Genomic DNA, 60,948 nt, shown 5'->3' on the forward strand with positions numbered 1-60,948 from the left:
ATTATTAGAGTTATGAATAATTTAATTGAACAGCGAAATATAAACATGTGAACAGAGTTTCAGTGGAAATAAACATCTATTAGTGACATGATGAAGTATGGATATATAACAACTATGACAATAGATTATAAACTTTCATTTATAAAAACATTTGGTGAGAGTTGTAAATAAAACTATGATCGCAACATAAATGAATCCTCGCGAAGCCCACCAGGAGGTATCCACACACAAGGGTCAGCTCTTGCATCCACCTGTCACATGCAACCGGGGGAATAAAACCCTGAGTACTTAATTGTACTCAGCAAGACTTACCTGACAGGAGGAAAGAAAAGACTACAAGTATATGCAAGGCTATCTAGCTCGTGGGTTTATTACATTTGCAGGAAGCATTACTAAACGTGTGTCCTTATATTCGAGTTTTATTAATAGCCGCATTGGTTCATTAACTAACCATTCTATGTAAGCACCTGTGCTACTTTCAAGCAGGTGGTAAGCAATCAGATTTCCTTTTTCCATCTCCCATCTTTCATCTTTCAGTTCTTACTACGATGCTAAACACGAGACAAGCCATACCGGATCACCCGACGATTCACGAATCAATGCCCCAGCTGGGTACCCTGAAAACACATGCCCCGCTTGTACCCAAGGCACAAGCAGGACCAACCCATCACTCTCCTGTCCTGGGTGTCCAGGTCCCCGTCCAAACTAGGACTCCAAGCCCCCGCCCCTGAGTCCCGGACTCAGTGCGGTGCAAGGACCTCCTCCACTAAAATAAAACCCTGATAGTCGGTCCGGAAAGAGCAGGATCCGCGACAAGAGAGCAACAAGTCTTCCAAATGCCCATGCCCATGTATGTGCTCAGGATAATAAGTCTATGACTTGCCTAGATGCCTTATGCAACGATCGGTCCTTAACCGACCAGACAGGGAAAGCAGTGTAACCAAGCCATGCCCCGTGTCCACGGCGACACAACCTCTTACACCCACCAATACCCAAACCATATCCCTGCTTGGTCACCATTTTCCTTTCCACCATTTATATTTTTCCAAGTGATAATAATACAGTAATATATCTCCTATCTCTCGTGAGTGACAGGCAATCACTCAACTTCTACCGGAGTCCTGTAGCATAGCAATCTACACGATCCTGTCATACTAGTAAGACTCATAGGATAAAGATATGTATATGCAAGTGGGTTTCATTCAACTCCTTAAAACTTAATGCACAAATATAATTTAAACTGCAGAAAGTAGGGGTTATGCACCAGGGCTTGCCTGGGTAAGATATATTAAAAAGTTAGTGTCTGCATCTTCAGATCATCCACAATCATCTGGATAGAAAGCCCATTGCATCATCTCCTGGAGAGAATACCATTACACCATCTTCGGATTCCCAATCATCCTTCGATTGATCCGTTGATCCATCATCGTACCTATATGATATCCATGCGATGCAATGCAAAGATGTAATTAATCAACTGCAATCGTGACTCGTAAAATACGACGTACGCCTCTCGAGTTAATGGGTTAGTTCTAACGATGACCGTACTTAGGCTACATATACACGTAGTTGGATAAGACGCTATTTCCCAACAATTATTTTCGTTACATAAACCCAAGTCGTTTCTTTATCCCATTCTATCGATTTAATCATTATTCGCAATAGGACATCATTATCTATTTAGCAAACTAATTCTTCTAGAGCTACAAAACTTATAGTGAATACCTAATATTGCTAGGAGCCTACTGTGCAAATTTTAGATTCAACACTATTACCAATTTACCATACCAATTCCTACAAGTTTACCTTTTGTAATATTAATTATCTCCAATTAATTATATAGCTTCCTAAGAATATTATCCAACTATGTGAACAAATTATACTAGCAGGTAGAGCAGGATTTTAGGAACTCAACAAAACTGGTTTCACCATTTTTGGATTCCTATACTATTTTATTTTGATTTTACAAATTTATCTTATAAGCTAAATGAGAAATTGCCCTAGAAATCAAAGAGGCCGACGGCCCGACCTCGGCCCAACGACGTGCGGGCGGCGGGCGACCCATGGACGCGTGTGGCCAGTGGCCCAAGCGATCGGGAGCGGGACAGCGGCCCAGCAAGCTATGGCAGGCAGGCCCAGCGAGGCGCGCGGGTGAGCCGCCGACCAGCCCAGCGGGGCAGCGGCCTAGGCGCGTTAGGCGCAAGCGGCCCAGTAGCGCGGCAGGCCCAATGCGGGGTGGGGCGCGAGTGGCCCAAGGCGAGTGCGCGGCCCAGCGCTCAGCAGCAGCCCAGTCGCGTTCGCGGCCTAGCCAAGCCGGTCCGCAACGTAGGCAGCAGGCCAGCCCAGGCGGCTGATAGCGCGGCATTTTCGCAAAACGACCCCTATGCTTCTCCCTATTCAGCCTTAGGTCTATAGTACTGTTGAAACGAGTCATGTATTTCACAAAAAGGACCCCATATAATTCTTTTGCTTGGATATATACCCTCACCTTGCTTCAACTTTTCCAGGAGCGGAGGCGCTCGGACCAGAGGAACTGAGGAGCTCCGACAGGCAGTGGAGATGCTGCGGTTGCGACAGCGTGGGTCCCGGCGGGGCAGCACATGCCGTGGCGGCTCGGCGTGTGGCAAGGAACTCGCACGCTCAGGAGAGAGCCAGCACCGACGGGCAGCCATGGTGGGACACTACGGCACGGCCAAGCGCGGGCGGCCGAGGAGCGGGAGGCGCTACACGGCTCGGGCATGGCCCTGGCGGTCGCACGCATGACGCGGGGAAGGAGAATGACGGCGAAGGAAGGCGTGTGAGGGGCTCGGGTGCACGGACGGGGCACGGCAGCCCGGCGCGCAGCTGTGGGCAATCATGGGAGCAGGAAGGCGGCGTGTCGGACCAGAGCGGGGAAGGAAGAGGAGGGCACCAGCGCTGGGGGCTCTGGCGACCGTAGACTGGACACAGCGAGGATAGGGGGCGCGGGCACACGGAAGGGAGAGCCGAGTGCGGTGGGAGGCACTGCGACTACGGACGCCGCCTAGGCGGGTGCTCGGCTCAGAAAAACAACGAAGACGGAGGGTAAGCGCCGAGGCAGTGTAGATGAACCCGTGTGAGCAGCGCGAGAGAGAAGCAAGGAGGGCGCCGGTGCTCGCGTAGTACCATACTGCGGGGCAGCGGCGGGGGAGCGTCGCAGCAGCGTAGAAAAAGAAGGAAAAAGAAACGCCAAGGAGGCAACGTCGTACGCGAACACTTGACAGACAACCAAGGCAGACACGACAATCAATGGAGACATGGAAGGGAGACATGAGAGAGGGAGACATCACCTTCATCGGCGCGATGCGGGACAGAACCACGTGCAGGCAGTGCATGGCAGCAGCAGCCCGGTCAACTTCCATTAATTAGGGACCGCGCGACGTGCCCTGGCAACGTTGCAGAGCAACGGGACAACGGAGGCAGGTAAATTGTAGTACACGGTAGTAGCAGCGTTGAGCAGGGAGTACTAGCATAAAAGACAAGCAGACTCCAAGAGAGCGAGCAAGCGGGGAGGCAGGACTGACTCGGCTTCACTCTACCATGGCGCGATGTTAATAATTCAGATGACGGATTTATTCAGAGCAAGGGAGACACACCACTGCACTCAAACGTCTAGAACACAGTGCAGCAAGGACAACAACTCTTTTAAATATAATCTCAGATGTTGACGCGAAAAGCTGGTTTTTATTTATTTTATTTTAAGTTTTAACACAATTAACTTCCACCAATAATTATTTCACACAAAAGTTCATACGTCGCACTAACCCATAGAGACAAAAATATTTAAGCGCTATTTAATTACTTTGCTCACTATCGTTTGCTCAAAATGGTATTTTAAACATAAGCTCAATATTTATTTATTTTTAAAATCTGAGAAACTTGTTTAGGAAATTTTTCTTAGGCCTAAATCTCTGTGCTAAACGAGCTCGTAACACCGGGGTGTTACAACCAACCCCCTTAAAAAGAATCTCGTCCCAAGATTCGAAGCTCAAACCAGAAAAGGGGAAACACGATTACATTTCGTAGATCAGGGATTACACAAAAGATTACACAACATCGAATACTAAACCACACGGGGATCTAGGGATACATGGTTAAGAGCAACTTGGTACAATCGAGACCTACTCCAAAAGTCGAGATAGACGAGGACAATGGAGAAACAACAAGAAGATGATTATCCAAAACATGGCATAGCACCATATGATCCAGAAACAGGACTCCCAGAACTCAAACATCGTGAACCCTAAGACCAACTAACCAAAGGGAACTTGAACTTCTACGACGAATCAGATCCTTTCTTCTCCCTAGATTACACGATCACCTCAGGCTAACAAATCTTGCTTCACAATGGCGACTGGATCTCCAACAGTGTTGTAGGCGCCATCAACTCCCTTACGATAAGGCTCCCCCACATTCCTCTAGGCATCGACAGTGTTGTGGGCACCGGCTTTTATCATATCGGGCGAACATGGTAAAGCCCCTCACATGCCTCCAGGCATCGACAGTGTGGTAGGCGCCGACATCCGCCATATCCAAAGAAGGCAACGCCACCTCCCATGTGCATCTGATATTCAACAGTGTTGTGGGCGCCTCAACAGTGTTGTAGGCACCTACCATTATCTTGTACCCGACAGCGTGGGAAGCAAGACTTAGCAACCGATGTTCTCCCTCTCCCTCACTTGTAAGGCCATCCCCTTCATCTATAAAAGGGGATGCACTCTCTTCCAACAGATAGGTTCACCATTCCAGTTCTCTCAGATTCATTCCGATCATCAGGACACCATAGCAAAACCGCCAGGTTCAAACCATGAGCTCATGTTCATACACTTAGCTCATAGTGAGCCCCTATCTCTCTCGGCGCTCAGACCAGAGTCCGACCAGGGCCTCTTGCTCCCCCCATCTTTCTCGTTCTCGTTTGTATCCCTACTGCAAACTTCGAGCACCTGGGCTCAGGAATAAAGTCACCGACCGACCCAAACTCGATGTAGGGCACGTTGCCTGAACTAGTATACATCCTATATCATTGAGTGCTAGGCCACCTCCGATCACAATGTACGCCAAAACTACAAATATTTACATGTTGGTCACTTTCTGCACCGATAGTTGGCGCCGTCCGTGGGGAAGACACTGTACGTTCAACACTTTTCTGGTCATCGGATGGCCCACTTTTCCGCAACCTTCGCCATGGTGGGCTCAGGCGATACGTAATGGGGACGAGGGTCCCGATCTTCTGTCAGGTTCAAGATAAACAATGATTTGTTTGGAGAGCGACACACTGATCCGGTTTCAGATCACAAAGACCCGAACCCGGCAACCTTAGCACCACATCTCCTCTGGTTATCAACCGTGTCACAATCCGATTGACCTCGCCAAGAAGGCTAATCCCTGCTGCGAGTCGAAGAACACAAGCAAGAACAAGATAAAACGCAACTCAATTGAAGTAACAATTGCAGATGAATGATTAAGCACTCGAAGTTGGGGTCTTGCAAACCGATAACGATGACTGTTCAATGACAGATTGATCTAAAACAAAACCCAAAACCTAATGACGGTGGTGGCATATGATTATAAAGGTCTTAGGGTCATCGTCTACCCTAGACGCACCCCCTAATGGGCCTAAACACGATACACGGTCCAACGGACCAAAAGACGGTGTCGCAGCACCCTGGCAGATTCTGGACGCTGACTTGTTTCAACGATTTCTGTTGATTATGAAGGGATTTTGAGGTTAGACCACTTGGATTGGCTTCCTTATCAAATTAGCTTTCCATCCATATGTGGATCGTCGAAAACGGAGTCCGGATGCGTCCTGGGTGACCAATTTAAGGCAGACTGGTCCTGGAGGCCGAGGCAGACTTGAAATCATGTTGGACTGGGCCTCCGGTTTCTATTGGACGTCCTTGCTGGTCATCATCGCCTCCAACTCTTCCTATAAGTCCCTCATGACACTCTCCAATGTTTCTAATTAATATAACATCATTAGGTAGCAATCTATTCTCAAAAGTATGAAAAGGATCACTTAAGAACGAGCTCACCTCTAAATTAAGTTGTCGCCGACGGTAGAGCAGCACCCTGACAGATTCTGGATGTCCACTTATTTCTATGATTCCCATTGACTCCGATCGAATTTTAAGGTGGGACTGGTGCCATTGGAAGCTCCATGAAATTATCTTTCCATCCATATAAAGAATGACCAAAACGGACACTGTATGCGACCTAGGCATTGTTTTTAGTACGTGCTGCTCCTGGACTCCGAGACAGGCTTGAACTTTAGTTGCTTTTGGGCCTCCACCTCGGGGACTCGAACCGAATTAGCCTCGGGCCTCCTTCTTGACTTGGACACCCTTGCTGGCCTCCTACCCCTACATACCATGCATCAAACATGGTCATATGCATGGGTGTCATATCCTCATCATCCTCCCCTTCTTGATGAAAAGCCGTCCTCGGCGTCGATTGTGCTTGAAACTGATCCTGCACAACATAAAGGAGAACGGGGTTGCGAAGACAAAGGGAACTAAAATAATTGTGAGAAGGAACGTGACCATGTTTCCAAGTTTCTAGCATGTCATCTCGCATAAAAATTTCAGCAAGCATGTAGACTCCATGATCCGAATGCACACGATGTATGTCAACACTATCCTGCAAAAGATTAGAACTAACCAAAGACAATGCAGGAATAGATGGTCAAGCAGACATAGGTAGTAGCCAACAATGCTCCCCTTCTTGGAAGTGAACTTGTTTCTTTGAGGAACATGAGAAAATGTTTATATTATTGTGGCTGCCCTCTAAACGATCATAATCTTGTACAACAAAAGGAGAATTCATATTACTACGAATGTATACTCGATGTATCATATATTGTCCCTTGTTGTTATACATGCCAATAGTATGATATGTGTGTTTAGAAAACCAAGGCAAATTAGCATATTTAAAAAGGCTCTCATCCAAACAATTTAGGTTACACAAAACATCAAATTCAATGTAATCCAAAGTATGTAAAGAAGACAACAGTTTGAGCTCTTCAGTTTTAGTAGCAATATGAATAACATGTGTATTTTTAGCACAAGTGACTGATTCCAAAACATGTAAAACTGAAGCATCATCAACCAATTCATCTTTATTATAAAGAACATCAAGCAAATTATCATGGGACAAAGATAAATCAAGAGAGGGTTCCACTAACAATTGCTCTATGATAGCATGGTTTGTGGAAAAATTTAGTACATTAAGACAATTTTCACCTTCCGTGAGTGTAGCACCATGGACATTACCTATGTTCTCAGCAGGAGTAATAGGCGCACTGTGAAGTGATGGTTCTGAATTTGCATATGAGGTTGTGAGCTCCTCATTTTCTTCCATGTCATCCTCTCGCTTATGGACATTATCTTGCAGAAGGTTAGTCATAGCAAGAGGAATAATAATAGACTCTTCCTCTAAATGGTGCACCTCATCATATGAAGTCAAAACAGGAGGTGGATTAACAAAGGTTTCTCACATAAGGAGTTTCATATCATTCCAAGTTTGAGGTTTATCAGAAGGATCTAAAGACTCCCACCAAGATAAAGCAGAATGTCGCAAAACACTAGCTGCATTTTTTACCTTCCTCCTTGGACACATAAAGCGAGTAGCAAATATGTTATCGATGGCAATTTCCCACTCCATGTACTTATCAGCACCTATACCATCATAAGTCGGTGGATACGAACAACCTATCATTGTTAGAAGATAGCAAAAGACAACACAAAAGTGGAAGCGTCTTACCAAGCTCTTACAAAGTTCTAATCAACACAAGCAGTGGACGGTACAACCGATGGCTGGTTCATGATACCTGTGAGGCAGTGGTATCGAGATTGCAAGGGCCTTTATCTGTACTGATCTGAAGTATATATGTGGAGCTTGGGAGGCTTAAAATATGGTAGCAAGGAATAGCAATAATTTAATTCAGAAATTGCAAGATTGAAAAGTAGTCCCAAGCTAGTCTATGTTGTCGGCCTAAACTTGTCCCGGACCTAGTTCAAGAAAGCAACAGTAGAGCTCGGCACAAAGACTCAAAGGGTGCAAGCACTTCTAAATTGTTTTTTTCACTTTCTTTTTTTCTTCTTTTCTCTCTTTTTTGGTGCGGCTTTTTTTTTGCACCTTCTGCCTTTTGCCTTTTTTCCTTTAATCAGAATGTGCCGCAAAATAATATTTCAAGATACAACTTGTTGTGACCAAAAACTAGAGTGATAGAGCTAGGCACATCCACAGCAGCAGCAAGTTCTTTGGCGCCGATCAAGGAAAACTTAGAAGAAACCTCTTCCTTCTATAACACGCTGACTTTTTTTAGCGGCCTGAAAAAAAAAACAAAGCAAGCTAGACCAGTTCTAATGGCGCAGACAACACCAGAACGTGTTGTAGAAAAATGACCAAGGCATGCACTAAAACAAATGAACTATCGTGATACTCTTGGAGATTTAAAACTTAGGCCTTCCAAATAAACTAGGATTACTTTCTATGAAGGCATGTGACACAAAGGAAAACCTATTTGGAAACTTACAGGGATCTTCTATTCTCGGAAACAAGACCAACATGGAAACCACCGTTCCATCACAAGAACAGAAGATGAAACACAAACTAACAATCAGATTCACGCTAAAAAAAGTAGACCAAGACTCAATTAAACCAACGAACATGAGGACCTACGAGGGACAATGGTTCAATAAAGCAAACTAAAGTTAAAAATATTGCAATAGCACAACGGGTGATGGGATATAAGAAAAAAACAACGATGAACACAAATATTTTTGTGGGGCAATTTTTTGGATTTATAGGACAAAAACAAAACAAAACTAGGGTAATGATAAACCTGACGGTAATACCTAAAGCTCTGATTACCACTTAATGGGGATGGGGATCCCGATCTTCCATCAGGTTCAAGATAAACAACGATTTGTTCGGAGAGCGACACACCGATCCGGTTTTAGATCACAAAGACCCGAACCCTGCAACCTTAGCACCACGTCTCCTCTGGTTATCAACCGTGTCACAATCCGGTTGACCTCACCAAGAAGGCTAATCCCTGCTGCGAGTTGAAGAACACAAGCAAGAACAAGATAAAACGCAACTCAATTGAAGTGACAATTGCAGATGAATGATTAAGCACTCGAAGTTGGGGTCTTGCAAACCGATAACGACAACTGTTCAATGACAGATTGATCTAAAACAAAACCCAAAACCTAATGACGGCGGCGGCATATGATTATAAAGGTCTTAGGGTCGTCGTCTACCCTAGACGCGCCCCCTAATGGGCCCAAACACGATACACGGTCCAACCGACCAAAAGACGGTGTCGCAGCACCCTGGCAGATACTGGATGCTGACTTGTTTCGATAATTCCCGTTGATTATGAAGGGATTTTGAGGTGAGACCACTTGTATTGGCTTCCTTATCAAATTATCTTTCCATCCATATGTGGATCGTCGAAAACAGAGTCTGGATGCATCCTGGGTGACCAGTTTAAGGCAGACTGGTCCTGGAGGCCAAGGCAGACTCGAAATCATGTTGGACTAGGCCTCCGGTTTCTGTTGGACGTCCTTGCTGGTCATCATCCGCCTCATATGCATACCGCCGGTCCATCCATAGCAGCTCCAGTCGCAGTGACTACACAGAGGCTCCCCTCGTCTGTCGCCTCGTCAGATCCTATGACAGACATACTAGCAGCTTCACAGGCAGCACCAGTCCCAGCTGAGACCCAAACTGCTTCAGCGACACTTCCTGCCACAGAGGGTCAGTCAGTTCAGAGCTCAAGGTCAGATGATGATGGTGCCCAGTTCTAGCTTGCCCCATGTTCTTCAGCGCCTGGCTCGTCCGCTGCAGCCCCGCTGACCGACCCCTAGGTTTTGGTGTTTGACGCCAAAGGGGGAGAGGGAGTTCGAGTATGTAGTCTCAGGGGGAGCTACATTTAGGGGGAGCTAGTTATCTAGTATTAGCTTATTATATACATTTGGAGTTCTATTTGTGTGATACACTATTACTTATGCATTCATGTGTTTACTTTCATGCATACTATTATATATATGTGATAGTGCTATCTATGTGATTGTGATATATGACATGTGCGCTTTCTACTTTGCATTATTTAAATGTCATATCACTTGTGTTATGCTCATTTGCCTTTGCTTCCGCGTTTATACTCCAATGCAAATGAGCTTTGTTAATCGTACTCATGTTTAATTCACATCCTTTGAGTACATTGTGTTGGCTTGGGTCATATAAGCTTGACTAACACTTTTGTTCTTATCGACAAAAGCTTATATGAACCAAGCCCGTCAAAAACCTCACTCTTTCACATACTTGAGGTGGTATTGTCATCAATCACCAAAAAGGGGGAGATTGAAAGCATCTAGGCCCCTAGTTGGGTTTCGGTGATTAATGACAATACAAGATTACTATGACTAATGTGTGTTTTGCAGATGCAATTAAGTTAGGTCATGGTAATGGAGATCAATCGGGCAATCAAAGTTGTCATGCCCCTACGATGGAAATCATTTCGGTTTTCAAAGGATGGACGACAAGGTTAAGGATGACTAGTTCTAAGTGTTGATTGGAGTTGGAGAGACACTTAGAGTAGTTTAGGACTTTGTTTTTCCTTTGGCCATACTATTAAGGGGGGTATGGATGGGTAGCTTGACCTAGTTGAGTCTAGTGAGTTAGGTGTGGTGCACACTTGTTAAAACTAGCTCTAGGTAGCTCCTATAAAGCCCTTTGATCCCATGGAGCAAACTTCATTCAAAATGATCGAGAGTTGGAAGTGAATGGAGGGTCAAATACTGACCGGACGCTGGCTCCGGTGCGACCGGACGCTGGCCGCAGGGTCCAGTCAGTTCATTTGACCGAGGAGAACAAGTCTGGTGTGACTGGATGCCTAGGGCCAGCGTCTGGTCGACTCCAGTAAGGGTCCAGACTTGAGAAAGTGTGACCGGACGCGTCCGGTCGATACTGACCGGACCCTGAGTATCCAGCATCCGGTCGAGTCCAGTAAGGTTCCAGTAAGGGTTTTATGCGACCGGACGCGTCCGATCAGTGCTGACCGGACCCTGCCAGCGTCTGGTCAACTCATTACTACTAGTTCGCGGGTTGAACTGACCGGAGCGTCCGGTCAACACGATCAGAGCGTTCGGTCACCCCACAGAAACTCATAACGGTTCGTTTTTCAGGCTGCCTTATAAATAGAAGCTCCACTCGTGTGTGGAGTCACTTTTGCTCATTTCAACAGCTGAGAAACACGTTTGTGAGTGCCAAGAAGAGCAAGGTCCTAATGAGGTGTTTGTGATTTGAGAATCCAAGAGTGAGACCTCATTAGTGAATCAAGAGTAGACAAGTGTGCATCCATCTTCTCATTAGGCTTCACGTGGTCAAGTGAGAGTTCGTGCTTGTTACTCTTGGTGATCGCCATCACCTAGACGGCTTGGAGGTGATTGGGAGCTTGGTGTTTACCCGGTGGAGCTTGTGGGTGACCCAACTCAAGTTGTGAGCGGCATTGGGTGATTCACCACGACGGAGTGTCAAAGAATCAACCCGTAGAGAGCACTTGATCCTTGCGCGGATCAAGGGGGAGCTACACCCTTGCACGGGTGCTCCAACGAGGACTAGTGGGGAGTGGCGACTCTCCGATACCTTGGCAAAACATCGCCGCATTCCTCTCTCCATTTACTTTGAGCATTTACTTTAAGTATTTACTTTGAGCAATTCAATACTTGTCTTTACATTCATAGAATTGCCATGCTAGAGTAAGTTTGGAACATAGGTTGCAAGTGTTTTGTGCGTAAATTTGATAGAAACACTTTTCTAGGCACAAGGGGTTAATTGGGCTATCCATAGGATTTGATTATTGCAAGAAAATTTAGAATTAGCCCAATTCACCCCCCCCCCTCTTGGGCATCTTGATCCTTTCAATTGGTATTGGAGCCTCGTGCTCACGTTTTTAAGCTTAACCGCTTAGAGTATGATGTCTCACGGGGATGGACCTCCTCCTATCTTCGAGGGGGATGATTTTCCATATTGGAAAATTCGCATGGAGGCATACCTAGAAGCTCTAGATGTTGGAATTCTTAGAGCCGCCTCTCAAGGGTTCCCAACACCTAAGAATGCCGCACAACTTCAAGGCGATGAAGTGAACTATGAAAAATGGAATGCAAAGGCTCGCAACACCATCTTTAGAGGCCTTTGCAAAGATATGTTCAATCGTGTAAGGAACCACAAAGATGCCTATGCACTATGGTCGGACGTTTGTGCGCTCCATGAGGGAACCAAGAGTGAGCGTGAGGAATGCTATCATCTTGTAATTAAAAAGCTAAATTCTTTTGAGATGCTTCCCAAAGAAAGTGCTAATGAAATGTATTCTCATTTAAATGTTCTTGTAGAGGAAGTCAATGGGCTTGGACTTACTCAAATGTCACCATCCGATGTTGTGAGAAAGATCTTGAGTGTCCTCCCCATTGACAAATATGGGCACATTGTGACCGTGCTACATCAAGGTGATCTTTCCGCCGCTACACCGACACAAATCTTGGGAAAGATCAATGCTCATGAGATGTACATGCACATCACGCCACAAGATGGCTCATCCTCTACAAAGAATAAAGAGAAGGACTTAGCATTCAAAGCTAGCCAAGATAAGGGCAAAGCAAGACTTGAGTATGAGAGCTCAAGTGATGAAGATGATGAAGAAAGCCTTGCTCTCTTGGTGAAGAAGACCACCAAGATGCTAAAAAGGCTAAACAAGAGTGGCATCAAGTTTGATAGCAAGAAGAAGAAGTTCTTCACTAGCTCAAGAAGAAAGCCAATCTCCAAGATGGATTGCTACAATTGTGGTGAACTTGGCCACCTAGCTCATCAATGCATAAAGCCCAAGAAAGACAAGTTCAAGAACAAGGGCAAGAAAGATGATTCAAGCGATGAAGATGAAAAGAAAAAGAACAAGCCATACAAGAAGAGAGATGGCAAAAAGAGGGACTTCTACAAGAAGAAGAAGAGTGGCAAGGACTACATTGTCGGTGATTGGCTCACGGACATTGATTCATCAAGTGGATCATCCGATGATGATAGTGACAATGAGAAGGTGGCTGCCATTGCTATTGATCTTGCATCCTCACCGCCACCATCGCCATCATCCTCTACACACCTATGCCTTATGGCTAAGGGTGAATGCAAGGTAACTAAGAGTGATGATAGTAGTGATGATGAGCAAGCTAGTGATGATGATAGCGATAGCGATGATGACTCACCTACATATGATGATCTTGTCAAAATATTAAGAAAATACACTAAGATCATTAGAAAGAGTAGAGCTACAAATGAAAAACTTGATGCTAAAAATGATTCACTCTTAGCTAAGTGTGATACATTGGAAAAGGCTAATGATGAGCTCAAAGAAACAAATAATTCTATATCATCCAAACTCTAGGAGCTCAAATCTTCTAAGAAAGAGCTTAAAGATAAACATGATAAACTTGAGTGGGTGCACAATGAACTCATCACTAGCCACAACAAGCTAAAAGATGAATACACTACTCTTAAGATTAATCATGATACTCTTGTTATTGCTCAAAAATTTTTACCAAATGAGCCACATGATGCTACTAACCATGTTGTCAAGATTGATATAGCTACTTCATGTGATGATTTAATTGATGAAAGCATTGAGCATGGATCTAGTAGCAAAGGCAAGCAAGTGGTTGAGTGTAATGACTTTGATGAGTATGTCAAGCTCAAGAGTGACAATGAGAAGCTTATGAAAGATCTTGAAGAGATGAAAAGTCACAACACCATTGTGCTAGAAACTCTTGATCATGACAAAGAGTTGATCCTTGAGAATGAGAAGCTCAAAGAAGAAAACAAGAAACTCAAGGAAGAGAAGAACAATGATATTCTCAAGGAAGAAAACAATAAGCTCAAGATGGAGAAAGAGCATCTCAAGGTGGGATTAAGCAAGTTTGCTAGAGGCAAGCATCTCCAAAGTGAGCTACTCATGAATACCGTCATGAAGATGGATAGAAGTGGCATTGGATATATGGCAAGTGTAGAGAAGAAAAAGGCTCAAGCTCAACACCAACAATCAAAGCCAAAGCCAAAGCCAAAGCCAAAGAGATGTTTTGAGTGTGGACAAGAAGGCCACTTTGCTCATGAGTGTCAAACTCCACCACCACAACCCTTGCCCAAGCATGCTAGACCCTTTGCTTTCAATGCTCACTACATGCTTAGAAAAGATTCTAGTGGAAAGATGAAAGTCATGTTCTTAGGACCCCCAACAAGAGTAGGCCTAAGAAGATTTGGGTGGCTAAGTCACTTGTTGAGAAGGTGAAGGGCCCTCAACAAGTTTGGATCCCTAAAGCTTGAATCTCTTGTGTGTAGGTGAACTACAAGACCGGTGGAAGTCATTGGGTTATTGATAGTGGTTGCACTCAACATATGACTGGTGATCCTCATATGTTCACCTCACTAGATGAAGAGGTAGATGGACAAGAGAAAATAACATTTGGAGATAATTCAAAGGGCAAGGTTAAAGGATTGGGCAAAGTGGCAATATCAAATGATCATTCCATCTCCAATGTGCTCTATGTTGCTTCATTGAGCTTCAACTTGCTATCCGTTGGGCAATTGTGTGATCATGGCTTTTAATGCTTATTCACCGAGAAGGAGGTTGTTGTATCCAAGGTAGATGACAATCAAGTGATATTCAATGGATTTAGATACAACAATTTATATCTAGTTGACTTCACCTCCGAAGATGCAAACTTGAAGACTTGCCTATTCACCAAAACAACACTTGGGTGGCTATGGCATAGAAGACTTGCTCATGTTGGGATGAGCTCACTCAAGAAGCTTATGAAAAATGATTTGGTGAGAGGGTTGAAGGATGTGAAGTTTGAGAAGGACAAGCTTTGTAGTGCATGTCAAGCCGGCAAGCAAGTTGCAAACACTCATCCAACCAAAGCTTTCATGTCAACCACAAGAGTGCTAGAACTCCTACACATGGATTTATTTGGACCAACAACATAGAAGAGTTTGGGAGGAAATCTCTATTGTCTTGTGATTGTGGATGACTATTCAAGGTATACATAGGTGTTCTTCCTTCATGATAAATCCGAAGTTGCATCTTGCTTCAAGAAGTTTGCCAAGAGAGCTCAAAATGAATTTGAAGTGAAGCTCAAGAAGATAAGAAGTGACAATGGTAAAGAGTTTGACAACACAAACATAGAAGCTTATTGTGATGAAGTTGGAATCAAACATGAAGTCTCCGCAACCTATACTCCTCAACAAAATGGTGTAGTTGAGAGGAAGAACCAGACTTTGATCACTCTTGCAAGAACAATGCTAGATGAGTACAACACCCCTGAAGCTCTATGGGCGGAAGCAATCAACACCGCATGTTATGCATCCAACCGCCTATTTCTTCAAAAGTTCCTTGTCAAGACACCGTATGAGTTGCTCAATGGGAAGAAACCGGACGTCTCCTTCTTTAGGGTGTTTGGTTGCAAGTGCTACATCTACAAGAAGCGGCAACACCTAGGGAAGTTTCAAAGACGTTGTGATATAGGTTTTCTTGTTGGTTACACATTGAAGTCCAAAGCATATAGAGTATTTAATCATGCCACCGGCTTGGTTGAAGAAACATATGATGTGGAATTTGATGAATCTAATGGCTCCCAAGGAGCACATGAGAATCTTGATGATGTAGGTGATGAACCATTGAGGGAGGCTATGAAGAATATTCCAGTAGGAGACATCAAGCCAAAAGATGATGAAGATGATGTACAAGTCATTAACCAACCTTCTTCATCAAGTGTGCCACAAGATGGTGAAAAAGATGGGAGAGTAGAAAATGAAGATACTCATATCTCCCATGAGCAAATGGTGGTACAAGCACAAGATGTTGATGCTCCACAACCTCCTCCTCAAGTGGTCAATAGAAGAAATACACCTCTCCTACAAGATCATCCACAAGATCTCATCATAGGGAGTCCATCAAATGGTGTAATGACTTGATCTCAAAAACTTACTTCATTTATTGCTCATCACTCTTTTGTCTCTTGCTATAAGCCTACCAAGGTAAAAGAAGCTCTTAAAGATCTGGATTGGATAAATGCCATGCATGAAGAGTTGAACAACTTCACTCGCAATGAAGTTTGGACTCTTGAAGAGCGACCAAAAGGTGCAAGAGTCATTGGAACAAAGTGGGTGTTCCGCAACAAGCAAGATGATCAAGGTGTTGTTGTGAGGAACAAGGCAAGACTAGTTGCAAAGGGGTTCTCTCGAGTTGAAGGTTTGGATTTTGGAGAGACCTTTGCACCGGTTGCAAGATTAGAAGCCATCCGTATCCTTCTTGCATATGCATCACATCATGAAATGAAACTATATCAAATGGATGTGAAAAGTGCATTCTTAAATGGCTTTATTAATGAACTAGTCTATGTTGATCAACCTCCCAGGTTTGAAGATCCTAGATATCCTAATCATGTTTATAGGTTGTCCAACGCACTATATGGGCTTAAGCAAGCCCCAAGAGCTTGGTATGAGCGCCTTCGGGACTTCCTTATTGAGAAGGGCTTCACCATTGGGAAGGTCGACACTACACTATTCACCAAGAAGCTTGATGGGCATATCTTCATTTGTCAAGTATATGTTGATGATGTCATCTTTGGATCATCAAATGAAGACTCACGCAAAGAATTTGGTGAATTGATGTCAAAGGAGTTCGAGATGTCCATGATTGGTGAGCTTACATTCTTTCTTGGTTTTCAAGTCAAGCAAATGAAAGAAGGCATTTTCATCTCTCAAGAGAAATACACTAAAGATCTTCTCAAGAGATTCAAGATGGATGAATGTAAGCCAATCAAGACACCAATGCCTACAAATGGACATCTCGACCTAGATGAGGGAGGTAACCCGGTTGATCAAACTCTCTACCATTCTATGATTGGTAGCTTGTTATATTTAACCGCATCTAGGCCCGACATCATGTTTAGTGTGTGTATGTGTGCTAGATTTCAAGCTAGTCCTAAGGAAACACATTTAATTGCCGTAAAAAGAATCCTTAGGTATCTTAAGCACACACCAAGCATTGGCCTTTGGTATCCCAAAGGAGCTTTATTTGAATTAATTGGCTATTCCGATTCGGATTACACCGGATGCAAAGTTGATAGAAAGAGCACATCCGGAGGGTGCCATTTGCTTGGTAGATCACTTGTGTCTTGGTCCTCCAAGAAACAAAATAGTGTGGCTTTGTCCACCGCCGAAGCGGAATACATTGCCGCAGGTGCTTGTTGTGCACAAATATTATACATGAAACAAACTTTGCTAGACTATGGAGTAGTTCTAGAGAAAGTACCTCTTTTGTGCGACGATGAAAGTGCGGTAAAACTTGCAAATAATCCGATTCAACACTCTCGCACCAAGCATATAGATATCCGCCATCACTTTCTAAGAGATCATGTGGCTAAAAATGATATATCACTAGAAGGTGTAAGATCCGAAGATCAATTAGCAGATATCTTCACGAAACCGCTTGATGAGGCTACATTTTGTAGATTGCGGAATGAGCTCAATGTACTTGATTTTAGTAACTTCACAAAAAATTGAGCTTGTGTTGTCCCTTGCATTCATTGTAATATACAACATGCTTAATTTGTGGCAATGCATATAGGGCTTGTCTAACATGGTTAAGATAACCGCCGAAAAGCGTGTGAAGAAGCTTAACCTTGGATCAAACTTGACAAGCAACTAGATTTACTTACAAGTATTGCATATGCATGAATGTTGTTTTGTCGTTTTGTTCCATTTGCCCTCTTGTTGCCTATTTTCTTAAAAAGAATTATAGCCTAAGGCAAAATACTTTGAAAAATATGAGGGTTTGAGAGAGGTCACTCACATCAGTCCCAATTGGTGTTTATTTGGATCTTATTCAAGTTGGGACTTGATTGGGAACAGGCAGCGCGAAGGAAGTTTAAAGATTTGCTGGAAAAAGTGCACCGGATGCTGCTGTCCAGCGTCCGGTCAGTTCACAGGAGGTGAACTGCTGCTGAAGGAGTGACCGGACGCTACGTCTGTGCGTCCGGTCAGGAGGACCTTCAGTGTTCGGTCGATCGAATAAAGGAAAGGCAGTACCAACCGGACCCTGCCTGCGTCCGATCATGGACCACCGGACGCGTCCGGTCCCGATTCTAGAGGAACTGGACCTCTCTGGAATCGACCGGACGCTGGGTGGTAGCATCCGGTCGCTACCACCGGAGCGTCCGGTCAGTGGGTCTCGTGCGGCTTCAGGTCTCTTTTCTCTGTTTCCTTATCTATCGCGTGTGGGGAATCTATTTAACCTTAGCCGTACCCTTTTTGCCCCTCACCTCGCCTTTGCCCTAGCCCGAGCCACCACCAAATCGCCGCCGCTTTACTAGCCACGCCACCGCAAACCCGCACCGGCCACCTCGCGCCCAAGCCTCAGCGCCCAAGTTCGCCACGCCGCCGTAACTCGCCATGCCGCCGCAGCCCCGAGCCGCCCACCTTGCGCTCGCCTCGCACGCCGCCGCGCCTGCCCTACCCTGCCTGTGCTTGCCCCTATGCCACGCCAACCCTAGCTCGCGTGTGTGTCTGCTCTGTGCGGCTCTCTGTGTTAGTGCCGTCGTAGGTTCCTCTAGCACCAAGCTTCTGTCAAAGTCGATTCCAGTGCCTTAGGCCTACCTCCTCTCGGTAAGGCTAGCTCCTTGTTTCAATTTCAATTTGCTTAGATCAAATTGCAATACAATGCGCTGATTTCAAAAATTCTAGGGCCACCAGTTCATCACTGCTCCTTGTAACCCTAGCCCCTGCCGGTTCCGAGGGTTCCCCCGCGTGTCGCCTTTTCTTTTCTTGGATCGCCGGATCGTCAGGTAGCTTGCCCGTCGTCTCAATTTCGTACCTACATTGCTTGCTTCCTAGGTTTTTGCATCTATTAGATATATTGTATTTATTCATATATCCATCTATTCTATCGTGCAGCAAGTCGGTTCCGTTGTGGTTCTTGTGGCAGTTGGCAGTCTACTCGGAGCCAAGCTCACGAGTAAGGATTGAGGCCAAGCCTCAAAAGCGGCAGTTTGACAGTTGATCTTCATCAGCGGCAGTTCATCATCTTGTCAGTTCAAATGGCTCACACCAAGAACATTGGTGGTGGCCTAGGTGATGATGATCGGAGGCCCCCACCTCGCTAGCCAGCAGGATCGAAGGGCAAGTCAACCAAGCAGGTGACATCCAAGAAGCGCATGTACCCCGACGTAGAGACAGTGAGAGCAGCAGCTGTTGCAGAGGCCGTAGAGCGTGCCAAGAGAGGTGATGCCCGCAGCGGAGTTGTCATTGTAGATTAGCCAGTTTCACCAATAGTGAGAGCAGCGCTTGAGGAGGTTGAGCATCGTCATGGTAGTCCAGCTGGGACTGCCATGCTTGCAGGATGATGGGTTGCCATTGAGGAGGGTTAGTCAGTAGAGCAGGAGCCAATTCAGCAGACTCAGGAGGGCGAGCAGGCACAGCAGACCCAGGAGGCCGAGGGGATAGAGTCGGCACCATAGCTTCACTACTCTGGATGGACCCATGTACCAGTCTCGCCGAGGCCGCTAGCACAGCGGAGGGGATCACGTCCACCACCTAGACCATAGGGTCCACCTCCAGTGGTGCATCTCGACTTGAGGGTCGCCATGGCCAGATAGGTTCAGCAGCTACGATTTGTAGAGTTTGAGGTTTGGTTTCCTCCGAGGAGGGATGAGAGAGCAGCTGAGGGTTTCTACACGCCACTGCAGGAAGATTTCTACAATGCTTATCTCAACAGTGGGGCAGTGTTTAGATCTCAGAGAGTCTGTCGGATAGAGTCTATTATGGCAGCAGTCAGAGAGCACATTCGACCTTACTTGTCATATTTGCCAGGGTTGACAGATTTGATTGGACGGACGGGAACATATGTATCATCTTGGGTTCGTCAGTTTTATGCTTCACTCTTCATCGATCCACATCACAGATTTATTCACTTTGCCTTCAGAGGCAAAGACTACAGAGTGACGAGTGGTAGAGCCAAAGAGATACTGAGGCTATAGGATCAGCCTGTCAAGATGCATGAGGTTTGTTATGGACAGCAGGAGCCTCCTAGGCGTCCTCATGGAGGGTTGGTGCCCCCTACAGATTTAGTGCGACATTGCTTCAAGGAGCCCTTTGGTGAGGGGTCGAGCAGGAACCCTAGTGACTTGACTCCTACAGCGAGAGTGCTAGAGGCCATTATCAGGAGGACACTGCTTCCCAAGTTGGGATATAGGGAGGGCCTGACTCGCTTATAGCTCTGGCTTCTCAATGCCCTAATGCAGCAGATAATATTTGATATCTAGGATCTCCTTCTTTCAGAGATGGAGGATACAATTGCTGAGGGATTCAAGGGTCGTAGGCAGCTTCCCTATGCTCACTGGATCACATTTCTCATCCGCAGAGTAGTGCTTGATAAGCCCCCAGGTATGATTGACGAGTATATAGGTGCCACCACAGAGTTCCCAACTTACAACCTATCACAGAGGATTAGACATAGCACTCCTTAGGCACCCAGACAGCCTAGCCGTCGTCCCAACATGCCAGAGTCCGCAGCTCAGCAGGATGAGATTATTAGAGGGATTGCAGCCACTGAGGAGGAGGAGCTAGAGGCACAGCAGGAGGTGAGCGAGTATAGTGACAGTTCTGACGACGACTACCAGCCTATTCCTCAGATGCCTCCATGCAGACATGATGTAGAGGCTGGTAGCTCCAGTTCTGCTCCACCTGCTCTATAGACAGACCCCGCTCTCATTGCTATTCTTGAGCGGATGTAGCAGACATAGGATAGACAGGCATAGGAGACAGCTGCTACTTTTGCCCAATTTCAAACTCAATAGGATGAGTTCTAGAGGCAGCAGCAGGCCATGTAGCAGCAGTAGCAGCAGATGCATCAGCAGCAGATACTCTTGTAGCAGCAGCTTATGGGTTTCATGCAGCATGTAGTGACAGCTCTTGGGGCCCCATAGCCATAGCCTTTGCCCTAGCTTACTCAGCCGGCTACCACTTCGACGACTCCAGTAGTACAGCCCAGTGGGCTCCAGAGTCAGGGATAGCCTCTAGCTCAGTTTGCTTCACCTCTTGTACAGGTGTCCCAGTGGTTAGCCTCACCCGTGGTAGCCCCGCAGTTCACTCCACTTTAGATGGGCTTCACACCAGAGCAGTCTTCCTCGCTATTCGTGCCTAACACATCAGTCTCCAAGAGTCTTGGAGCATCCTTCAGCGAGTTGACCGGCATGCCTACTCCGCCTCATATGCATACCGCCGGTCCATCCATAGCAGCTCTAGTCGCAGTGACTACATAGAGGCTCCCCTCGTCTGTCACCTCGTTAGATCCTACGACAGACATACTAGCAGCTTCACAGGCAGCACTAGTCCTAGCTCAAACCTAGACCGCTTCAGCGACACTTCCTACCATAGAGGGTCAGTCAGTTCAGAGCTCAGGGTCAGATGATGATGGTGCCCAGTTCTAGCTTGCCCCATGTTCTTCAATGCCTGGCTCGTCCACTGTAGCCCCGCCGACCGACCCCTAGGTTTTGGTGTTTGACACCAAAGGGGGAGAGGGAGTTTGAGTATGTAGTCTCAGGGGGAGCTACATTTAGGGGGAGCTAGTTATCTAGTATTAGCTTATTATATACATTTGGAGTTCTATTTGTGTGATACACTATTACTTATGCATTCATGTGTTTACTTTCATGCATACTATTATATATATGTGATAGTGCTATCTATGTGATTGTGATATATGACATGTGCACTTTCTACTTTGCATTATTTAAATGTCATATCACTTGTGTTATGCTCATTTGCCTTTGCTTCCGCGTTTATACTCCAATGCAAATGAGCTTTGTTAATCGTACTCATGCTTAATTCACATCCTTTGAGTACATTGTGTTGGCTTGGGTCATATAAGCTTGACTAACACTTTTGTTCTTATCGACAAAAGCTTATATGAACCAAGCCCATCAAAAACCTCACTCTTTCACATACTTGAGGTGGTATTGTCATCAATCACCAAAAAAGGGGAGATTGAAAGCATCTAGGCCCCTAGTTGGGTTTCGGTGATTAATGACAATACAAGATTACTATGACTAACGTGTATTTTGTAGATGCAATTAAGTTAGGTCATGGTAATGGAGATCAATCGGGCAATCAAAGTTGTCATGCCCCTACGATGGAAATCGTTTCGGTTTTCAGTGGGCTCCAGAGTCAGGGATAGCCTCTAGCTCAGTTTGCTTCACCTCTTGTACAGGTGTCCCAGTGGTTAGCCTCACCCGTGGTAGCCCCGCAGTTCACTCCACTTTAGATGGGCTTCACACCAGAGCAGTCTTCCTCGCTATTCATGCCTAACACGTCAGTCTCCAGGAGTCTTGGAGCATCCTTCAGTGAGTTGACCGGCATGCCTACTCCGCCTCATATGCATACCGCCGGTCCATCCATAGCAGCTCCAGTCGTAGTGACTACACAGAGGCTCCCCTCATCTGTCGCCTCGTCAGATCATACGACAGACATACTAGCAGCTTCACAGGCAGCACCAGTCCTAGCTCAGACCCAGACCGCTTTAGTGACACTTCCTACCACAGAGGGTCAGTTAGTTCAGAGCTCAGGGTCAGATGATGATGGTGCCCAGTTCCAGCTTGCCCCACGTTCTTCAATGCCCGGCTCGTCCACTGCAGCCCCGCTGACCGACCCCTAGGTTTTGGTGTTTGACACCAAAGGGGGAGAGGGAGTTCGAGTATGTAGTCTTAGGGGGAGCTACATTTAGGGGGAGCTAGTTATCTAGTATTAGCTTATTATATACATTTGGAGTTCTATTTGTGTGATACACTATTACTTATGCATTCATGTGTTTACTTTCATGCATACTATTATATATATGTGATAGTGCTATCTATGTGATTGTGATATATGACATGTGCACTTTCTACTTTGCATTATTTAAATGTCATATCACTTGTGTTATGCTCATTTGCCTTTGCTTCCGTGTTTATACTCCAATGCAAATGAGCTTTGTTAATCGTACTCATGCTTAATTCACATCCTTTGAGTACATTGTGTTGGCTTGGGTCATATAAGCTTGACTAACACTTTTGTTCTTATCGACAAAAGCTTATATGAACCAAGCCCATCAAAAACCTCACTCTTTCACATACTTGAGGTGGTATTGTCATCAATCACCAAAAAGGGGGAGATTGAAAGCATCTAGGCCCCTAGTTGGGTTTCGGTGATTAATGACAATACAAGATTACTATGACTAACGTGTATTTTGCAGATGCAATTAAGTTAGGTCATGGTAATGGAGATCAATCGGGCAATCAAAGTTGTCATGCCCCTACGATGGAAATCGTTTCGGTTTTCAAAGGATGGACGACAAGGTTAACGATGACTAGTTCTAAGTGTTGATTGGAGTTGGAGAGACACCTAGAGTAGTTTAGGACTTTGTTTTTGCTTTGGCCATACTATTAAGGGGGGTATGGACAGGTAGCTTGACCTAGTTGAGTCTAGTGAGTTAGGTGTGGTGCACACTTGTTAAAACTAGTTCTAGGTAGCTCCTATGAAGCCCTTTGATCCCATGGAGAAAACTTCATTCACAAATGATCGAGAGTTGGAAGTGAATGGAGGGTCAAATACTGACCGGACGCTAGCTCCGGTGCGACCGGACGCTGGCCGCAGGGTCCGGTCAGTTCATTTGACCGAGGAGAACAAGTCTGGTGTGACCGGACGCTAGAAGGTCAATGTGACCGGACGCTGAGGGCCAGCGTCCGGTTGACTCCAATAAGGGTCCAGACTTGAGAAAGTGTGACCGGACGCGTCCGGTCGATACTGACCGGACCCTGAGTATCTAGCGTCTAGTCGAGTCCAGTAAGGTTCCAGTAAGGGTTTTATGCGACCGGACGTGTCCGGTCAGTGCTGACCGGACCCTGCCAGCGTCCGGTCAACTCATTACTATTGGTTCACGGGTTGAACTGACCGGAGCGTCCGGTCAACACGATCGGAGCATCCGGTCACCCCGCAGAAGCTCATAACGGTTCATTTTTCAGGCTGCCTTATAAATAGAAGCTCCACTTGTGTGTGGAGTCACTTTTGCTCATTTCAACAGCTGAGAAACAAGTTTGTGAGTGCCAAGAAGAGCAAGGTCCTAGTGAGGTGTTTGTGATTTGAGAATCCAAGAGTGAGACCTCATTAGTGAATCAAGAGTAGACAAGTGTGCATCCATCTTCTCATTAGGCTTCATGTGGTCAAGTGAGAGTTCGTGCTTGTTACTCTTGGTGATCGCCATCACCTAGACGGCTTGGTGGTGATTGGGAACTTGGTGTTTACCCGGCAGAGCTTGTGGGTGACCCAACTCAAGTTGTGAGCGGCTTTGGGTGATTCGCCATGATGGAGTGTCGAAGAATCAACCCGTAGAGAGCACTTGATCCTTGCACGGATCAAGGGGGAGCTACACCCATGCGCGGGTGCTCCAACGAGGACTAGTGGGGAGTGGCGACTCTCCGATACCTCGGCAAAACATCGCCGCGTTCCTCTCTCCATTTACTTTGAGCATTTACTTTAAGTATTTACTTTGAGCAATTCAATACTTGTCTTTACATTCATAGAATAGCCATGCTAGAGTAAGTTTGGAACATAGGTTGCAAGTCTTTTGTGCGTAAATTTGATAGAAACACTTTTTTAGGCATAAGGGGTTAATTGGGCTATCCGTAGGATTTGATTATTGCAAGAAAATTTAGAATTAGCCCAATTCATCCCCCCCCTCTTGGGCATCTTGATCCTTTCAACAGTAGAGCAAAAGTTTAGTGCCCACCTTGTACCTGAGCAATATAGAGTTCAACAAGCTACTAGTGAGTTTAAGGACTTTGCCATTATTTGGTGGTATGGGCTAGTTGCAGAGGATGTTTTACCTGGTACATGGGAAGAACTTAAGATAGCTATGCATGATCGTTTTATTCCTCCTTATAAACATGAATGGCATAACAAATTGCAGTGCTTAGAGCAGGGCAATATGTCTGTCCAAGAATAGTATACAGAGTTTCAAAAGTGTGCAATACATTATGGGATAGTAGAGGACATGGAAGATACCATTGTCCGTTTTTTTGGTGGTTTGAGGCATGAAATACAAGATATTGTTTTCCATATAGAATTTTATACTCTCAAACGTTTGTTCCAGCTTGCTATGCTTGCAGAAAAAGAATTGCAGGAATGTCAGCAAAAGAACCATACCAACATTGGCGACAACCTCAACCAGATTTTAGCAAGGGTGGAGCAACCATTCGCGAAGGTTGAGACTGCGATAAAAAGGCGAGTGGTTACTTTCGCCACTACAACAACATCTTCACCACCACCACCTCCCACACATACTTTGGAGTATGGTAAAACTTTAAACCATGCTAAAAATGCACAAACTAATAGAGATAGAGTTGCTAATGAAAGGAAAGAATTGGATGTTAAATCTGAATTGCCTTTGTCAAAAAATAATTATTCTAATAATGCTAGTGATAAAGAAGAGCTGTGTGAAAATGTTTTTATTATACGTATGCCACAACTAGTGAATGGGTATGATGCTTTGGCTTTGGAACCAATTACTTATGCTGAACATAAAAATTTGCTTCCCATTGCTACCGAAAAAGATGAAAAGAAATTATTGTATTCTTCAAATACTTTGGGTTATATTGAGTTTGATACTTTATATGCTCTTAGTAGTTTAGAAGAGAAACTTAAATGTGTTGAATTGTCATGGTTGTCTACTTGTACATATCATTTTATTGGAAAATATAATTGTAAAGGAGAGTATATGGTGCATCGTGTCTATATTTGTTCAAATCTGAAATCTCCTTATATTGTGCAAAAGTATGATCAACCAAAGGATTGCAATTGCTATAATCTTGTCATGTCGAGTTCCCCTAGTTTTGTTATAAAGAATGACCAAAACAGACACTATATGCGACCTGGGCATCGTTTTTAGTATGTGCTGCTCCTGGACTCCGAGACAGGCTCGAACTTTAGTTGCTTTTGGGCCTCCACCTCGGGGACTCGAACCGAATTAGCCTCGGGCCTCCTTCTTGACTTGGACACCCTTGCTGGCCTCCTACCCCTCCATACCATGCATCAAACATGGTCATATGCATGGGTGTCATGTCCTCATCAATACGACTCACCTCGGCTCACTGGAGTTTCTCGCACTCCCACCTGTTGTTATGTGGGTTCCACCCGTCTTCGAGCCATCCCAGGTCTTCCTCTTCGGGAGCCTGGAGTTCGTTGCCGACCGGCTCGGCGTACTGCGACTCCACGAGGAGGCAATCATCCCGGCGCCCATCGGAGGGGCGCCCTCCATAGGCTTCGGGAGGGACCGTGTACAACGACTTCAACGGCGCGTCATCTGCGCTTCTTTCCGAGCAAACTCTCTGCTCAAACCACACTGTGAGTAATATATGTTCTGTTATTTACTCACTATTTACCATTTTCCGTCAATTATCCGGAGGGACCACATTGTCCATACCGCGACCACTGCATGACCGGTTCCCCTATGGCCTCGCGTCTTCCGCGGACGCGTATGCCCAGGGACTCCGAAAAAAGCTGACGCCACCACCTTAAACATCCGAATTCGTGGGAATGGCGAGCCACGCTCCGGCCTATTTCTACGAACCCCTGGATGACGAGATTGGGAGCAACGGCTCCAGCATCGGCAACGTAGCACCTAGCCGCCGTTCGTCCCGGGAGTGCGCTATGGCGGATGTTCCGGGGCAGCCACTGATGGTTGCGGAGTCCATACAGACTCACACCCCTCCGGACCTGCGTGCAGGGGCAATCGTGCTTGCACAAGGGCACGCTGAGGAGCTATGGCAAAGGCGGCATGGCCAGCCACCGCCCACACCAGCGTGCTCGGTACAGCACGCTGCGCCCCCTGTGCATGTCCCGACCGGCGGCGCTCGGGGTCACGCCCGCCAGGTCCAGCGCAACATCATAAATGAGGGGAACGACCCCCACAGTTCGCTCAGGCTAGCCAGAACATCGCTGCTGTGGCAATGCTTCTACGCGGTGTTCCCGAGCCCGTTGACCCCTAGGAGCGAGTGGTCTACCGGAACCTCCGGGTGCTGGTAGAAACCGCCGCCGTACAATAAGCGGAAAGCTCCGCATCGCGACTCTGACACGCGCCCTCTCATCCCATTAGGGGAGCTAGGATGCACTAGACGGATCGCTCCATCCTCTCACCACTACAGCCACCCAGCGCGGCACGGGAGGCCGCAGCTGCGCCACAGTCTGACCCGGTGCATGCTCCACGCCAACCGCCGCCACGCAAATGGCTCGATCCGAACCAAGATGCCCACAGCATCATTAGAAACCGGCATTAGGCCCGACGTGATGATGACGCTCATCGGGCAGCGGCAAGGACAGGCGACACAGGCCCCGGCCGGACCATCGAGGGGACTGGTGAAACGTGCCCCATGCACGGCCGCCGGCCTGACAACCGAAGTCCCAGCCCGGAGGGCCCGAGACCATGGGCCTTTGGCTGGCGCATCCGGAGGGCGCCGTTCCCATGGCGCTTCCGGCCGCCCACCAACATCACCAAGTACATCAGGAACACAAACCCCGGTATTTGGCTCAAAGATTTATGGCTCGCTTACCGAGCCGGAGGGGTGGATATGACTATTTCCTCATTCAGTATCTCCCCATTTGTGTCGGGAACATGTTCGGGCATGGCTTGAATTCCTCCCGCACGACAGCATCCGTGACTAGGCGGACCTCAAGAGGGTCTTTGTCGGAAACTTCCAGGGGACGTATGTCTGCCCTAGGAACTCCTGGGACCTCAAGAGCTGCCAGCAGGAGCCCAGTGAGTCCCTGTGGAATTACATCCGTAGGTTCTCCCAACGATGCAACTCCCTCCCTGATGTCGTCGACGCGGACATCATCAGCACATTCCTCTCCTAGATGACCTGCGAGTCCCTGATCCACAAGCTTGGCTGCCTGAAGCCCCGTACCACCCACGACATGCTCGATGTCGCCACGAACCATGCCTCTAGTGAGGAGACGGTCGGAGCGATCTTCAATGGAGGCTAGGACAAGGGCAAGGCCAAGCACAAGGACCAAGATGAGGGCCCCTCCACGCAGAGGGGCAAGAAGAACAAAAAGGATCGGCGTCGATCGGACAACACCGCGTTGGTCGCCGTAGCTGATCGCATAGGCAAGCAACCCTAGCTGGGCCTGCCTGACCATTTCAACAAACTCATGGATAGCCCATGCACCAACCATGCCTACCTTGTCAAACACCTCTACAAGGACTATGAGCTCCTCAAATGTTTCCTCCGACGGCCAGCGGGCCGAAAGAAGGAGACGGCAAAGAGGCTATGACCAAGAAAGGAGGCGCGGCAGGCAAGGACGGAGACGGTTTCCCCAACCCTAAGGACTGCATCATGATCTTTGGTGGATCCGATGCCATCTGGACCAAACGCCAGCACAAGGTGCATTATAGGGAGGCATGCGCCGCTGAGACAGCCGTCCCCTCCTTCCTCAACTGGTCAGAATCCCCGATCACCTTCGATCAGAGGGACCATCCCTCCCACATCGCAAGACCGGGATGCTACCCGCTCGTTGTTGACCCCATCGTCCGCAAGAAGAGCCTCACCAAGGTGCTGATGGATGGAGGCAGTAGCCTCAACATCCTCTACGTTGACACCCTTGACGCCATGTGCATCCCCCGGTCGAAGCTCCGCCTAGCGGGCTCTCCCTTCCACGGGGTGACTCTTGGTGCGCAGGCATACCCACTTGGGCAAATCGATTTGCCCGTCATGTTTGGCAACAAGGCCAACTTCCACTCAGAGGTGCTTACCTTTGAGGTGGTGGACTTCCCAGGGTCCTACCACGCCATCCTGGGGCGACCATGCTACGCCAAGTTCATGGCGATCTCCAACTACACCTACCTCAAGCTAAAGATGCTGGGACCAAATGGCGTCGTCACCATGAGCAGCGCCTTCTCACATGCCTTCACGTGCGACCGCGACCATTTTGAGCTCACCACCATGGTCATCAACTCTGTCGAGCTCCCGCGGTTCGTGGAGTCGTCAACCCCAGCTATCCCAGATAGCAACAAACCAGCCCCCTCGATGTCCTTCCGCCCACTCGAGGAAACCAGGTCAGTGGGAATCAACCCCACCGACCCAGCCAAAACGGTACAAATCAGGACCCAGCTCCTGGCCAAATAGGAATACGATCTCATTGACTTCCTGTGCGCCAATCGCGATGTCTTTGCATGGCAACCTTATGACATGCCGGGCATACCATGGGAGGTCACCGAGCATGCGCTACGCCTCATCCCAGGCTCAAAGCTCGCTAAGCAGCGCCTGCGCCGCTTCAATGACGAGAGGCGTAGGGCCATAGGCGAAGAGATCGCCATCAGAGAGGTGTTCCACTCCGACTGGCTCGCCTATCCTGTTCTTGTTAAAAAGAAGACCGGGCAATGGAGAATGTGCGTCGATTATACTGGCCTCAACAAAGCATGCCTGAAGGATCACTTTCCTTTGCCATGCATAGACCAGATAGTCGACTCCACCTCGGGTTGCGAGATCCTCTCCTTTCTGGATGCCTACTCAGGCTATCACTAGATCGCGATGAAAGAGTCCGATCAGCTCGCAACCTCGTTCATTACCCCGTATGGTTTGTACTGCTACATAACCATGCCCTTTGGCCTAAAGAACACTGGCGCCACCTACCAAAGGTGCATGCAACAATGCTTCACCGACCAAATTGACCCGCTTGATCAGCCCGATCAAGCCGAATGACCGAAACCAACAATCCCAAACTTGGCTGCGACATTCACGAACCTCCAAAGGTTCAACATCAAACTGAATCCTGAAAAATGTGTTTTTAGGGTTCCAAAGGGGAAGCTACTAGGATACATTGTGTCCGAGCGCGGCATCAAGGCCAACCCCAAAAAGATCATGGCCATCTCCAACATGGGCCCTATATGCAACATTAAGGACGTGCAAAGGCTCACCGGCTGTCTGGCCGCCCTGAGTCGGTTCATCTCCCGACTCGGCGAACGAGGGATGCCGCTCTATAAGCTCCTCAAAAAGACGGACGCTTTCGTCTAGATTGAGGAAGCTCAGCAGGCCCTCGAGAGCCTCAAAACGACCCTGACATCGGCCCCAATCCTCGTCGCTCCCAAACGGGGAGAACCCCTCCTCCTCTACGTTGCAGCAAGCAACCATGTGGTGAGCGCCGCCCTGGTCATCAAAAGGGAGGAGTTGGGACATCAGGTCAAGGTCTAGCGGCCTGTATACTTTGTCGGGGAGGTACTCACCGACCCAAGGTCCAGTACCCCCAGGTGCAAAAACTCCTATATGCCGTGCTAATGGTGACCCGGAAGCTCCTGCACTACTTAGCCGACCAGGAGGTCATGGTCGTCACTTCATACCCGCTCGGGGACATCATCCGCAACCGCGATGCCGCTGGACGGATCTCCAAGTGGGCACTCAAACTCATGGGCCACGACATCAGGTACGTCCCTCGTACTACCATTAAATCTTAGGCTCTCATGGATTTTGTCGCTGAATGGATGGAGGTGCAGCAACCAACCCCGGACATCACCCACGAGTACTAGACAATGTACTTCGACGGGTCTGTAATGGCGCCTGGCTCGGGGGCAAGAGTGGTTCATTTGCCTCCACTTTTCAGCCTCAAACAACATCGTGGAGTACGAGGCCCTTATCAATGAACTACGCATCACCATCGAGCTCGGCGCTACGTGACTCTACGTTCATAGCGACTCAGAGTTGGTTGTTGATCAAGTCATGAAGGAGTCCTCCTACAAAAGCCCCCTCATGGCAGCATACTGCCAGGAGGTACGCAAGCTTGAGGACAAATTCCAGGGGATCGAGCTGCATGACGTCCCCCGAAGGGACAACAACACGGTCGATTTTCTCGTGAAATTGGCCGCCAAGCTAGATCCCTCTCCAAGCGGAGTCTTCATCAACGACCTCCACAAGCCATCTGCCTACGTCCTGGAAGGTCCGTTCTAGGCACACCCCAACGCTAGCCCAGCACCTGGGGGCTCCGACCTCGAGGCCACACCGGCGCTCGGGGGCTCCGACCCTAGTACTTCCACAATGATGTCGCCCACCGATGCTGCCATACTGGTGCTCGATCAAACCGACTAGCGAGCACCACTGCTCGCCTACCTCCTCGAGGAGGTTCTCCCACCCGAAAGGATTGAAGCCCGACGAATCGCTCGACGCACCAAGACGTCCGTTGCCATCGCTGACAAACTCTACAAATGAAGTCCATCGGGGATACTCATGAAGTGCATCCCTACCTACCAAGGGAAACAACTCCTCCTCGAGGTCCATGCTAGAATCTGCGAACATCACATGGCCCCAAGGTCGCTGGTCAGAAAAGCCTTTCGCCAAGGTTTTTACTGGCCCACCGCACTACGAGATGCAGAGGAGGTCATCCATAGGTGTGAAGGATGCCAGTTCTACGCTCGGCAAACACATTTACCAGCATAGGAGCTCCAAACCATCCCCATCACCTGGCCGTTCATGGTCTAGGGCCTTGACATGGTAGGACCCCTCAAAAAGGGCCCGGGCACCTTCACTCACCTGCTCACAGCAATCGACAAATTCACCAAGTGGATAGAGGCTAAACCCATCACCAACATCCGCTCGGAAGAGGCGGTCAAATTCATCCTCGACATCATCTACCGGTTTGGCGTTCCTAACTGCATCATCACTAACCACGGAACTAACTTCACTGGAAAGAAGTTCCTATACTTCAGTGATGGATACGGCATCAGGATCGACTAGGCCTCGGTCGGACACCCATGAACTAACGGTCAGGTCGAGCGTGTCAATGGCACGGTCCTCCAAGGACTTAAGCCACGCATCTTCGACCAACTCAATAAGTACACCGGGCAATGGGTTGCAGAGGCCCCAGCGATCCTCTGGACCCTAAGAATGACCCCAAACCGATCCACAGGGTTCACACCCTTCTTCTTGGCCTAAGGAGCTAAGGCAGTACTGCCCTCCGACCTCGACCACGGTGCCCCAAGAGTGAAGGCCTTCGACCACGACCGGGCCGTGGAGGCTCAGCAAGACGCAGTCGACCTACTCGAGGAGGCCCGCGAGATGACCGTTATCCGCTCTACTCACTATCAACAAACTCTCTGCAGGTACCATGAAAGAAAGATCAGGGGGAGGACCCTCGAAGTCGGTGATCTCGTGCTCCGGAGGACCCAATCAACAAAGGAAAATACAAGCTCTCTCCACCATGGGAAGGACCGTACACCGTAACCGAAGTGATCCGACTAGGCGCCTGCTGACCGAAGGACGACAACAACAACGTTCTCACCAACACTTGGAACATTGAACAGCTACGTCGTTTTTCCCCTAAAATTAGGTCTTACCGCTTTTTAGTCAGCACTTGCTCCTATAAAACACCTCGGCCTGAACACTTTCAGCCCGAGTCGCTCAGGGGCTACATGAGGGTACAATACTAAAAATTACCTCTCTTTTCGTTTACCGTCATATGGAAAAACTCCTTCCTACCCAAATGAAAGGGTAGTTCGTTCCTTTGATTACCTTACGTAGCTTTGCTCTAGATATTCCGACTGATCGCACCCCGCCTCAACCTATGGTTACGAGCAGCTGAGCCTCGCGGGCCATGCCCCGGGCTCCCAAGGTTGCAGCCTACGGGACGAACGGGCAGGTGCGAAAAAGAAAGAATAAAAAACAAAATTACACTAAAGAAAAAACTAAGGAACGAAGGGGACAAACTTCTCCGAACGGAGTAAATCCATCATAAAAAACAGAACTGATATATTCATTGACACAAAAATTGTTCACACGAGGGCTCCCTCACGAACTTAGCGATTACATTTGCTGACTACTTCTACTCTAAATGCTACTATGGTCGCTCGGCGACATCATCCGGTGCCAAAAGAAAGGCCACGGCACGCGCCCGGCTCCGCTCCCTTGACTTCGGCTAGCGCAACAGGTACCTCAAGGGTGTCACACCCATAGAAACTCCACAGAAGAACATGGAGCTCCTGACTTTCTCATGCAGTCGAGGCAGTTCCTGGATAGGGATGCTGCCCGCCAAGGTATGGCCATCATGGCTGGAGGATATATCTTCAAACTTTATGAACTGGCCGACTTGAGCAGTTGCAGGCATGGAACCCTCCACCGGCACGATTCTGGGCAACTTCTCCTCCAACAAAGCTCGCCAGTGAAGATCCGTCGGAGAGATTCCACACACGGCCCCATCCCGAAAAAGGCCTCGCGAACAAATCCAGCACAGCACCTCCTTCGACAGAAGCCGCCCCTCCTCAGGCAAAGACGGCCAGCACCACCTCTAGCAGCATCCAGCTCGACATCAAGATCCGGATTCACAAAGGGATCTGTGAGTCCTCCCCCTTGCTTACCCTCTCTCTCACTTAGGAACCGCCGTGGCATACGGGCACTCTCGGTGAGGAGGAAGAAGGAAGAGAGGCAAAAGTTGGAGAACAGGCAAAGGACTGCGACAAGAAGCCCTCTCCCTCCCCCTATTTAAGAAGGAAACATGGTAGGTAAAGAAGGGCAAAGGATCAGAGCGAAAAACTCTCTCCCTTCCCCCATTCAATGTGGATGGAAACGATGGGACGCACCCTGACCGATGGGATGCACACTGACCGACGAAATAGGACGTGGCCTGGGTATGGCCCACCACTACCGCACGACGGGCATAGGAACCAAAGTGCCACCACTCACAGGCGGCCCTTCGCTTTCTAGGCTATACTTGAAAAACCCAAGCAATGGGATCTCCGCTAGGAGAGGCCATCGGACTTCCTAGGTCGATCGAACGGCTCAGGAAAACACCGAGCGACATGCAAAAGAGCAAAGGGACGCCCCATGTAGGCCATGCTGGCTCCGTCATGAACGACGAGCATGGGTCCCGATCGGACATTTCTGACTAGAGCTCTTCAAACCCCGCCACTCGAGTCGTCAAGGTAACATTACTAAAACCCCACTATTTCTTTATATAAGTCATTCATACATCCATACACGCATTCATTTCATACGCCCGTACCCCCCGGATGATTCGGGCACGAATCACTCAGGGGCTCGGGAACTAAGCATCGCACATGCAGCGAAATGCATCACAACGCTCTGTGTTGTGTCACGAAGCGGCAGTTGCCTCATTCAACATGAAGCAACGACCGATCCAGGTTCGAAGGCCGGCCCATGGAAGGTTCATGGCCGCCCCACGTCAAACAGAGCCCGGGGAGAAAACGTAGATGAGCCCCGTGCGGCCCACGCCCGGTCTGCCTCGAAGCAGACTGAGTTATCTCAACCTTCTCGTTCGATCCTAAGCCTCTACCAAGCCCACAGAATCTCCATCGAGAGGAGGCCGTCAGGCCACCCGGGTCGGTCTCCGGAATGACCTAGGCATCTGCCGGGTTGCAGGTAAAGGAGTAGTGGAATGTCACAAGAGGGCTATGCCGACCCTATCACAAACATCGGACCCGGATTCCACTCGATCATACCCGTTAGCGAGCTCACCGAGGGCGTCACTCGAGCCCAAGCGATTGGGACAAGCGAAAAAACTCATCCCCTCCGGTCGTGAGAAATTGAGGATAGGGTAACGCACACAACTCAAAAAACCGACCCCTACGAAGGCCCAACAGGGCTCGGGGGCTCAAGATAAAAACCTGGGTCTGCGACCTCAAACTCGCCCCATCCAGCTACACTTCACGGCACACCAAAAACCTGGGTCTACGACCTCAACTCGCCCCATCCGGCTACGCTTCATGGCACACCAAAACCTAGGTCTGCGACCTCAAAACTCGCCCCATCCGGCTATGCTTCACGGCACACCAAAAACTCATCAGGGTCCACGACTCTGACTCGCCCGATCCCACGGCGCACATCGACGCCAGGATCCGCGAGCTCTGTCTCGTCCAATCCCTGAACTAAACTCATCAGGGTCCATGACTCCAACTTGCCCGATCCCACGGCGCCCACCGACGCTAGGATCAACGAGCTCTGTCTCGTTCGACCCCTGAACTAACTTATTAGGGTCCACGACAACTCTGACTCGCCCGATCCCACGGTGCGCACCGATGCCAGGATCTATGAGCTCCGTCTCGTCGTCCGATCCCTAAACTAAACTCATCAGGGTCCACGACTCTGGCTCGCCCGATCCCACGGCACGCACCGATGCCTGGCTCAACGAGCTCTGTCCTGTCCGACCCCTGAACTAACTTATCACGGTCCATGATGACTCCGACTTGCCTGATCCCACGGCGCGCACCGACGCCAGGATCCATGAGCTCCGTCTCGTCGTCTGATCCCTAAACTAAACTCACCAGGGTCCACGACTCTGACTCGCCCGATCCCACGGCGCGCACCGACGTTAGGATCAATGAGCTCCGTCTCGTCCGACCCCTGAACTAACTTATCAAGGTCCACGACGACTCCGACTTGCCTGATCCCATGACGCACACCGACACCAGGATCAGCGAGCTCCGTCTCGTCCAATTCCTGAGCTAACTCACCCGATCCCACGACGCACACCGACACCAGGATCCACGACCCCAAAGCTTGCCTGATCCCACAGCGTGCACCGACGCTCGGATCCACGAGCTCTGTCTCATCCAATCCCTAAACTAACCACCTCGGCTGCACAAAGACGCCTTGGTTGATGACTCCGTCTCTACTAAACACACACACACACGCCCGCTAACAAAACCCCCCGGATGATTCTGCACGAATCACTTGGGGGCTACACCCGAGGGTGTGCTGCGCGCACCCGCTGATGAAACGAAACTTCCCCCACTGGCAATATGAAAAAATCCCCAGACGATTCTGCCCGAATCAACCGGGGGCTCGGGAGCTACACCCGCGGGTGCGCTCGCGCGCACCCGCCGCCAAGACAAAAATCCCCCAGACGATTCTACCTGAATCGCCCGGGGGCTCGGGGTCTCCTGTCGGGTTCATAAACCTAGGGTCCCTCGCAGACCGGCTTCCCAGCGAAGGCTCAGCCCAGCAGGCAACGTTGCAAACAACACGCAAACTCACGGGCCGGCCCAAGTACCTGAAAAAGACAGGCCGGAGAGAGGATCCAGTCACCAACCGAAAGGCTTGGCCAAGGAGGAACGACGCCCGCTTCCAACTCCGGCCCGCCTCTCTGACCAGAAGCCCTCGCTTCGGTCTCCAACCACCTCCAAATGGCCTCTCCGACTAAAAGGCTTGGCCCAACTCCATTTTCGACTCCTACCGAAAGCACTCACTTCGGTCGCCAGCCCACCTCCGGGCGGCCCTCCGACCAGAAGGCCTGGCCGAACCCCTGCACACTACTCTTCTTCGACTAGAACTAGCCGACCGGGGACGCCCGCTCGAAAAGGACCAGGAAATGGATGGAAAAGATAGGGCAGGGCACAAAGTCAAACTACAATACCGGGACCATACCCTGGGTACCGACAGGATATGACAGAAGGATGCCCTGCAACCTTCTAGACTTGTCAGAACCCCAATAGTGTTGTAGGCACCATCAACTCCCTTATGATAAGGCTCCCCCACATGCCTCTGGGCATCGAAAGTGTTGTGGGCGCTGGCTTTTATCGTACCGGACAAACATGGTAAAGCCCCTCACATGCCTCTAAGCATCGACAATGTGGTAGGCGCCGACGTCCGCCATATCCAAAGAAGGCAACGCCACCTCCCATGTGCATCTGGCATTCAACAGTGTTGTGGGCGCCTCAATAGTGTTGTAGGCGCCTACCATTATCTTGTACCCGACGGCGTGGGAAGCAAGACTTAGCAACCGACGTTCTCCCTCTCCCTCACTTGTAAGGCCATCCCCTTCATCTATAAAAGGGGATGTACTCTCTTCCAACAGATAGGTTCACCATTCCAGTTCTCTCAGATTCATTCAGATCATTAGGACACCACAGCAGAACCGCCAGGTTCAAACCACGAGCTCACGCTCATACACTTAGCTCATAGCGGAGCCCCTGTCTCTCTCGGCGCTCGGACCAGAGTCCGACCGAGGCCTCTTGCTCCCCTCATCTTTCTCCTTCTCGTTTGTATCCCCACTGCAAACTTCGAGCACCTGGGCTCAGGAATAAAGTCACCGACCGATCCAAACTGGACGTAGGGCACGTTGCCTGAACCAGTATAAATCCTATGTCATTGAGTGCTAGGCCACCTCCGATCACAACGTACGGTAAAACTACAAATATTTACGTGTTGGTCACTTTCTGCACCGACAGCATGACATAGAGGTTAGAGAGGCTCATAGCTTGCACGAGAAGACTTATTTTCCACTGAATTATTAGAGATCTGAAGTTGGGTCTGTTGGTTATATGTGGATGTGTTCTTTTTTCCCAAAGCAAGATTCAAACCATTTTAGTGGGGTAGGGTATTTGAAAAGAGACTATAATAGCAATATTTAAGAATTGTCGCTTCTGATATGCAACTCAATGCTTCACTGACGTGTAGGTCAAGAGGCTAAAAATAGTAAATAGGATAATTGGTGTAAAATCATCAAATGACAACGAATTAACTTATTTTTTTCCCTCTTATGTTGACTGCATATATTCCAGTTATCCGTCCCGTTACATTTATTAAAAAGCACTACAAGGATAACCAAGAAAACTCTTACAAAGAACTCTCCAACAATATCATTCTACTGATAGTAGACTCTTAGATTTTTGTTTGGTGATGGGGTGTTGATTTTTTACTTGTTCTCTTCTTCTTTAGTTAAATGATACGCATCTCTCCTACATATTCGAGAAAAAAGATTGAAGACTCTTATGCTTGTCTCTAAATGATATATTCATATTGCTAAAATCTTCATAGTGTAGATCACAGCTTTATTAGATGTAATGGTTAGAGTAGTGATGCTGCAATAATCACTTAACCAAATAAACATTATCGGAAGTAGGCCCAGTTAACTAACTGCTTATAAACATGAGCGCCTTTTTGCACAGGGTCAATTAACTTGTGGAATTGTGGAAATCAAAAGATTAGCGGCGTATTCTAGTCAAGGTTTGGAACAGTTCAGAAATGAAATTAGATTTATAGCAAAGCTTCAACATTTAAATCTTGTCAAGCTGATTGGTTGTTTTTTTCTCGACCGTGCCATGAGGCACGTTTTTCATTAAGAGGAAGTAGATGAAACACACAGACGGAGTACAAAGGAGGTAATTGGCGATTACCGCAAGCGAAAGAGAGAAGACAGAAGCTGCACTGAAGAAGGCGCTGAAGCACAGCAGCTGCTGCCGACTCAAACTGCACCAGCCATACCTCGGAGGTCCTAGCTATCGCCTCTAAGGGATGAGCATGCAACAAAATGAGAAGATACTTATTTATGAGTACATGCACAACAGGAGCTTGGACGATATTTTCAAAGGTATGTTCAGCTGTTTGCTTGTTCACCAAATGGCAACCCCAGTCCTCGACCCCTTAAATAGAAATAAAAAATTCTCGCCATTCATAAACTGCACTTCATTATACTTGCAGACGTTACAAAGTGGGCATCAATGACATGGCCTATACGTCAGAATATAATTGATGGCATTGCTCAAGGACTTCTTTACAACCACAACTTATTGCAACCAGAAATATGCATTGTCCACAGGGACTTGAAAGCAAGTAACATTCTATTAGACAATCAAATGAATCCAAAGTGCGGATACATGGTCGATAGGTACCCATGTGGTCTCGGTGTGATGAGTGATTGTCAACGTGATTCGCGTCTTGGGTTGAGTTTGTGAACTAATCATGGCGTGAGTTGTGTTGTGCAACATGTCTCTTGGTTTGTGGTGCGCAGGTGTGGAGCTCAGAGGCGGTGGTCGATGGTGAGGTGAAGGTCAAGTAGAGACGGGCCGTGCCGATGGACCGAGAGCGGTGAAGGGCGGACTTGAGGCTTAGACTGAGGGACCGGAGCACCGGAGGACCAGCCGCGATGGCTGACACTTGGGGACATCGATAAGCGCAAGTGTACATGGAGGAGTGACCGTGTTGACCAAGTCAAGACGGCAGACGTGCAAGTCGAGCGGAGGCTCTGGAAGACTTGGCGGTCGGGCGATCGAGGACGGTGGTGACACGTGTCGAGGAGCATGGGACGCGTATGGAGTACGCTACTCGCGAGCGGGTTTGGTGGTTTGGGCCGCAAAACCACAGGTGGACGGTTTTCGGGTTTGGGCCTCAAAAACCCGAGCGGAGGTTCCGAGGAGGAACGGGGCGGCACGTGGTGGAATCACAGAGATTGCGTCGAGGCGAAGCAAATCTGTGCAGGAAGCGTGGCCGTCCGATCGACAGAAGACTAAGTTGGACCATAATGCCTTAGGGTTAGGTGGTTCGCTCTAATTATCCAGGGGCAGTTTGGGACTTGTGTAATAGCCCTGTTAAATAAGGATGAGGGTGCACTAATCACCCTCACCTCTTGGCATTTTCATTTCCCCTCTCTAGGTCTTCCCCTCCCTCTAGTTTCTTGCTTGAGAGGTCCTCCGATGATTTAGCCACTTCATCTGTGTAATCAAACCGAAGATTTGTGCGGGAATGGAGGCCCTAACCTCCTCGTGCCCTCTGGGATTCAAGGTTTGAGTCTTTTGTGTGATTCTCGTTCGTGTTCTTCGCGTTCTTGTTTTTCCCTCTCCACCCCCTTCTCACGTTCTTGCTTGGATCTTGAGTTGTGGGTCGTTTTGAGTCAAACCGATTGATTTGGGATGAACTAAGACGTGAGATGATCCCTTCCACCGAAGGAATTTGTCCGAATCCTCACTAGTTCATAGATCGTTTCGGAGTGGAAAACCGGTGTTCTTCGCTTGTTTCAAATTTCCCGTTGATTGGCTAATCTTTGAGTGATGATCTTTTAGAGGTAGCTCACCTCCTGCCTTGTGATCACCTGGTTCAAATTTGGTGGCAGTTGGCTTTGATTTGGCCGCAAATCGGACGAATTTGTGTTCTTGGCGATTTTTCGGGCGCTCTGTTCTTGCTGATTCGCGATTCGCGGACAGTCCGGGCCTTGACTGCGGACAGTCCGAGAGTCGGGCTTGTTTCTGTGCGTTTGGTGCTGTTCGGTGTCCGTACCCGTGGACAGTCCGCCCCTAGAGTGCGGACAGTCCAGGACTGCTGTTCCAGCCGCGACCAAAACTAGTTCTCTCGGTCTGGTTTTAGATTTTTGACCAGTGGACAGTCCGGGCCTTGACCGCAGACAGTCCGCCGTTCATGTTTCAGTAGCGTCCAAAACTATTTCTCGTCATCTGTTTTCGGAGTTTTGGCCGGCGGACAGTCCAACGCAGACCGCGGACAGGCCGGACCCCCTCCCGCGGACAGTCCGCACTTGGCCCACGGACAGTCTGGCCCTGTGCTGTCTTCTCGGTTTCGGAGCATTACGTCGAGGGCTTGGCTTGGCTGTTTCTCGAGGGTCCCGCTGTGTCACTTGGTCATCGCCATAGACATCCAGCCACCTAGTTGGCTCGTGGACTACTACTCTTTCGTGTGGTTGTCTTTGGGGTTTAATTTTGGGACAGCGGCCAAATATTTCGAACGAAATTTGAGGCTTCCATTCACCTCCCCCTCTGGTCGTCGTTTCGGTCCTTCACAAAGATTTCTGATTTTGGGATAGCAATGTTTAGCTCAAGTGCGACAGAATCACATGATATTGTACCAATGGGAACACTGTAAGAATTGGCAACTCATCTATAAGTAAATTTGCATCTTATCGTGCCTAGCTTATCTGCATTAGGAAGAGAGAACATTTTCGGTGCTATATGGAAAATACATACTGGTTTTTCAGTGGCAACCAGAATTACCAAACTTTCTGTCATGCTTTGATATTTTTTTGCCAAAAAAGAAAAAAGGAATATAGCGCACAAAAGAGATGAGTGATGAACAGGTATTTATGAGACAAACTGGACAAAGAATGAAGGGCTGCTGGGAGGTGACAAGTAGGCTCTGGCAGCCAGAGCTCGAGATTTTCGAGTTGCAAGTTGACGCTTGACTTAATTTGCCAGTAAATTTTGTTTGACAGTGTGAATGACTTGTTCCTCTTTTCTTTTCCAGTGGTTATATGGCGCCTGAATGCCTTTGTGGAAGCAGCATCTCAGTGAAGTCTGATGTTTTTAGCTTCGGAGTATTGATTTTGGAGATAATAAGTGGAAGGAAAGTGGGGACTAGTTTTCGTCGATACAAAAGATCAGAGAACCCGATAGCTTTTGTGAGTAATCTCTTGTATATGAGAACAATTCTCTTCAGTAACTGTACCATCTGGATTTTTTTAAGATCATCTGGCCAAGAGGTTTTTACTTCTTTTGAAACAGGCTTGGCGACTGTGGGAAGATGAAAACAGTAAGCAGCTTATTGACGAGGAACATGACCAAGAGACAGAAATACTCAGGTGCATTCAGATTGCCCTCTTATGTATTCAGGCCAACCCAGAGGACCGGCCCGACATGAAAGAGGTTGTCAGGATTCTAAGCAACAAGGGCACCCAGCTGGACAATCCTAAGCAACCTGCTTATTTCAATGAGCCAATCGTGTCAATAACAAGCAATCCTACCAGCACTCAGTACCTCACGGCCATACATGTCCATCCAGCTTAATAAACAGTATCCGAATAACATGTGTGCTGGAAATAGTGCTTTGCCTCGCGTCGAAATAAATAACATGTGTGCATATGTCTTACCGGAACCTTTATATGTTTGTTATGTCACTCGCAAGACAAATAACCATGAATCCACATATATGTGAAAGTTGTATATAGTGATCAGAAAGTTTTTGTCAGGTTATCTTTCCTAACTGGAGGATATATGTACAATTAGCCCTTGTTTAGTTCCACCATAATATCCCAAAAAGTGCTACAGTACCTGTCACATCGAATGTTTGCGGCCCGTGCATGGAGCATTAAATGTAGACGAAAAAAAAACTAATTGCATACTTTGGTGGAAAATTACGAGACGAATTTTTTGAGCCTAATTAATCCATGTTTGAACACTATTTGCCAAATAAAAACAAACGTGCTACAGTAGCCCCAAATTCCAACTTACCGGAACTAAACACAGCCTTATAGCAAGTCCAATTTCCTTCTCTAAACAAATTTAGGCTGTTACAAGGCCATAGAGTTCTTTATTCAGAACAGGCTTGTATACAGTCAGCCTGTTCGCTTGTTGGTTTCAGCCAGCCCAAATCAGCCAGCCAACAGTATTTTTCTGTCACAATAAACCAGCACCAGCCAGCCCAAACCAGCCAAAAAAACCAACTAGCGAACAGGCCGAGTTACTCTTCGAAGGTTTCATCCTTAGCGGGAAGAAAGATACTAATTTACAGCAAGGTGGATTTGTAATCAGAGCATTCAAAAGCTTATAAGTGCCTAATCTGACCAAGGAAAACCTGATTAGCCATTCGTAAGGTGGATTCTACAACTGTGTCCTGGATGCGATGTTTACGCGGCTCCTACTCGTTTGGTGCGAAAATTAGAGAACATCCTCTGGACACAAGCACATGCACAGATACGTATGTGTTTTTATTTTACCACAACTGCATCTATTTTCACCCTCTGCTTGTTGGCCTTTCACCTTTCTCAGAGCCTAATACAGTGAGCCTATGTTTGCTAGATTTCAGATATTGGTACTTCGCTTTAGAAATTGGAATGGGGAAGAACATGGTAATTGTTAGAAAAGTTTTATGTAGCTGGTGTGTGCTCAGTGTTAGCCGAACTTTTTTCCCTCTCTTGATCAGTTGGCATTTTGCAAATGTGTCTATTAGGAAGCAAGCAGATTGTTCTAAAATAAGGAAAAGGGAGTTCAACAATAACCTATATTGATTCAGATTTTGGGGCACGTGCTCTTATTGCTACAACATACTCAGAAGTCAGAACTGCATAGTTGAATGCAAGGTCGTAGGTCGGGTCCTTTCGAATAGTGAGTTTTGGGATCCAAAATCACCGGACCCCCTCTCTAAACAGCGCAATCATTACTTCAACATTGAATCAACCTGATGAATCTAGAGATGGGAATGGGCCGGGTCGACCCATTGGGTCGCTGACCTGACCCACAAGAACAAGGCCGATGGGCCGCATGAGTCGGTCCTAAAATTAGAAAAGGGCCAATAGAGCCGGAACCACCAACCCAATGACCACGTAGGGTCGACCCAAAACTCCTCTCATGAATCCCCTCTAAAATAGCCTCAAGTCAAGACACTATGCAGTTAACTTATCCAGCACCTAAAAATAAACTAATGCAGCAGCGGCCAGCGGCAGCATTATTGCGTTAATTTACCATCAGAATTCAGAAGGCAAGACTACTGACAGTGGAAACCATACCTAGAAGGCTCCAGAAAAACTAACCTCGTACTAATGACGAGGCGGATTCATCGTAGATGAGGCGCCCTGGCTGAAAGATACCCTTAATCGATGGAGCTCGTAGAAGCGCCGCCGCCTCGGGACATCGCCGCGGTGACGAGGTTTCCGCCGCCGCGAAAGGTTCTGATTTGAGGCTTCAAGGAATGCAAGGTGGTCTGGGCAATTTGGGCTGGCTCCTCGTGTGGCGGCAACGGATAGTGGGCTTCACATGTTTGGGCGCCAGAAAGGCAGAAAGAATAAGCAGCGGCCCATTAGGCCAGTCTTGCACAGTTTCATGGTACAGTTATCAAGACTGCAAACTAGGTAACCGAGCCCGATGAGTTTCATGGCCCCTCTCCTCTGATGAAACTCCCCATCTTAATGACCCTACCAAGTCAGCAATTTTGCTGATGTGGCATAGTAATTAATGTTTCTGAAACCCTCTATGAAACTCTCATTGAGACTGGCCTTATATGAATTAGGTGGGTACTTTCTATGTCAATATTTCCATCTTATTAGCTATGAAATCCAGGTTTTCAGACCCTCATAAAAATGTCGATTTGCAAGGCCTTATTTAAGGGAGATTTTTTAATGAAAAAGGAAATTAAGGAAAACAAGTAGGGGAAAATATCAAAGAACGCCACAGAGCGAAGTAAATTTGCAGCGTGGGTGTTTGAAGGCTTGCAAATTGAATGTAATCTCATGCGAGCCACATGGATCGGGTGTTATTACATTCTGAAATCTCCAGTTATTTGGAGTATGTTGCGTGTGTAGCTCATTCTTTGATTTTCGCTTTCTCCTTACTTGTTAAGGTGGACTCTGAATTTTAATCTCTTCTTCATAACAAGTTTCCTATTCAGGGGTGTGATATCAACTGTCAGTACAGAAAAGTGTAATTTAACCAGTGCCACAGAACGAAACAATCCTTAGTTTAGCCGCCATTTTTTGACATTGTGCGACAAATATACCAGCAATTTTATATTCTCAAAAGGTACCTCGTCTTTCAATATGCATGAAGGAAGATTTTGTTACACTGCTCACATCTAATTTTCCCTTCCTTGCACTTTAGCTAGATGCTATAAACACCCCTCAACTGTTACAAGTAGAGCGCGACACCTTGCAGTCACAAGTTGTGGTGGCCGAAGACTGCCCAGTAGGCAGTCAGGCAATCCAAACTCTGAGCTGGATCCACGCATAGCTGCCCCTCGTTTACCCTACAGAGTACATACTCTGGGTGTAGGTATTCTCGAAGAACTAGCCGGTCAAAGCTAAGACCAATCAAGCTATTACAAGTAGAGGGATGAAACATCAACATCCCGGTTAGGTGGTTACAAAGCTGTGGTCAACAAGACCTCCCCTTGGTTCACGGCAGAGACTGACCTTCAGCCAGTCAAGGTTCGGCGTGTCCAAACCTTGAGCCGGATCCATGCTACTGCCTCTGAATATCTGACTAGAGTCCAGACTCCAGACTCCAGAGCTCCATGTTTTCTGAGTGCCAAAACAAAACAGAAAGCAGATTAGGAAATATCAAAGTAACAATGACCGAATACATAACTAACATAAGATTAATCAAATCAAGTAGCATTAAGCAGCAGTAAATATCTTCTTCACTTGTACTATTTGCTATTTGGGATACTTTCTTTTTTTACTCAAACCCTAGCAATAACAGGAGAAAAAAATTGTTGTACTGGAAGTCAAAGCAGTCAGCTAATATCCCATCTCCCGTCCATTCAAATCTTTGTACACAATGACAATCAAGCCCCAGAAGCAGTCTAGCTCGTACGCTACGTTATTGACTGCACACCGTGGAACAAATTCAACAGGCAAAGTCAATAATGTTTGGAATTTTCCACCGACACTTCCCTATCAACTACTATTTGCTGTTTCCTCTTTAACGAGGTTCCTTGCACCAACCAATTCTTCCACTGAGTCACAACTCGCAATTCATAAGAAAGCTACTAAGAAAAATGGCAGTGGTGGAGGCCGCCTCCCTGGCTCACCGTCTCCTCCCTATCCTCCTCCTACTACTACTCGTTGCCACCGATGATGCCGCCATATTCAGCATCATCAACAATTGCAGCTACACCGTGTGGCCAGCCGCCACGCCAGTCGGCGGTGGCTCAGAGCTCAAATCTGGGGACATGTGGATCCTCAATGTGCCGGCCGGCACCACAAGCGGGCGCATCTGGGGGCGCACAGGCTGCAAGTTCAACAGTAGCGGCTATGGGGCATGTGAAACGGCTGACTGTGCTGGCGCGCTTTCGTGCTCGTTGAGCCCCAAACCGCCCGCTGCACTTGCAGAGTTCTCACTCGGTGGCCCAACAGATTTCTTTGATTTAACCATGATCGATGGCTTCAACTTGCCTATGGCCCTCCTGCCGGCCAAGGAAGGGCCAGAATGCAGCATGGTGCTACGCTGTGAGGGAAACAGCGAGTCACAGTGCCCAGACGCGTTCAAGGTGCCTACTGACAATAGCAAAACTCATGCCTGCCCAGGGAACACCGACTACGAGGTTGTCTTCTGTCCCCCAAGTGATCTAAAACCCATGCCTGCAACTGTAAGTCCTCAACCTCCACCCACAATCCAGATAACACCTTCATCATCAAGCCCTGTGGTTTCACCTTCTGGGGCAACAAGGACGAGATCATCCTCAGGAAGCCGAGTAGTTGTTATTCTAGCTACTATAAGCAGCTTTATCTTTCTAATATTATGTGTTGCTGTTTTCTTCATGTGCAAACGAAGAGCACGACACCGGGAGATGGAGCAAGTGGAAGATTACAGGGACCTACAAGGAACACCAGTGAGGTTCACATTTCAACAGTTAAAAGTAGCAACTGAGGATTTCAACGACAAACTAGGGGAAGGAGGATTTGGGACTGTTTTCATGGGACGGTTTGGTGAGGACATGATTGCAGTGAAACGTTTGGATCGAACTGGTCAAGGAAAGAGAGAATTTTCGGCAGAAGTGCAGACAATCGGCAGAATTCACCATATTAATCTGGTTAGGCTGATTGGTTTCTGTGCAGAGAAATCACATAGGCTCTTGGTTTATGAGTTCATGCCCAAAGGATCCTTGGATAGGTGGATCTATTGCCGGCATAGGAATAACACTCTTCCTCTGGATTGGAGAACGCGATGCAAGATTATTACTCACATAGCTAAGGCCCTCTGTTATCTTCATGAGGAGTGCATGATGAGAATTGCTCACTTGGATGTCAAACCACAAAATATCCTGCTAGATGACAACTTCAATGCTAAACTCTCTGACTTTGGACTATGCAAGCTCATTGATAGGGATAAGAGCCAAGTGATGACCAGACTGAGAGGTACACCTGGGTATTTAGCTCCAGAATGGTTGACGTCACAAATCACAGAGAAGGCTGATATATATAGTTTTGGCGTCGTGATAATGGAAATCATCAGCGGAAGGAAGAACCTTGACACTTCCCGATCTGAAGAGAGCGTACATCTCATTACCTTATTGGAAGAAAAGGTGAAGAATGGTCAGTTAGCAGATTTGATGGATGAGCACAATAATGATATGCAAGTACACAAGCAAGAAGTAATACAAATGATGAAGCTCGCAATGTGGTGTTTACAAATTGATAGCAAAAGAAGGCCTCAAATGTCCGATGTTGTCAAGGTCTTGGAGGGTACCATGAATGTGGAAACCAACATAGATCATAACTTTGTTGCAACAAGTCAAACAATCTATGGTGTTGCTGGAAATGTGAGCTTCTCAGCTCCACCTCTTGCCTCTGATGTATCAGCCCCAAGGTGAAATGGCTAATCACCAAGAGGATATCTATTGATATCATGCGCACGAAACTCTGTCCAAAAGAAGGCCACGCTCTGTTGTATTTTTCATTTTCTTTGTAGGCTAAAATAATCTGAGCCCACTACATATTGGGATAATTTTACTTTCGAAGTACTGTAACATGGCAAACATGCTGTGCACCAGATGAGGAATTCAGTTTAGCATATCTTTGAAATGCAGACCTGTCTCAATTTTCGTATAGTCTATTAACAATGTTTTTGATAGCACATCTAACTGGCTACAACGAAGCAAACAATCACACAGGCTGGAAGAAAATTTGCTTACCAAAATAGCGTTTGTATGGGAATTGGGAAAGGAATTATTACCTGGATCTGGGGTAAAAAAAATGGAGTCTTGAAGCTTGCAGACACAAATGCCTCAGCCCATGTGGTGAGTAATATCCTTCACGAACGTGCCGTAGCCTTCCTTTCCAGCAACCCTGCCGGATCCCCTCAGCACTGGTGGGCTGGTGGCCGCCGGCCGCGTATACCAAGACAGCAAGCTGCCATCGGAAGGCCCTCGCCTGAGTAGAGGGGTAGCCGGATAAGGGTGGGTGGCGTTGCTGCCTGACCTGATATGTGTGAGACGCCGATATGGAGCCTCGTCCAATGGTTCGGCCGTTCGGGGATAGCCGCCGCCGCCGCCGCTGCGGCCACAGCGCCGCCGGGTGGCGTTGGTAGTGGTGCGGTGGGGGCACTTGGAGCCCCAAGGAATAATCGAGTCCAATTTGAGTGGGCCTTGAATTGAATAAGGTGGGCTGCGGTGAGTGAATATTTTGGGCTACTTTGTTCGTGGTGCATGAACTGATGGACATGTTGGGTCATGTGCTAAATTTGAAAAAAAAAATTCTAAAAAAAAAGTGCTAAATTTGATGCTGCGATGACAGCCTCTATTATTTTTCTCATCTGCATCAAGAGAAGATGTCACTCAGCCTCACCAAAATCGATTTCTTATCAATTTTGTAAGTGTAATATTGGAAGAACCAACGAATGCTATTCTAATTCTTCTTGGTCCATGTTCGTCCTACTGTGCATGTGCACGCACGTAAAGTAGTTTGGGGGAAGATAATCTAGTTGCAACTTGCAACCACTCCCCTTGTTTGAGAAGTGAGTCTCCATTTGGGTTTTTTTTTTTGGGGGGGGGGCACTGGTTTGAGAGGATTCATTGGGATTGAGTCTCCACTGGCTTGCAGACCATTGACCATTGACTTATTGTAGACCATTCACTAAAGGCAACCCAAAAGTAGTCTTTAGATTTTGACTAGTCATCTTTACCAGACTTTCACTCATCTTCCTTCGAGATATCGCTGTCAGCTCAGAGGAGAATTTCAAGATTTCGCTGCAGTTTCGTCATAACAGAAGAATGCCTACAGGGTACGTATTTGTAGGCCGTCCGCAACTGTTGTATTCATGGCTCCAATAGGCCTGTACATGGTCCGGTTTCACCGGGACCTCGACCGTGCGGCAGTTAGCTAGCTAGACGGTTTAGAAACCAGCGGGTACGACGGATGATTCGCTGCCAGAGCCGTGAAGGACTTGCTGACTCCATGCTTGCTTGCTTGTCACGGCGGCAGCGAGCGCTTGTCGTGCGGCTATAGGCTCACGAAGGCATAAGCACATGCACCAGGTTGGTGATTGTGTATGAATTAAGCTTTGAACGGGTTGGTGGTTTCAAACCTCACTCAAACCAAACCATGCACATATGGCCTCCGGCAGCGGTTTATCACGGGCTGGTTCCCCACGGGTTTGCCGGGTTGAAGCCGCACCCACCATGTACAGGGCTAGCTCCAACTGTTGTGTTAAGGGTACGTACTGTATCATATAGTAGCAGTACGTAGTAGTAGTAGTATCATCAAAATTCTTATTAGGGGACTCAGCAACGACCACCACCTTCGGTGTTTCACAAGCGAATGCTTCACCTTATATAGTACCAGACCACAAACATATAGGAATGCTTCACTCATCTTCCTCTGGGACTGCAGTCAGATCAGAGGAAAAAATGGTTTGGATCCCCAACAGCGATATGCTCATCATCACAGAAGAATGGCCTAGAAGGCATTTGTAGGCCATCGGTGCCACATTCAAGCATATCTATGACTTCACTAGCTCATCGTCGGACGATTGTGAGGCTTCATCTGAATGCACCGCAACCCAACAATGCACAGTTTCCTCTCCAACTCATGCATATCAGCAACACCAGCAGAAGGTATCTCACTCGCTTCTTCATTAGCTAGCTGATCATACACCCACGACGGGTAGTATGCCTGACTTGAGCTTGATACGTTTGGGCCTGCATTTCTCCGCCCTCCGGCCATCTCTAGAAGCAGCATACCAAAGCTATAAACATCAGATTTGCTTGATATGACACCAAAGCTACGAGATATCATTTCAGGAGCAATGTACCCAATGGTTCCCCGTAAGGCGCTCGCTGGCACAAAGCTCATGTCCCTTGGGTACAACTTGGCGACGCCAAAATCAGGAACTTTTGGGACAAAGTTGCTATCGAGAAGGATGTTGTGTGGCTTAATGTCAAAGTGAAGTATCTGCATATCACAACCCTGATGCAAGTATTCAATACCTCTTGCAATGCCTAAAGCAATCTCATTGAGCTTGTCCCAAGAAAAAATCTTCTCTGCTGACAAGATATATCTATCAAGAGAACTAATGCCGCGCAGCTGCCAAGGTTCGGCTACCCCGATCAACGTGGAGAAGGACTGCATTCACTTTAATGTATCTATTTACTTATCTAGTGGCGCAAAATATAAAAGAAGCATTGTTAATTACAAGACTAATAATTTTTTAACACATATCTTTTATTTTTGAAAAGGAGGAAGTGGGAACACCATTTATATATCACTCTAAGAGAAAAGGACTGCGATTGATGAAGCTTTATATACAACAAAATGCATTTTCCTTTGTTACATCACATTCTCATTAATATATCAATCATAATGATATTCCAAAAATAGAGGCATTTCAAAGGAGGTAAAGAGATGGAGTATTCCTCCTTCCTGTAGATAATTAGAATCACATTAAATTTTGGTAGGATGAATCCTTAAAAATTACTACATGGAAAAAAAATAACTAGGATCGACGTATAAAATGTGGTTGTACGTAGATATATTGTATCTTTTCTGAACTCCATAGTGAGTTTGTGCTCTGTGAGAAATATAAAAAAGCTGGAAAGGCTGTAGATACTTTACAACCTATATGATATATGGACACTTGACAATACTCCTCTAGAGATGTTGGTACGGATTGGACAAAAATTTAATTTTAGTATGAGATCAGATGTCAATCTTTAGAAATCACGGTCACCACTTAACGCTTGTTACTATCTCTTTGGCATAGGTAGTGAGCTGAAGGTGAGTTGCTTACCTATGCTCTACATCATTAGCCACCCCCTTTGCTAACACCACCGCTGGCTCCTGGATGGAGTCATGGAATGAAGCACAAAACCGATTTCTCATAATCAAACCACTCATCAACAGTTCCCTGCTACAAGCAAGTAGGGCACGGAAAATCCATCAAACGGAAGAAATATCATATGCCTAAATTAGGATATGGGGATGAAATCCACGTGCAAAAAAACTTTTCGACACAGAATTTTCGTTCCGTGCCGAGGACACACGCAGCAAGTCGGAAGGGTCCGCTTGATGGAGCAGATCCGCCTAGCTTCAGCGCAGGGATGGTCGATCCTGCGCAATCCTCCCGAGACGTGCCAGTTAATTTGACCCTGCAATTGACAAGGAGAGAAAGTTCATCAGTAATTAAGGGCAGAACTTGCCGGTGTTGCTAGACAGTCCCGAATGTGCGGCTATGAGAGCCGATATGAAAGGAGATCGACTAAATAGTCGATTCCAGTATATTCATGAGAATAAATCGGTTAAAGCTCATGGGGTTGTGTAAGAAGAATCGGTTATCATTCAGGATAAATATCATTGTTTTAGCAAATATGAATCAATGGCAATAAGATATCAACAATGATTGGTTTATGTCAAGCCAATGATTACAAGTAACCGAACCTCTTTTTATATAAAGAAACAATTCAACAACACTTAACCGTTTAATAAAGATAAATCTAATGAACATGTTAGATCTCATCTATTACCATGACCAGTAGAGCATAAGGCAGAATCATGCAGGCCGTAGAAATAACGATAGACTTGACGACCCTAACTCATTACTAATATCAGTGAGGCATGAGGCAGAATCATGCAGGCCGTAATACAATAATAAGATCATGGGGCTAACATATCTTTCAACCTATCTTTACTTCAATGGTCTCATGATGCGAACTGTTCGTGAAAGCACTCGATATCGGCTAAAACAGCCGATTCAGGCATAACGCACAGTTAAAGTCATGCCTTACCAGGAATAGATGTACTAAATAACGATCCCCACTCCACGGTGCTAATAGTGGGGTGTGAGGCAGAATCACACAGGCTGTGATAACGGGCTGTAGAACGGTTCTTGCTAGCCAATAGATCTACTCAAGACGTAACATGCCTTAACCGCACATTATGCATGATTAAGATTGATGTAAAACAGCCGATAAAACATAACTCATCGTCTAAGGTGTAGATTAGATCAGTTTGAGGTTAGCAAACGATGGGTCAAATAAGATATAAGGCCGATCTAAATCAATCTCAATTGGGCAGAGTGATATTGCTGTAATTAGATAAATAATGAAAGCAATAAGCAATATCAGTAACTTAATGAATCTATCAAAGACTGCCATTCTAAGGTAGAGCCGATAACTTGACCTTGATTTAATTCAAGCAGTGGGGTGTGAGGCAGAATCACACATGTCATACTTGAATTAAACAAGAGTCGATAACTAGCTTATACCAGAGCCGCAGTGGGGGTCGACCGGATCGATGCAGCCATACGAACAGAGGTATAAACCATGACGGCACTTACAGACAAGCAGTGGAGGTCAATCGGATCGATGCAGCCATACTCGCTGAAGAACTCGCCAAGATCTACTCTACTCCTACTCTTAAGGGGTGGCCAAAGCCAAAAAAAGTAATTGACTTGTATTTGGATTGATTGATTGATTCTTTACAATAGCCGGGGTTTGATATTTATACCCGGGGTCTAAACATGAATCCTACTTGAGCACGATTCGTTACAATTTTTCGGCATAAAAGAAAACATTCCTAATTTAAGATAACTTGGACCCTAATCTTTCCCTTTTTGTAGAGTCTAACATGCTTTGTCCTGGCGCCGATCGTAGCCTTCGTCGTTATCTGCTGGCGCTATCTGAAGAAAGCCGATTCCAGCTTTTGCATCTGAATCAGCTGGTTCTGATCTGCACGCAATGGATTCCTTGATGACATGATCTTGGGAGCCCTCGAGTCCCTGCGACTCTCTTTCTAAATTTTGGTGTAAACACATGCCCCCCAATTTTGGGATAAAAGTAATTTTATTTCAAAATTATCACGTCTGTATCCCCGATAGGTCCGTCACGGGTAGAGAATCTTGGTCTAGGGTCTACTGTCTATCGCTGTCCATATCAGCTCATGAGCCTATGCTTCAAACTTTTACGAGAGCATCATTGCTTCATGGGCACTTGGATTCATCCTTCTAGGTTGGCTATAAAATGTTTATCTGACCCTGGCGAGAGCAACTCAACAATTCAGCCATGTGTCTCTTCTTCCTGTCTCCTCGAGTGCCCCCGACTCCGCTGGACCCTCCATGGTCTATTCTCTTGCTATGAAGATCTTGAGCGGCTAGAAGAATCCTTGTGCATAGGGTGATTATGTCGCTCATTCTAGCGCCTTGTCGAGCAAGAGGATCAGCTATTGCGGTTAGAAGAATTCTTGTGATATCACCTGAGTCTTCTCTCCATGTTCGCAAAGTTGTTCTAGTGTTTGCAAGGGCTAAAATGTGTGGACACTTTCCCCTTATTTGTTCCACTAAATGCCCACCAGGAAAGCCACAAGCTTCTTTCCCATAGTTCCTCGATTTACCGAGAAATCGGCTGAGCATATGTTAGGCGGGCGATTTTTTCTCTTCTCGGGCATAATTTTATCAACGGGCCAATGTTGATTCTGTTCACGATGACCTTCGGCCCTGTGGGGCCCAGATTCCCTTCAATCTATAGAAGCCTTGATAGGTTGATCTCTGGTGAATGCAAAATCTTTGAATCCGTTTCACGACATCTTGTAATTTGGGGAAGCAATAAGTTCGAATCTGTTATCTCTTCGTTATCCATCCCCTGAATTCCCGGAGTGTCGTTCCGCTTCCGTTTCTGATTCCAATTTCACACCCCCTGCGAAATCTATCTTCTTGCCTTCCTAGGCTATATGTATACGGGCCACGTCCATGGATCGAACAACAACCCGCTTCATCTCAAACTTTCAACATCCTTAGTATAGTTTCTGCTTTTTCATAGGTTTGAGATCATGGAGAACAGCAAGAGGTCTACTGAGGAGGCCCTCGATGGATCTGCATCATTGCGCCAGCACATCCACCATCAAGAGGGTGCAACTGGCGATGTTCCTGTCGTCCTAGAGCAGAGGGCCAACTCTGCTCAGCCTTTGGGGTCATCCTCAGCACCAATTTGTCGCCAACTCCCCTGCTATCCGAGGAGGCCGAGAGATAACGATGACTTGATCGCTTCCATTAACCAGACCGACGAGAGACTTGCCGAATGCCTCGCTATTGCGGAGTCGGCTCTGGCCATAGTTCAGAACCGCTCACCTCCTGAGGCCAACCCGATGCGGGAGAGGCTGGCCAAGGCTGAAGCCAGAATCGCTGGTGAGACATCATAATTTTCTATGTCTTCTTAACCTTTGCCTCCAAGATCCTGATTACCTCTTTCTTAAATCCTTTAGATCTATCGGCTCAACTGGAAAGCCTCCATTTAGCTATGGACCATGCGGCGGGATTTGTCAATGCCAGGGGCGCCGTTCCAGTGGTTTGCATGCATGACATCCCAAACTGCGTTAGAGAAATTGCTCTTCATGTCGTTCATCATGGTGCTGCCATGGTGCTGGCTGCTGCGCAAGTTCATTCCGGCCATGATCTTTGACTTCTTCCCCATGGGGCTTCAGCCACCGGATACCCTAGAGATTATGAGCGCCTGGTCGAGGATTTCTCCGACGCCGCCAACTCTGTAACCTTTATCTCCTAGGCTGATGATATAATAGTCAAAGTGTTTTCTAGCCCGTAGTTTGTAATAGGTGATATTAGCAAACAATTCCTCTATCTTGAGTGATTTTTCTTTTTGTTTCGTACTTCATACTATATGCATCACTCTGTCAATGTTTGCTTTGCTCCTGCGGGCGATACACATTGTACCGGCTTTTACCCTTCTGGGTTTATTTTCGCACGAGAAGCGATACCCTTCTGGTATCGACTATTAGAGCTGTCAACCGAGCAAATTGGTTGTCAAGTATTAATCCAAACATCAGGGTAATATTCCTTCAAATATTCCCCATTCGATGGCTCTACCGAATCCTTCTTCTCTTCTCAGTGTTTCCAAAATGTATCAAGCGCACAACACTTGATCCGATAAAGTTTCTCCCGATTAGGTGACCATACCGGCTATCTCGCTTTTGGCCGTCATAAGTACATCTTCGAGAGCATCCCTAGATTAGCCGAAGAAGTCAAACAGATCACGGGGGCTGATGCTATTCAGCTAGAAATATTGAGAGTGACCCATGATGTTCTAGACTTGAGATCTGCATGTCAACGCGTATCTTGTGTACAATCGATCATACTCTCCGTTATTTAATTACTCTTCCTTTTTCGGCTAAAGAGCCAATTTGATACAGTCGATCCTAGACTTCTAATCCAACCAAGTCTGAAAACATGGCTTTTATTAAGAGAACCCTTCGATTTCCTGCCTTCAGTTGCTCAACGCCATATTCCCATCGGCATTAGTGAAGTGGCTCTTTGCCTTCCATTAATTGTGGTTGCCTTTTACACGTCTTGAGGCGTCCGCCTCTTCGCTTTAGGTCTTCAAATACCAGCCGATGGCTTCAGCCTCAAACACATCTCCACTCGCAACTGTTCCTTTATTCTTCTCCGCCTGCTGAGGTCCTATAGCGGTTTTCCTTCTCCCTTTTGTAGATCCAATCAACCTTCATGGCCGACGAAGACAACCGAGGTAAGCGCGCGACGGAGGAAATCCCGGAAGAGAATATGTCGATGAACCAGCATCTCCGACGCATGAGGTGAGATTGACATTTCTTGTTTATGACGATGAACAATTCTGACTCATCTATAGGTTTGTTGTGAATGACAGTCTCCATCCTCTTCCCAGGGCTGGCGGGCCTTCTGACACCACATCTTCTGTGCCAGCCTCATCGTTGGATTCTTCTTACTCCTACAATGGCGATGATGCCCGGCGCTACCTTCATGAGTGGAGGATGGCTCAGAATCGCTATTCCTAGGCATCTTGGGAGAATGACCAATTGGAGATTTGCCTCGGGGTCTCTCAGGCCGCCCTTCACGCGGCTAAGGAGGAGGCCAGCACTGTCCGAGCGCGGCTGACCGAATCCGACGCCACGGTGGCGGGTAAGATGAACTCCATGAAGGCTCCTTACTCTGACTTCCATTATCTTCATCTTGACCGTCTTCTTGTTTTTGTGATTGTCAGTCCTGGCAGCATAGTTGGAATCTCTCCAACTGGCGGTGAATGTGGCCATAAATGCCGTCAATGCCTGGGGTTCCCTTATTGGCGCTCGTCTCCAAGATGTCTCAGTCCGCATTTAGGAGATCGCCCTCCATGGCGTTCGTCATGGTGTGGTAGTGGCGCTGACCGCGGCACAAGTCTAGACTAGGTACGAGCTCCACGCCATGGAGACTGGTTTCCCAATGGGCGACGTCCCTGAGGAGCATGAGGACCTGCTCGAAGAATTTGTCATGGCAGCGGAGGCCATAGTAGACATCACATCCGCCCAGGATGTGGTGAACAAGATCTTTGGTTAGATTGTATCTATGGTCATCCGATGAACAAAGACTCCTAATCTTTCCATGAATGTACCTCAGTACAATGCTCTTACGTATGACTGTTTTTATCTTTTGTTTTTGCTCTATAGGCGATACATATCGTATCGGCTTTTATTGTCTTTGAAGATTTTCATTTTTGAACTAGAGGCGATACCTTCCTGGTACTGGCTATTAGAGCCGAGAATGAATCAGCTATCAAATGTTGACCGGGTGTCAGAATAACATACCATAGAACTTTTCATATCAAAGGTTAAACGATTAATCAACTCAGGTCAAGCGTCCTATTGAGCGAAACAGAACTTCTTTAAGAAATCCATTAACTCTGAATCGCTCTTACACTTCGACTCAGCATTCACATACGTCGGCCTATGTTTATCTCAATGCTTATTTTTCCTTTAATCCAATGGCCGATGTAAAGCCATGATTTTTTTTTACTAAAACAAGCTTTCAAAGCCAATCGCTTGCATCGGCTGTTGGCTTTCATTGCTGATTTTAATGAAGCCTTCTTTCCATGACTTACCAGAAAAACATTCGAAGTCTCCTAGTTCCCAAAAGACTGGATCGGCTGTTGCGATGCTCACGGACTCATTAGCACGAACCAGTTCAACATCATCTCCATGACATTGAATCAAACACTGATGCATGGTTGATGGTATACAGCAATTCGCATGAATCCAATCGCGACCGAGGAGCAAACTGTACGACCCTTTTCCATCAACGACAAAGAATGTAGTGAGCAGAGTCTTGCTTCTGATTGTCAGCTCGACGTTTATTGCCCTCGGGTCTTAGACGTATTACCCCCGAAGTCCTTAAGCATCATGTCAGTCTCCATTAGATCTTCTGGTCCTTTGCCAAGTTTACGAAAAGTAGTGTAAGGCATAAGATTGACAGATGCACCTCCGTCCACCAACATCTTGTTCATCGGCTTCCCATCGACAAGACCTTTCATATATAACGCCTTTAAGTGCCGATGTTTGACTGGTTTGTCAAATATTGCTTGTTGTACAACCGTCAACTTGGCAACCATCTCCTCATTCTCTGATTCATCGAAATCCGAATAAACTTCTTGATCTGTCGGAGCTCTGAATTCCGATGGCAACAGAAAAGCCATTTGGATATTAGCCGATGGTTGCTTTCTATCGGCTATTTGCTTGGTACGCCACACTTGAGTCTTACCGGATGTCTGAGCATGTTTCATCTCTTTATTCCTTAGGTGTTGCACCCTTCTCTTCTGGCTTCTTGTTAAACCCCCTAGGCACTACTGGCCTTCCTACACCATGTATCTTTTTTTAGTGCATCCCTCTTCATGATCAGCCTAGTTTTGATCAATGACTCTTTTTCCAAGCCGATCATGAACACTTTTATTTAATAAGCACCGATCCATGTTATTATGATGATATGCATCTTGAGCATGGATAGACTGGCGGTTGGTTTGAGACTGCCTATACTCCTGATATTGATTGTTGCATTCTAGATAGTCATGTCTAGTAGGCAATTTCAAACCTTCATTCTAGCAATGTCTCAAGAAGGGACAATTCAAATGTAATTCGGCCTATTCCCTTTCATATTTCTCCTATTTCAGTTGATGCTGGTACGCTTGACCTTTTAACCAACGCTAATAATCCTTTTTCCTTCTACCGCTGCCATTTATTCAACAGAATCCGAGATGTGACCCGCGGCTTTGTTGTCTCTGCTTCTGATGTCTTCCGCTGCTCGTATCGGCTCTTTTGCTCGGCATGATGTCTTCTAATCTCTCTGTACTCGTCAGCCGATATTTACATCTTGGGATCGACTGTTCTAGCTTCTTTTGATTTGGTTGATGTTAGGACCTTAGTTTTTCCTTTGAATAGCCCAGCATCAACCATGTTTTGACCTCCTGGGAAAGGATTATCATCAACTTTCATTTTCCGAGGCGTATCAAATTTGAGCCTCCCCTGCTGAATAGCTCTCTGTATATACTGCCTGAAGATTCTGCATTCATTAGTGGAATGAGAAGTAGCATTATGGAACTTGCAGAACTTCTCATTCTTCAACTGATCAGGGGGCAATATGACATGACCATTGGGCAACTTGATCTGCCCTTTCTCTAACAATAAATCAAAGAGCTTATCTGATTTGGTGACATCGAAGTCATAGCTCTCCTCGACTCCTCTTCCCCAAGGATTTGGCACCATTACTGTCTTCTTGTCCCAATTCCATTTAGCCGTAGCAACCTCTTCTTCTTCGTCTTCATAGTCGTTATCGACTGAGTATGGATCATAAGCTTCGGCTACTGTGGTACTCTTCTAGAACCAGGTATCACTGCACATACTCTGGAATTGGCTGTTGAGCGCTGCTACTCGTTGAGCCAATTGACCCAAGTTGTCAAATTCTTGTCCCAATAGCTTTTCTTTCCACATCGGCAGCATTCCTTGAATAGCTAAAGCAGCTAGTTGATCATCGGCTAAGTTTAAGGAGAAGCACAAGTTCCTGGTTTCTCGGAACCTCTAAAAAAATTCAGTGCCCGATTTATTAGTCTTTTGTCTTATAGTTGTCAGATCAGTAATCTTCTTTTCTCCAGTCCTAGTTTAAAAATATGTATGAAACTTCATCTCCAGGTCAGCCCAATTGGTAATGGAATTGACTAGCAATGATGAAAACCAAGTGAAGGCTGACCCTGATAAGGACAGAGAGAAGAAATGAACTCGATGGGCATCCTCAACTGACGCTTCACCCAATTGTGTGAGATACCGACTGACATGTTCTATCGTGCTTATACTGTCTTGGCCAGTGAACTTTGCAAATTTTGGGAGCCTATAATTTGTTGGAAGAGCGACCAAATCATACCATTCTAGATATGGGCGTTTGTACGAAAAGGTCAGCCCTTTTGGCTTTAGACCAAACTGATTCTTCATCATCTCAGTCACCCTCAGCAATAGCTCATCAGCTTACGGATTTGGATTCCTTTGCACCTGCTGACCCATCTGTAGATTGAAATCCCACATGCCTTGATATCCTAGATTCGGCATCATGTGGAGGGTGTTATAATCTGTGCCATAGTGATACCCTTGTGGAATCTCAATCTGCTGGGTCCTTTGCTGGCTTGCTGCTTGAAGTCTCTGATTATAGACATAAGGATCTATATCTCTACGTATCCTTTAAACTGATGGTGCTATTTTTTGAGCCGGCGATAGTATGTGGCCTGATGTGCCAAAATTAATCACCTGGTTCTGACTTTACCTTGCCGGCTGTTGCACATGCTGTACTGGTGGTCCAGGATGGTACTGTGTTTGATTTACAGTAGTTCCTTGAGTTTGTTCAGATGAACCCTGAACTATCTAGACATCACCACTACCAGCCAGTGCTGCTTCTTGATGGCTGGTACCGACTTGATTGGTTCCTTGGGTCGATGGATCTGGAATGTTGTAGTAAGTCGGTCCGCCTTGACCAACTGGAAATCCATGAATCGCCTCTTTCAAGGCGTTATGGAATATGTCCATGAAAGCTTCGTTATGGCTTGATATGGCATCACGAATAGATCTATCCACAACTTCTTTAAAGAAACGTCTATCTTCAGCTTTAGTTGTGTCTGTCTACCCATGTAATAGAACTCTTGGTAGTGGAAATTTCTGAACAATTGTGTTGTCACGTGTTTTGGTGTAGGACAACAAACATTTATTCTAAAACTCTTCTGTAGCTTTGCTGATGAAACCCTTATCCCCATCAGGTAGATCTTCATAATGCAGCATAAGGATGTCATTGTTGTTGTGAACCACCATAACGATTGTGGTGTCCCACCGGGCGTGCCAGAAACGTGTGTCGACACAGAATTTTTGTTCCGTGCCGAGGACACACGCAGCAAGCCGGAAGGATCCGCTAGATGGAGCAGATCCGCCTAGCATCAACGCAGGGATGGTCGATCCTGCGCAATCCTCCTGAGATGTGCTAGTCAATTTGACCCTGCAATTGACAAGGAGAGAAAGTTCATCAGTAATTAAGGGCAGAACTTGCCGATGTTGCCAGACAGTCCCGAATGTGCGGCTATGAGAGCCGATATGAAAGGAGATCGACTAAATAGTCGATTCCAGCATATTCATGAGAATAAATCGGTTAAAGCTCATGGGGTTGTGTAAGAAGAATCGGTTATCATTCAGGATAAATATCATTGTTTGAGCAAATATAAATCAATGGCAATAAGATATCAACAATGATTGGTTTATGTCAAGCCAATGATTACAAGTAACCGAACCCCTTTTTATGTAAAGAAACAATTCAACACCACTTAACCGTTTAATAAAGATAAATCTAATGAATATGTTAGATCTCATCTATTACCATCACTAGTGGGGCATAAGGCAGAATCATGCCGGCCGTAGAAATAATGATAGACTCGACGACCCTAACTCATTACTAATATCAGTGGGGCATGAGGCAGAATCATACAGGCCGTAATACAATAATAAGATCATGGGGCTAACATATCTTTCAACCTATCTTTACTTCAATGGTCTCGTGATGCGAATTGTTCATGAAAGCGCTCGATATCGGCTAAAACAGCCGATTCAGGCATAACGCACAGTTAAAGTCATGCCTTACCAGGAATAGATCTACTAAATAACGATCCCCACTCCACAGTGCTAACAGTGGGGTGTGAGGCAGAATCACACAGGCCGTGATAACGGGCTGTAGAACGGTTCTCGCTAGCCAATAGATCTACTCGAGACGCAACATGCCTTAACCGCATGTTATGCACGATTAAGATTGATGTAAAACCGCCGATAAAACAT

General features: G+C 46.9%; 2 protein-coding genes, 1 long non-coding RNA gene and 1 pseudogene across 3 annotated transcripts; 2 read left to right on the top strand and 2 right to left on the bottom strand.

The window, feature by feature from the left end:
- Positions 1-28,979: 28,979 nt before the first annotated feature.
- Positions 28,980-41,665, top strand: LOC136480569 (putative cysteine-rich receptor-like protein kinase 12). Its single transcript, XM_066478074.1, has 3 exons — positions 28,980-29,215; positions 41,127-41,280; positions 41,384-41,665. Exons 1-3 carry the CDS (start codon positions 28,980-28,982, stop codon positions 41,663-41,665), a joined length of 672 nt encoding a protein of 223 aa, XP_066334171.1.
- Positions 41,666-44,350: 2,685 nt separating this feature from the next.
- Positions 44,351-47,913, bottom strand: LOC136482639 (uncharacterized). Its single transcript, XR_010765145.1, has 3 exons — positions 47,546-47,913; positions 46,735-46,879; positions 44,351-44,889 (listed from the first exon to the last, which is right to left on the bottom strand). It is a non-coding gene; the product is annotated as an uncharacterized lncRNA (long non-coding RNA).
- Positions 44,896-46,385, top strand: LOC136482638 (thaumatin-like protein). The gene is made up of 2 exons (XM_066479850.1): positions 44,896-45,959; positions 46,145-46,385. The coding sequence occupies exons 1-2, from the start codon at positions 45,369-45,371 to the stop codon at positions 46,238-46,240; spliced, it is 687 nt and encodes a 228-aa protein (XP_066335947.1). The 5' UTR covers positions 44,896-45,368; the 3' UTR covers positions 46,241-46,385.
- Positions 47,914-49,174: 1,261 nt separating the features above from the next.
- On the bottom strand, positions 49,175-49,938 carry LOC136480570 (rust resistance kinase Lr10-like; annotated as a pseudogene).
- Positions 49,939-60,948: the final 11,010 nt, after the last annotated feature.

This window comes from Miscanthus floridulus, chromosome 9, assembly GCF_019320115.1.
Source record: "Miscanthus floridulus cultivar M001 chromosome 9, ASM1932011v1, whole genome shotgun sequence".
Lineage (NCBI taxonomy): Eukaryota > Viridiplantae > Streptophyta > Magnoliopsida > Poales > Poaceae > Miscanthus > Miscanthus floridulus.

Bases quoted from the DNA above. Each gene is read 5' to 3' on its own strand.
- LOC136480569 (XM_066478074.1), top strand. From the start codon at position 28,980: ATGGCGATCTCCAACTACACCTACCTCAAGCTAAAGATGCTGGGACCA. The intron at 29,216-41,126 runs GTCAGTGGGAAT...TTTCTTTTCCAG, and splicing joins CGCCCACTCGAGGAAACCAG to TGGTTATATGGCGCCTGAAT. The intron at 41,281-41,383 runs GTGAGTAATCTC...CTTTTGAAACAG, and splicing joins CAGAGAACCCGATAGCTTTT to GCTTGGCGACTGTGGGAAGA.
- LOC136482638 (XM_066479850.1), top strand. From the start codon at position 45,369: ATGGCAGTGGTGGAGGCCGCCTCCCTGGCTCACCGTCTCCTCCCTATC. The intron at 45,960-46,144 runs GTAAGTCCTCAA...GTGCAAACGAAG, and splicing joins TAAAACCCATGCCTGCAACT to AGCACGACACCGGGAGATGG.